The sequence below is a fragment of the Miscanthus floridulus genome, chromosome 13 (genome assembly GCF_019320115.1).
Source record: "Miscanthus floridulus cultivar M001 chromosome 13, ASM1932011v1, whole genome shotgun sequence".
Classification (NCBI taxonomy): domain Eukaryota; kingdom Viridiplantae; phylum Streptophyta; class Magnoliopsida; order Poales; family Poaceae; genus Miscanthus; species Miscanthus floridulus.
This window is the reverse complement of record NC_089592.1, coordinates 62195844-62267932: the sequence shown is the minus strand read 5'-3', so window position 1 is coordinate 62267932 and position 72089 is coordinate 62195844. Positions and strand designations below refer to the sequence as shown.

The 72089-nt window shown below is 43.3% G+C and overlaps 2 protein-coding genes and 1 pseudogene across 2 annotated transcripts; 2 read left to right on the top strand and 1 right to left on the bottom strand.

Moving 5' to 3' along the window:
* Window positions 1-36422: 36422 nt before the first annotated feature.
* On the bottom strand, window positions 36423-37527 carry LOC136499907 (uncharacterized; annotated as a pseudogene).
* Window positions 37528-38162: 635 nt separating this feature from the next.
* LOC136500924 (transcription factor AIG1-like) lies at window positions 38163-41331 on the top strand. The gene is made up of 2 exons (XM_066496404.1): window positions 38163-38937; window positions 40234-41331. The coding sequence occupies exons 1-2, from the start codon at window positions 38386-38388 to the stop codon at window positions 40825-40827; spliced, it is 1146 nt and encodes a 381-aa protein (XP_066352501.1). The 5' UTR covers window positions 38163-38385; the 3' UTR covers window positions 40828-41331.
* Window positions 41332-49592: 8261 nt separating this feature from the next.
* Window positions 49593-52694, top strand: LOC136501712 (ATP-dependent Clp protease adapter protein CLPS1, chloroplastic). The gene is made up of 3 exons (XM_066497237.1): window positions 49593-49781; window positions 50834-50978; window positions 52313-52694. The coding sequence occupies exons 1-3, from the start codon at window positions 49709-49711 to the stop codon at window positions 52572-52574; spliced, it is 480 nt and encodes a 159-aa protein (XP_066353334.1). The 5' UTR covers window positions 49593-49708; the 3' UTR covers window positions 52575-52694.
* Window positions 52695-72089: the final 19395 nt, after the last annotated feature.

Here is a 72089-nt window from a genome sequence, read left to right as displayed (position 1 = left end):
CCCACCACTCTCATATCAAGGGATCTAGGTCCCCGTCCAAACTTGGACTCCAAGCCCCCACACCTGAGTCCCAGACTCAGTGTGGTGCTTAGACCTCCACCATCTCCACTTCCAATCAGTCGATCCGAAAAGAGTTGGAACCCACGACAAGAGAGCAATGAGCTTTCCCGCTCTCATAAGCAAGTATGTGCTCAGGATAATAAATCTATGACCTGACTAGAATCTAATGCAACGGCCGGTCCTTAATCGACACAGGCAGGACAAATGCAACTCGAGCCTCGCTTGAATGCCTAACCAAGTCTAGATCCAAAGTACCATTCCACCTAGTCTTCAATTATCATTCATATATACTCCATGTGATAGTAATATAATAACAACAATAATATCTTTCCTATCTCTCGCGAGTGACAGGTAATCACTCGACTTCTACCGGAGTCCTGTAGCATAGCAATATACATGATCCTGTCATACTAGTAGGACTCATAGGATAATGATATATATATATATATGCAAGTGGTTTTCATTCAACTCCTTAAGACTTAATGCACAAGCATAAGATAAAGTGCAGAATAATAGGGGTTATGTACCGGGGCTTGCCTAGGTAAAATATAACCAAGTTAGTTGTTCGTCATGGTGGCATGATCATCATGTCACCATCTGCTTCTGCTACTATAGATGTCTTCGCGATCCATCGTTGTTCCTATTATGATATACGTGGATGCAACGCAGAAACATAAATGATCAACGACAACCGCAACTCTAAAATACGATTACGTCTCGCCAGCTAACGAGCTAGCTCTAATGACTAACATACTAAGCCATGTATCCACATGGTCAAGTGAGGCTCGTTTTTGGAAAATGTTTTCGTTCTACAAACCCCCAATTATTTTTGACATTTGATTGATTAAATATATATTTTTGTACTAGGGCTCATTTAGTTACCTTAACAAACTAATTCCTATGGAGCTACAAAAATTACAGTGAGCACTTAATATTGTTAGGAATCTACTGTAAAAAGTTTAGGGCCAACACTATTACCAATTTATCACGAAAATTCCTACAAGTTTATGCTTAAATAATATTAGAGCATGTTATAATTTTTAAGGCAACCGTGAAATATTTTAGAACCATGGGAACCAAGTACACTAGCACGTAGATCATGATTTTATGAACTTAACAAAATTGGTTTCACAATTTTTTGACACCTACATGATTTTATATGATTTACCAAAGATCAGCTCAGGAATGTAATTAGAAAACCATTTAACTAATTCGCTTAAAAAGAAAGGGCGATGAGCCCAGCGTGGCCCACCGTGCGGACGTGGCCCACACGAGCCGGCCCACAACATTGTCTCCTATATTTCCTATTTAAGCATCATTTGGTATCACACTTCAAAGGTCTATCTTTTGGTGCACTCTGATTGGTATCACGCTTCAAAGGTCCATCTTTTACACCTTAGCATCATTTGGTAGACATTGTCTCATATATTTCCTATTTAAGCATATGTGTAAGCTACAATCCAAACTTTTAGCACATATGTAGGGGGAGCAATTGCTACCATTTGGGGTTCATGAAACTTGTCCATATACTTTTACACATGGTAAATATGCTTGGGCAAGCAACATGGATTCAATTAAATTTCAATTCATATCTTTGTGTAAGGGTTGTCATCAATTACCAAAAAGGGGGAGATTGAAAGCTCTAGTTTGATTTTGGTAAATTGATGAAACCCTAAGTGCTAACCTAGTTTATCAAAGTGATTATGAGATAGGTAGCACTACTCCAAGTGGTGAAGCAAATAAAGATCATGACATGATGATGGAAATTCCATGGTGATGATCAAGTGCTTGGACTTGGAAAAGGAGAAAGAAAAACAAAAGGCTCAAGGAAAAGGTATAAATGGTAGGAGCCATTTTGTTTCGGTGATCAAGACACTTAGTGAGTGTGATCATATTTATGTTCGATAGTCGTACTATTAAGAGGGATGAAACTCATATTGAAATGCGGTTATCAAAGTGCCACTAGATGCTCTAACTCATTGCATTTGCATTTAGGATCTAGTAGAGTGCTAACATCCTTGAAAATGTTTATGAAAATATGCTAACACATGTGCATAAGGTGATACACTTGGTGGTTGGTACATTTGAGCAAGGGTGAAAAAGATAGAGATGAAAAGGAGTTAGTCGCGCTGGTCACAGAGTGACCAGATGCGTTCGGTATGACAACTGGACGTGTCTGGTATGCGACTCGGTATTGAAGCTTAGAAAGAGATCGGACGCGTCCGGTCGTCACACCGGATGCGTCCGGTATGAATCAGCGAAGTCGATGTTCAGTGTAACAGTTGATTGGACTGCTAGGAGCATCCGGTCTAGAGTGATCGGACGCATCCGATCGGGCCTGGGAGCTTACTAGACTCGATCGAACGCTGCGGTTTAGCGTCTGATCATTTTCTAACGACACATCCAGTCGGCCCTGGGTGCTCTCTAGACTCGACCGGACGATGTGGCTCAGCGTCCGGTCATTTCTAACTGAGCGTTCGGTCATAGGTGAATGTGTGGTAGCAACGTCTACTTTAGTTTGAATTGGACACATGGCAGTCAAGACGCATTTGATATACATGACCAGTGTGTCTGGTGCACACGATCTGTGGGTCCGGTTGATACGCAGTCAGCCCAATAATTGAGCCAACGGCTCCTATTGATTAGGGGTGTCTATAAATACCATTTGGCCGACTCTAGCTCACTCTCTTGGTCATTTGCATTGATATAGCAACCTTGTGAGCTTAGCCAAAGCCCTCCCACTTATCTCCATCATTGATTCATCATCTTTGTGTGATTGGGAGAGAATCCAAGTGCATTGCTTGAGTGTTTGCATCTAGAGGCACTTGGTATTCGTGTTTCGTTGCAGGATTCGCTTGTTACTCTTGGTAGTTGCCTCTACCTAGATAGCTTGGAGCAGCGAGGATCGTCGAGTGAAGATTGGTGATTGTCTCCGGTTCCGATCAGTGGTTATTGTGAGGGGTTCTTAACCTTTCCCCGGTGGAGAGCCAAAAGGTACTCTAGTAAATTGCTCGTGGCTTGTGTGATCCTCATCTTGTGTCAGTTGTGTGGCACCCTATTGAGGGTTTGGCGTGTGATGCCAATTAGCACGTAAACCTCCAAGTGAGTGAATCGCCACAACGAGGACTAGCTTACCGGCAAGCAAGTGAACCTCGGTAAAAAATCATTGTGTCATCATTTGATTTCAAGGTGATTGGTCTTCATTGGTATTCATTCTTGTGATTGATTGGTTCATTCCTCGACACGGCGGTATAACTATCTTGCTCTCTCTCTTTACATTGCCGCTAACTAGTTGTCAAGCTCTTTAGTGTAGCTAGTTGTGAGAGCTTGTTAGTTTGGTTAGTGTAGCTCTTTAGTTAGCCATTGCATACTAACTTAGTGTAGTGACATAGCCTTTGTGTGGATAGAGACTATAGAAATTAGAATTGTAGCAGGTGGCTTGCAATTTTAGTAGGCTAGCGCAACACTTGCTTCGCCTCATAATTGACTAACCGGTTTGTTAAGTGTTGTTGTAGAAATTGTTAATAGGCTATTCACCCCCTCTAGCCATTAGGACCTTTTAGTAGGCGACACCACCACCCCCACCCCCACCCCCACCCCCACCCCCACCAGTCGACGCCACTAGCTCCGCACTGTCCCCATCTCCGCCCAACCTCCCCTTCCTCTCTCTCTCTCCCTCTCTCCCGACATGGGCCCAAAGTGCAACCACCTCGGCGCGCTGCGCATGGCCAGCCCGGCGGTGCCCCAGCCATGTGATGCAGCCCCCTGGCGGGGTGGTTGCTTGCCTGCATTGCGCACCGCGTGTCTCCACCCCACTCTGTCTCGATGCTCCTTCCACCAAATCCACTACGTGGCAAGAGATCCAATGGTGGTGGGGAATGCGGCACCGGTTGCAGGGGTTGCAGGAGGCTACGTGTCGAGCCCACGATACCAGCGGCCACGAAGGGGTCCCCGTTGGCCTCGTAGTAGGCGGAGTCCATCTGGTCGATGGTGCGGCTGCCTTCGGTGAACTCCACACACCGGCGAGCCTCTATTTCGCAAGCAGCAAGGAGATGTTGTGATGTGCTGAAAATGCATGTTGCAAGCGTAGGTTTCAAGTGTTTCGGATGTTTAAGAGGTATGTTGCAATGGTTTCAGATGAATGTTGCAAAAGTATATCAGAATGTTGCATTTGTAGCAATGGTTGTACATGTATGCTGCAAAGGTCTGTTCCCAATGTTTTATCTATGTTTTTGGACATATTTTTGCAAGTGTGTTTATTTAGATGTTGCATACGTTTCTCACATATGCTGCAAGTGTTTTATCTAGATATTACGTATGTTTACAATGGTTTTTCTTATGTTTTTGCAAGTGTTTCATAAGCATGTTTCAAGTGTTTCATTTATCTTCAGACGTATGTTGCAAGTGTTACATCTAGATGTTTTAAAAGTAGATCGGGTGTTGCACATGTTGCAATGCGCGTGTGAAGCGGAGGAGACACGAGCGGTTCCCGCGCGCGGTCTGGCAGCAGCGGACGGCGTTTCGGGCGGTGCGGGCCCCGCATGGGCACGTGAAACACCTAGGCACAGGCGGGGGCATGCTGGATTTTGTTTTGGGCGAGCGCGGGCGTGGATTGCTGGTGTGAGCGCGGAAAACTACAGCGTGGGCATCTGGACACAGGGCCTCGGTCCGAACGTCCGGGCGCTAGTCTCCCGAATGCCAAAACATCTTATTAGAACAGAGAGTAGGATGTTACACAACAACAGTTAAAAAATAATCAAAGCAGGCATAGACCAACGATTTGATGCATTTTTCCTATAAGATTCTCGTGCTTTAAAGGATAAGGGTCTATTTGGATCCACTGGCGCTAATAGTTAGCTAGCGGATGACTATTGACTATTAGCTTGGAGATGTTTTGATACCTACTAATAAGTTACTAATGGATGGTTGGCACCCATTAGTAGCTCCAAACCTGTTAATTGAACTAATATTTAGCAGCCTCTTTAGCTAATAGTTAGTTGATCTATTGTCAGATCTGTTTAAATCTACTAATATTACTTTTAGCTGCTAACTATTACTACTAATGGATTTTAAATATTTCCCTAAGTGTGTAACCTTTTCAACTTTTGAAGCCATGCCTACACAGAGCACAGATTTTAGCAGGACCTACTGAATGCATGCATGCTGCTGCTTCGCAAACGAAAGGACAAAAAATGGAATGAATGCTGGTTCCCATAAGCGAGCAACATAATGAAAGGTTGCCCTGCTCTTTTTTGAGCTGTGTTCTTTCTTTTTGTAGTATAATAAGGTCAAAAAAAGGTTCCTTTCCTTGCCGTACAAGGGTATGAATTTTGCGGTGGAGATCCAATAGTCCAAGAGAATGCAAAGAAAGCGCTTTTGTCTTGTTTTCGTTGCCTTTCTAGAGACCCCGGCAGCTTTGTGTACTTTGGCGATAATTGGAAAGAAATAAAATGGACAAATGAGTTTGAGTCGAAAATGGCTGGCAGAGGTGGACACCCTACAGCTCCATGAACAGAGCTAATACTTATAGGCATGCTTGGCATCCTTCTAGCTTCATAAAAAAATATTCTTGGGCTTGGAGCTACATGCATATGAAAATATTTTATTGAGCATCAGTTTTTATCTATTTTTTATCAAACCCACATGTTTAAATCATTTTATTTTATCCTACAAATTACAAGTTGTAAATGGATATAGGAGTACATATAATGCCAAACGTTTATTGAGACTAAGGCCCTGATTAGATCCAAGAAAATAGTAGTTAGCTGCTAATAACTAGTTCCTTGGATCCAAACAGGTCTAGCTAATAGTTTAACTAATTGTTACCTGAATACTCAAATCACAACTACTTCGCTAGTTGAACCAAAGTAGCTAATAGCAGCTAATAATAGTTATCACCTAGTATTAGCTATCTAACTATTAGCAGGCTAATGGATCCAAATAATGGCCCCTAATGTATATACACAACAACATGGATAGCAATAACCAAACGTAAATGTTGCATCAATAACATTTCAAGTACGATGTCTTCTTGACCATTGTCTCTCCGGTCGCTACTATTGTGATGTTGTGATCGATGTCACCCATTTTAGACCATCGTCGATCAAACTAAACCATCACACAAACATCAGCATTGGCATGGGCCATGAAGCCACCACACGACGGTCAAATGTCATTTCATCCAATATATCCATAACATTGCTGTACGTAGGTGCAGAGGGCGCAGCTAAAATTGAACTGATGGTAGCGCCCAAACTACAAGCATATGTGTCGGAATTCAAAGCAACGTTGCCAATATTACCTGCTTCAAATGGTTAAAATGAGCTATTTAGCACTACAAATTAGTACATTTGTCTTGCTTGGTACCGACACATCACGTTCCCACAATGCATTGTCACTGTGTAGGTGATCGTGTGGGAGGCTCGCTCAACTCTAATAGTATGTTTAATTATATCCTTTCTTAATTATCGGTAAGAATAGAGATTTTAATAAAAAAATGTGTTCCAGTAGCTTGTTTAATTAAATCTCTAAATATTGCCATCTTGTATTTTAGTCTTTTCAGATTTCTCGCTAGTCAAAGATGTAGAGTGGGGTTGACTCTCTAAGTTCACACAAGATATAGAGAGAAGTTGTTGGAGGATGGAAGATATAGAGCACGATTTTTATTCGAATGATTCTCTAAGTAATGATTCAGAGAGTGAGTTTAAGAAATGCTCTTGAGATGATATAAGGATCCAAGCAGGTGGGTTAACTTTTAGCGAAGCATCCAACTAGTTGTCCCCCACTAGTAACTAGTTGGCCAAACCTAGCTAATTTAGGCTAATAGAAGGAACCAATCACAGAAAAGTCCAAAACGTCCTTCCCTATTGTTCGTGTGCTAGTGGCCAAGGGGCATAAACATTTGTGTGTGTGTGGGTGGAGGAGGGGAAGGAGGTTGATATTACTATCTATTAGTCCTTGATGTCCAAACAACACTGCTAATTTTTAGCTAGCTAAATATAAATAAGCTAATAATTAGCTCTAGCTAATAATAACCAGCTAAAATTTAGCTTAGTACATCCAATTGAACAAGACCTAAATGAAGTCAAAACATAGCTATACTGACTTGCACTTCACACCTCTCCGATTTGAAACTTAGATGGTTTTTAGCGCACTTTCTAAACTACTCTCCAAATGTAAGTCATCCTACAGCTTTTATATATATTTATCATTTTTCTTTCCTCCTAAACATGCCTCAACCATTTCAATAAATACTAAAAAACGAGTTACTATCTGTATATACTAAGAGGGGACAAAAAGTTGTCGTCTGCTCATTCTAAATTATAGATTGTTTTGGTTTTTATTTTTTCAATATATAGACACAATATATATTTTTTCATTTTCTCTAGATAAATTAATTTCTAGAGTCGTCTATAAAATTTAGTCATTTCGAAAAGAGCAAAAAGATTTATAACACTAAATTTTAGTCAGACCAAATTTATAGAAAAGAGCAAAAAGATTTATAACACTAAATTTTAGTTTCATTTAGATACTCCAATTTGGTTTCACAAATATTTGTGTTCTTTTTTATAAATTTTGTCAAACATATATAAAAAAGTTTGACTTAAAGATAAGTCTAGAAATTGATTTATCATTGACGGAATCCAAGTACGTACATGGAAAAACTAACAGGGAAGTACTGAGTAAGTACTTGGGGAAAAACTAACAGGGAAGTACTAAGTACGTGGGGGGGGGGGAACTAACAGGGGAAGTAGATGAAAAGGCATGCAAAAAGCTCACTTTCTTCCGGAGGAGTGAAGCAAAAGCAAGCCCATAGGCCCACGGAAACGAGCGATAATCGATCGAGTGCGCCGCTATGCCCGCCAACGTCATAATGGCGTGGCGATGATATCAAGAGCACGCGGGCCCCGCCGTCGTCCCTGCCAAGCACGTCTAGCATATCATGGGTGTGCCTGGTGGTGGCGTCGTCGTCATCATCACATCCGGCTTCCGGCCGGCCGATCCTTTCGCGACCGATTCATCCAGCGCGGACACAGCCATTGGCCATTTGGCGCACTCATCTCCCTACCACTAGTCCTACTCGTTTAGCTTTACTAGTCAGTAGTAAGCAGTAAAGACGTCGCCGGCCCCCTAAATTAGGACAAGTTTAGATGGATTAGAACTAATGATTTGTTAGGATTAGTGATTAGTTAACTAGTGATTAGCCTAATCCTTTGGATTATATTCACCTGGCTAACAAGTAGAACTATTCCAATACAAAGACTGTTATACCCATGACCTAATTAAGCTCGTCAGTGCCGGCCGGAGGTAAGTCGTCGTGGTCACAGGGTGCGGGCGTCGGGACGAAGATTGCCGGCGCGGGCGACGACAGGTGACGCGGCGGTGTATGGAGACAGCAAGGAAGGGCGGTGGCGCGGAGGATCTATGGGAACTCGCGATGGACGCGCCTGGAGGCCGAGTGCGGGCGGCGGTAGCCGGAGATGCAGTTCCTCGATGGCATGCTGGGCTTCAAGTTGCGTCGGAGATGCAGTTCCTCAACGGTTAGCACTACAAGAATTATGCTGGTACAACTAGTTGGGGCTTCACTGGAGATGGGCCAGAGGAAAGGCCGGCGGCAGGGCAGAGGAAAGGGCGGGCGGCGCAGAAGGATGCGGGAGGGACGGGGTATTAGTGTCTTTTTTCAATCGATTAAAATCTTTGCTCCTAATAGTTAGGTCTTATGAACTAGTGAGCTAACAATTAGTTGAAACTTTGGCTAAAGTTTAGCACACCCATCAGTCCTCCTATTTGATCCTAAAGCACTAAACTTTAGCAACTACACGTTTCGGCCTTCGGGGGTCGTGCCCACCGCGCCCATGATCGAGATCGAGAGCTAGCGCAGCCGGAGTCGGTACGGTGGGGGTCGTCACACGCCGCCCGCCAGCCGGCCCGCCGGGCGCGCCCCGGATGTGGAACGGTGCATATGATGATGGTCTGGTCCAGGCGTCCAGCCACAGCCAGCGTGCTTCGCTCCCCTCCAGAATCCAGATGGACGCGCGCGTCGACCGACGAAGACGGCAGACGGACATCGGGGACAGTGCGCGGCTGCAGAAGCCAGAAGGGCACAATCATTCGGTCGTTCTTGAACGGAACGAATCGGAGTCGGAGGAAGGAGAGAGAAAGAGATCGAGCCGGAGAAGAAGGCTCCGACAAAAGCTAGCGTCCCGCCATCCTCCTCGCGCGCGCGAAACAAGAGGACGCTGGACGCAGGCGTATGACGCGGCACGAGCCCCCACGCACCACTCCCATGAGAAAAGCCGCGTACAGTACCCAGCAGCGATACGGAGTAGCTAGGCTATGTGAGACAAAGACACGCGTGATCGTTCTTGATCAGATCATGCTGGGCTGGCTGCCCCCTCCATCTATCCGGCCCTCGGCTGGCTAGGCTCCACCGCCTGCTGCGCTAGTTGGTTCTTGATCAATAATGTCTCTCCTCTTCACTTCTCCCTCCATGCCTCCTTGGCCCCATCTCTCTCTCTCTCTCTCTCTCTCTCTCTCTCTCTCTCTCTCTCTCTCTCTCTCTCTCTCTCTCGGCAGAAATGGTCGGCTCGGTGCGCGGTCTCTTCCGATCCCCTGCCTGCTTGCTTGCCCTTGCGTCGGCCGTGACCGATCGTCGTCAACGCCGGCGAACTCCGACCCCGGCCTGTGCATTATGACCGCAGTATGGGTACACGCACTGCATGCGGATGACGCTACCTACTGAACCCTGCACTTCGAATTTAAATTCTCCAAGAGGATCAATGTGCGCGATCGATCCTTGCAGTTTATATTAAGCTCAATAAAGTGTTAGGCTAAAAAAAAAGTGCGGTTAACCCCGGTTATGAACCAACCCCTTGATGGATGCATCAGCAACTATATGACTTAAACCCTTCAAAAAAAACTATATGACTTAAACAAATACGCGGTCTGTTCAAAATTTAGTTTTGTCCTACGTCAAACTTACTAATTTTTTTACTAGATTTAAACACAAATATATTAATATTTTTAAAAACCAAATAAATAGATTCTCAATGTATATTTCAAGTTTTATTTAATAAAAGTACTTTTGTTGATCCATGCTCATATAAATTTGGTCAAAGTTAAATTAGTTGACTTAGGATATAAAACTAAAACAATGTATGCAATTTAGACTCTAAAGTCGTTTAATACGTGATGCTAGAATACCTAAATTAGAGCATATAGTTTGGTACATAACACTAGAATACCTAATTTTGTATTATGGCAAATATCTTCGATCCTCCCTCCGTCCAAAAAAAAAATACAATTCTCGTTTTTCGAGAAGTCAAACAGTTTAAACTTTGACTAAACTGAAATAAAAATATACTATCATTCATGACATAAAATAAGTACTGTTAGCTTTGTTATAAAATATATTTTTATGATAATTTTTGTTTGGAGACATAAATGCTAATACTATTTATATACCATAAACTCGGTCAAACTTGAGTTATTTTGACTCACACAGATCCCATACTTGTATTCTTTCTTGGACGTGGAGGGAGTATATTACACACGGTATTACGAAGTAACAGAACTGCTCCCTTCGTTCCAAATTATAAGTCATTCCAACTTTGTTAGAGAGTCAAAGCATCTTAAGTTTGATCAAAATTATAGAGATAATTATAAAGACTTATGACATCAAATAGGTATTACTATAAAAATATAATTAATGAAGAATCTAATAATACTTAGTTGGTATCATAAATATTATTATTTTATTATATAAATTTAGTTAAACTTAAGATACTTTGACTATCAAGAAAATTAAAATAACTTATAATTTAAGACGGACGGAGTACTTACTTATTCCCCCCAGGCCACAGGCAAGAAAAAAAGAAAACAAAATGATTCTCGGAACGACCACCTGCCCTGGTCAATGCTCACCCAAACTGAGAAGATACAGTGCTACACAAACCTCTGCCTCACCACTGTTACTCTGTCCTGTGCTTCCTGTGTGAACTCTGAATCTCTGTTCTTCTGTACACCCCCGCCCAACAGTTTATCAACTTTCGAGTCAAGTAGACCAGCTTTGGTCGGCTCTACATTCTGCTCTCCAGGTGTAGAGGTAGTGGTGGGTCCATGCACGAGAGATCACGTGGAATCCAAGCTACAGATCGGTCACATCAGACTTTACGTATTTACTGATAATCCTGCGCAACCTGGAACATTCATGCGTCGATCGCTGAACAGTATTTCCAGTCACACAAAAAGTTACGTGCAAGGCAGAAAATGACTTGTACTATTTGAAGATCATAAGCATTTGCTAGTTATTATAGTTATTATTTGAGTTTTTAGATTTTTTGGTAGGGAGAATTTCGATCTCAGGAATCAAGGCTTGTTTGAAACAAGTTTTTCTTTGGTGGTGTTGCGCTTTTTTTTTATTGTAAAAGTTTCTGCAAAATTCATGTGCTTTGTGTGCCTTAACCACGTGCGCATAAAGTATAAACATTGCATCTTAAATGATATAGTTAAACTGCCCCATTTATATAAAAGTCACTTTTCTTTGAGTGGATTTTTTTTGAATGTCAGTGGATGTTGTTTTAATGACCACATATTGGTCAAGATATATGTATGCAAAAAGGAGAATGATCGACACCATGTGTGCAGTGTATATATACCACATCTTGGAGATCACAATAATGGATGTCTCTGCCAAACATATATGAAGGTTTAGCAATATATTATGCTGAAGGCTTTTCTCTTTTTATTAAGCATTTTTTGTTCTATTTAAATTAACCATGTTTTTGCTGCATGTGAGTGCAGCAACTGTATTAATTAATCAAGGACGAATGGCCAAACCATCACTGGTAGAGAACAAGAGCTTTTACTCCCGGTGGGGAACCCCCTCTAGTCCCGGTTCCTCACCTGGGAGTAAGCATCCGGGACTAAAGGGGGTCCTTTAGTCCCGGGTCAGGAACCAGGGACTAAAGAAGGACCTTTAGTCCCGGTTCGTATTACCAACCGGGACTAAAGGTGCCTCCTGACATGCCACGATGGCCGGCACCTTTAGTCCCGGTTGGTAATACGAACCGGGACTAAATGTTTTATTCATTTTTTCTTTTCTTTTTATTTTATTGTTTTCTTTTCAAAATAGGGTTTTCGAAGTCGTATTGTACGCTGCTAATTATACATTTATACGCGCGTATAGTATGTTTTCGGTTCAAGCACAATGAACGTATTAAATCACACAATTCAAGCATAGAATATATATATATATACATATATGTATTTACATGCATACTATATTGTACGCTGCTAATATATATATATAGTGCATGCATCATATATATATTTACATGCATACATGCATATGTGTATTTTACATTATATTATTTCATGTGCATATATTACAAAAAGATTGCATTACAGTTGTTGTGATATAACAAGTTTTCCTCTCATCCTCTAGCTTGGCTTCCATGGCAGTGTTAGGGTCGAAGTAGAACTCGTCCTTGGAATCGATGACCTGCTCATTAAAAAATCCGGCTATAGACTCTTGAATTGCTTTGATTTGGTCTTGTCGTATGACCTTTTTCCTCCAACCATCGAGTCTACAGGTTTGAATTAAAGGAAAATAATTAATATATGTATATATATATATATAAAGACATAGTAACACAATCAATAATAATAATTAAATGAATATATAGTGTATTTTTAACGTACTTTGAGTCTCTCTGTAGGAGTTTTTTGGGAGACCACCTTGATAAACTTGCAAACATAGTAACCACAGTAGTTGTTCCCCTGTTCCTGCCTCAGACACCACTTTACGAGAAAAAGATTTGTCATCCAATCTGGTGATTCCGGTGAAAGCTATATGTTTAATTAATAAAGATGAATGCGATTCAGGGGACTTACTTTCAAAGGGATTACATTCAGTGGCGCTTTGCATTTTCCATGTGTTGCTTCTCAATAAAGGTTTTCCAAACACTGCCCAATAAAAAATTTGCCACAGTCATCAGATATAGTTAATCATCATGTTTGTGTGTATATATAGTTGCCTAGAGATCCCGAAATTACCTCTGGATAATATCTATCATATCTTGGTAGTCTTATTGTGGTTTTCTCATCGAGTCATAGATTATCAAGTGACTTTTCACCAGATCGATGTCCATCAATATCCAGTGATTGATGCATGTATTTATAGGATATAACGCATAACACTCATTAATTAACTAGAATCAACATATGAGCCATTAAGGATGATCGATATTATTAACACTCACTTGAAGTTGTAGAGAAAGAGTATATCCTTCTTGTGGCGTTGGTTCACTAAGAAGTTCATGAAGTTACTCTCTGACTCAGACTTCCAATTAGTCTTTGGAGTAACTGGGTCTTTGAATACTATATGGGGATCAACAAAACCAATTTCATTGCAGCCTTCCTTTCTGAGCTATGTCATTATAAATCTACATATATATAGTACTTGTTAGGATAATTTATATGCATATACACACATATGATGAGTTTAATAATAGATCGAAAGAATTATTACTTACAGGTAATAGCAGCTAATGATAACTTTGTCCAGAGAGGTCAGGTGGCATAGTTGATGAAATTCTGCAAAGTCAACATACATAACATCATCGCCACTGGAATCAATGTTCGTCTCTAATTCTGACACCAACGCAGAAGTCTCCACCGGGTAGACGTCCTGCATGTACCACTTGTTTAGCAGGTACATTTGCGTCCCTAGATCAGATAAGGCTTGAGGGTTGTATAGACTCTGGCCTAGTACAAATTTTTTCTTCCAAATATTAACCTCCGCCGCACTCTCAATGTTTCCATCACCAAACATCTGGTAAAGGTCGAGACCAGTCTCATCAATAAATTCACCAAGGTGATCCAAATCGACATCCGAAGGTATGTTTGCCTGATGTATTAATCCTAAATTCGAACCATATTCATTACCAACAACTAGCAGGGGGACTGATTGGTGCGCTTGTTGTCCGAGTTGGGCAACTCCTTTCCCTGCTCGCTTCTTTTTCTGTGCCGCCTCAATTGACTTGGTGAGAGTGCGGTCATAGTTCGATAACGTTGATTTGGACGGCTTATGAGATTCCCACTGTTGTTGCTGGTAAGAAGCCACCCTTTTTCTTAGAATATCTGGAGCTACGAAGAAGTACATTTTCTCTAGGTTTCTCCTTGCTTCTTGATTCTTTTTAAGTTTATCATAGAATCTAGACATATCTTTTTTATATGCATCAATTCCTTCTTCTTTCTCTTCAGATATTATTTTGGGAATAGCCCTTGGTTTCACGGTGGCTTTCTTTGTAGGCGGGGACTGGTTCTTTGTTTGCAGGGCTGGCCTCTTGCTAGGCTTCTTGGTAGGCGGGGGCGGGGGAGGCATTGGAGACCTCCTTGGAAGGTGTTGGCAGCGGCTGTTGGAGACCTCCTTGGAGGTGGCGGCTGCGGCATTGGAGACCTCCTTAGAGATGGTGTGGATGCAGCCTCGCCTTCCAACACAATGTCATCGTATAGAGCACTATGATGATCTGGCAATTGAACAATTGGATTTAGGTTGGGGAGGATCTGCTACAAAAAAAGGAATGACATATTATTATGAGCAGATTGTTAATTATTTAAGCCAATACAAATTAATGATGTAGTGTTTTCATCCAGCACGTACCTATGGTGAGGTAGTTCAGGAGGAGGTGGAGCCGACATCCCTAGAATGATGATGTAGCGCTTGCGCCATAGAATGAATATCTTCTCCGCTTCTTCCTAGAGTCTTCTCGCCATCACCTCCAGGAAATGTCAAGAGGCAAATCACTAAAACCTTTTTCAGCTTTATCTACCGAGATGGTAGCATATCCTTCTTGGATTATATTCCCATGAATCCTTGGTGTCTTGGTTTGGTTGATAGGATTAACAAGACCGATAGCCACCTTGATTGTGGAATTCCCCTTCGGAATGTGTAGCTCACATGTTGTACAAGGTTTAGTGACATCATCCACAGGGAAGCGCAGTCCTATGTCCCCTTGATTTGGTATCTCCGTGGAAGCGCAGCTGCTTTTCAACTGAACAGATTGGCTAATGTTGATTCCTGGCTCTGATGCCTGCTTGCTTGCAGTCACTGCTATTTGCACTTGCCTTCTGATTTCCTCCTGCATTCTCGCTTCAAGGTTTTTTTCCTGCTCCTGTGCTTCACGCACCGCTTCCTCTAACCTCTGGAGCCGCTGTGCCTCTTCTTCCTTCTTTCTCTGGTGGCTTCTGTAGGAAGGTCTGTCCTAAGGGAATCCATGCTCCCACGAGACACTTCCTTTGCCTCTAGTTCGGCCACCATGTTCAATAGTCCCGATGGTGTATGTCAGCTCATCTTTCTCTCTATTGGGCCTGAACGCATCACTAGCAGTAGCTCTCTGAGCATAAAACAATCTTTCTGCTGCTTCTTGCAGTCTTGCGCCATAAACGCACTTCCCTGTCTCCTGGTCCAGTGTTCCCCCATGAGCGAAAAACCAATTCTTTGCACGTTCTCTCCACTCGAGTGATTCTGGTCTGATACCCTTGGCAAGAAGGTCTACTTCCATTTTGTTCCACTTCTTAATGGCAGTCGGGTAGCCACCTGATCCCAAGTTATGGTGGTATGTCTTCTGTTGGGCATTACATTGGTTCTTTATCACCCTGACTCACACCCTCTTCCGAAGTCTTATACTATACAAACTCATCCCAATAGGGCCTCTGCTTTGAGATCGGGCCTGGGACTAGTAAAATCTGGTGCTATGTTCTTCTTGACATACGTCGTGTATAGGTGTTTCTTCCAAGTCTGAAACTGGGTGGCCATCTTCTTCATTGCCCAATCCCTAACTCGCTCCTTCAATTCATCACCATCTATTATATCATCATAACCATCTGTTTGGAGCGTGAAATGTACCAAGATATCTTTCCAAATTAACGTCTTATCACGATCGGAGACAAAACTGATATGAGGAGCATTGGTCTTCTTCTTCCATTCGCGGGTACTAATCGGAAGTCGGTCCCGTACAAGGTAACCACAGTGGTGCACAAATTTCATTTTATTCGCCCCCCCTTGGTTCTCCTGTATCCACATTGAACTCCGAGATGATGAAGCGGCCCTCAAATGGCTTTTTGGGACTTCGAACATTTTTACTCTTCGTTGTAGTTGTTGATGTCGATCCAGAGGGCTACAAAACATAAACATTATTTTTAATGTCATGAGCACACATAAGACATATGATAATATATATAGCTAATAATAAAAATATATATACTTGGCCAATATGTTGTTGCTCATTTTGTTCAAGAGCTAAGTACTGACTCCCGTCATCTGTCATCCTCTTGCACGTTATTTTTAGCACCATGATCGCCAGGCAACTTGAGTGCCAGTGTTGATCAAATTCATCATCAACTCCTCCTCATCCATGTTTCTCGGGTTAGCCATCTAGCTTCAAAAAACAAAACCAATATATAGTATGTCAAATCTTTGCTTACATGCGTAAAATCTACGAATAATATGCATTATTAAATCTTGCCCCTCGGTCACGGACGCAATTCGCCACACTAGGGCGAACTACGTCGGTACTAGGGTGAATTAGGGCTATACATAAACGGCCAAGGGCGAATTGCGTCGGTGACTAGGGCGAACCACGTCGGTGACATCAACAGCGCGGTTCGCCCTGGTGTGATTGTTTAGCGTTAACGATAACGATAATACAAATGTTGATTGACTAGGCCGTGAGAGAGGGTGGTGTGACAAGAGTGGCGGTGCTCCACTCCGCCATATATATGTCTGTACACATGGGTGAACGAGGGTGGCGGTGCTCCGCCATATACATAGAAACACATGGGCGAACGAGGGCGGCGGTGCTCCGCGACGTATATATACATGCATATGAATACAAATGACGTATATATACGTGTCGGCACAGGTGGCCGGTGTGCTGACGACGACGACGTGAGGCGGGCCGGCTGTGCTGACGACGACGACGTGAGGCGGGCCGGGGCGGTGTCGGTGCGTGATGTTGTGATCCTATGTACCATGTGAACCATGTAGTCATTCATCATATGAGAAAATTCTATGCTGATAATGTAAGTATAAGTCATTATGAAATGTAAGTATATGTGTCTTATTGCTAATATAACCATTACTATTTCTGAAATGATAAGAATTTATTTTCTTCTTCTACAGGCACAGTACTTCGTCTCTGATGCTATGATATAAAGTTTGAAGATAGTCTTCCCGGAAAAAATATGTAATGCTCATATTACTTTAGCAACATTAATATATTATATATGTATATTCAAAGTTCACAAATGAAGAAACGTTGAAGTTTTCCTTCATTTTTATATGATATTTGCTGTATATAAAATCTAGGACATTTGTAATTTACTTTAGAACGTCTATATTCGGTATCACAGCAAAATATAACATTTTTTGAAGTTTTCCGGCCACCGTCTGAGAATGTATAGAGAGATGAACTGATCACCTCGAGCTCGGCAGTGGAGGGCCTTGGACGCGCACGGAGGAGGGCGCGGTGGAGGGCCACGGGCGCGCGCGGAGGAGGGGTACGGGCGCGCGTGGTGGAGGCCGCATGAGGAAGAAGAGGGCGGCGGTGTCATGGAAGGCGAATAGACGGCGGCGCGAGGAAGAAGAGGGCGGCGGTGTTCGACAAGGAAGAAGACGAGTGGATCGATCTGCGCCAGGCGCTGGCGGTTATATACCAGAGAGAATTACTCCTAGTGCCAGCCACCAGCCAGGAGTAAAGGGTCTTTACTTCCGGTGCGAGTTACCAACCGGGAGTAAAGGTCCCTTTACTCCCGGTGCGTGTTACCAACCGGGAGTAAAGGTGTACCTTTACTCCCAGTTGATAACACGCACCGGGAGTAAAGGGTTTTTTTTAGTGGGCCATGAAACTGCAACCCACCTTTACTCCCGGGTGGGCTTCCCACCCGGGAAGTAAAGGTGGCCTGCAGTTTCGTTTCCCACCTGTTTTAAGCAATAGTCTTGTTAAATCCAATAGAAATGCAATAGTTTTTGTTAAATACATAGTAAATTAAATAAAAGGCATAAAACTATTTTGTTAAAAATATGGATTTTCTTTTTCTTTATTGCACATAGGAAAAATCTATAACCTAACTTTTTTATTTTTTGTTACAATTATAAAACATAATGTAACTAATATTTATTATTTTGTTAATGCAAAAATGTAGTGTTTAATTAAAATTATTAAAACTATTGGTTTTGGATAGAAAATTTGTTTTCACATCATTTTAACGTTAATATTTTAATTTTTCATCACTCAATATCCTAATTTACCTTTTTGAGAGAGAAATCCCACCAAATCAAACATTGATTTAATTTGAAACATGACATAATAAACATCTGAATTCACAATTATTACATAATATCTCAAACACACACTACATTAAATCACTATATCATCAAGTGGGCACAGCAGTGAACTTCTTCTTTACGTATGTCCCTTGGTTATGATCGCGTCGTAACCATGGAGTGTCCTCATCATTTACCAAGATGCTAGGGTCTTTGTTCACTTTGAAGGGCGAAATTCGGTTATCCTTTTCATAATCTTCTGACATGTCCGACTTGTCCTCAATTCCCATGATAACTCTTTTCCCTGAAAGAACTATGTGGCGCTTTGGCTCTTTGGTTGAGTCATTATCGTTTTTCCCTCTTTTTGGTTTGGTAGACATATCATTGACATAGAACACCTAATTCACATCCTTGGCAAGGACGAATGGTTCGTCTTTGTACCCAATATTACTAAGGTCTACTGTTGTCATTCTATACTCGTTGTCTACTGTTACCCCGCCTTCGGTCACCTTGACCCATTGGCACTTGAACAATGGGATCTTCAAAGTAGGTGCATATTCTAGTTCCCATATTTCATCTATGCGTCCATAATATGTCTGCTTATTCCTATTCGGGTCTGTGGCATCTATGTGGACATCACTGTTTTGGTTGGTACTCCTTTTATCTTGGGCTACCATGTAGAATATGTTCCCATTTATCTCGTACCCTTTGTATGTGACGATATGCCATGATGGTTGCATAGCCAATAAATACAGTTGCTCATGGATGCTCTCATCACCTTGACATTTTTTTCACAACCAACCCTGCCAAAGTTTCCATGTTCTTACTGCGTAATCCAAGCTTCAGTCTTCCCTAGAAACTCGGATCGTAAGAGATCCTTGTGTGTCTCAATATACGGATCTACCAAAGAGGAGTTCTGTAGAACTGTGTAGTGCGCTTTATTGAAATAATCATCATCCGTACCAATATATGTTTTCCTCCCTAGTGTCTCCTTTCCGCTTAGTCTCCCCTCATGTCTCGATTCAGGAACACCAATCGAGTCAAGGTCAGGAATAAAGTCAACATAGAACTCAATGACCTCTTTTGTTCCATAGCCCTTGGCGATGCTTCCTTCTGGGCGAGCACGGTTGTGAACATATTTCTTCAGGACTTCCCTATGAATCTCTCTAAGGGGAACATGTTGTGTAGGAACACAGGACCGAGAGTGAAAATCTCCTTGACTAGATGAACTAGGAGGTGTGTCATAATATCAAAGAAGGAAGGAGGGAACACCAACTCAAAGCTGACGAGACATTGAACCACATCATTCTATAGTTTAGCTAGATCAGTTGGATCAATTACCTTCTGAGAAATTGCATTGAGGAATGCACATAGCTTGCACGGTGGCTAGACGTTACATTTGGAGGTAGAATTCCTCTTAATGCAACTAGAAGTAATTGCGTCATGAGAACAGTGACAGTAATGGGACTTTTAAGTTATAGAATTTCTTCTCTGGCACATTTATAATACCCTTTATATTCGAGGAGAATCCAGACTGGTACCTTGATGTTGTTTAAGCATTCAAACATGATTTCCTTCTCCTCTTTGCTTAGAGTGTAGCTAGCAGGACGTAAGTAATGGCGTCCATCATCTGTCTTCTCTGGATGTAGGTTGTCTCTTTCTCTCAAACAACAGTAGGTCCTGTCGTGCTTCAAATGTGTCCTTAGGCTTTCCATACACACCCATAAAGCCTAGCAGGTTCACACAAAGATTCTTCATCAGGTGCATCATGTCGATCGAGCTATGCGGACCTCTAGGACTTGCCAATAGGGTAGGTCCCAAAATATGGACTTCTTCTTCCACATGGGTGCGTGACCGTTAGCGTCGTTCGGAATAGGTTGGCTTCCATGTCCCTTTTCCAAAGACGACTTTCACATCATTGACCATATCGAGTACATCCTCACCGGTTCGGTTGCGAGGCTTGGTCAGGTGGTCTGCCTTCCCTTTAAAATGCTTGCCTTTCTTTCTTACTGGGGTGATTTGCAGGAAGAAATCGACGATGGCCAAGGTACACGACCTTTCGACATTTTTTCAAGAATACACCTCTAATATCACCGAAGCAGTGTGTGCATGCATTATATCTCTTGTTTGACTGTCCTGAAAGATTACTTAGAGCAGGCCAATCATTGATTGTTACGAACAACAATGCTCGCAGATCAAAGTGTTCCTGTTTGTACTCATCCCACACACGTACACCTTCTTTATTCCACAAAATGAGAAGTTCATCAATAAGTGGTCTCAGGTACACATTGATGTCATTGCTAGGTTGCTTCGGGCCTTGGATGAGCACAGGCATCATAATGAACTTCCGCTTCATGCATAACTAAGGAGGAATGTTGTAGATACTTAGAGTAATAAGCCAAGTGCTATGACTACTATTCTGCTCTCCAAAAGGATTGATACCATCTGTACTTAAAGCAAACCTTAAGTTTCTTGCATCATTTGCAAACTCCTGGGAATTCTCTGTCGATTGCTCTCCACTAGGGACCCATCAGCAGGGTGTCTCAACATATTGTCTACCTTACGGTCTTCTTTGTGCCATCGCAACAATTTTGCATGTTCTTTGTTTCTGAACAGACGTTTCAAGTGTGGTATTATAGGAGCATACCACATCACCTTGGCAGGGATTTTCTTCCGTGGACGTTCGCCCTCAACATCACCAGGGTCATCTCGCCTGATCTTATACAGCGACGCATGGCATACCGGGCATACATCCAATTTCTCGTACTCTTTGCCACGGTACAGGATGCAGTCATTAGGACATGCATGTATCTTCTTGATTTCTAGCCCCATAGGACAGACAACTTGTTTTGCTTCATAGGTAGTGGCGGGCAATTCATTGTCCTTCAGAAGCATCTTCTTTTGGATTTTTAGTAACTCTCCAAATCCCTTGTCAGATACACCATTCTTTGCCTTCCATTGCATCAATTCTAGTGTGGTTCCCAACTTTTTCTGCCCTGCATCACAAGTTGGGTACAACAATTTCTTGTGATCTTCTAGCATCCGCTCGAACTTGATCTTCTCCTTTTCACTTTCACATTCTCTTTGTGCGTCATGAATGACCTGAGAAAGATCATCAGCCAGCTCATCTTCTGCGGCTACCTCTTCTTCAGCTTCTCCTATTGTAGTATCATTGAAGCACGCACCATCGGGAATAATATCATTGTCGTCCCATTGTTCTTCTTCACCTTCTTCCATTACAACACCGGTTTCTCTGTGCTTTGTCCAACAAATATAGTTTGGCATGAAACCCGACTTGAACAAGTGTGAATGAAGAGTCCTTAAGCAAGGATATTCCACCATATTCTTACATATGGCACATGGGCAGCACATGAAACCACCGCGTTTATTTGCCTCGGCCGCACGTAACAAAGAATGCACGCCGTCAATGAACTCTTGGGAGCGGCGATCAGCATTATACATCCAATGCCGGCTCATCTGCATTACATGACATAAATACCATATTAAAACCTAGATCATAATTAATTATTTATACAACATGCGTGCCACCACAAAAGATACAAATTTATGAAAGCATCGCTACAATGTAGACAATCTCAACTACCACTAAAAGAACTAAAGCTAAAATACATTTCAGGAGCACAAGGATTTGCCGGACCAATCTCAACTAAAACAGACAGATCCCCCGATTGTGCAACATCTTTGGGCTTCTTCGGCTGGATCACTGCCTCATTAGCCGCCGTATCTACCTGTTGTGCAAGATATTTTTGCATGAGTTCAACATACTCTTCCTCCTAGTAGAAGCCTAAACATTGTCCATTGCCATCCCACTGAAATTAAAACAAAAAATTAGAACTTTAATCACAACCATCATGAAAATAGGTATAAACTAACCATAATCATTAAATACGATAAAATAACTCACATTGCGATCTGGACACTTGTAGAAGATACGATCCTTGTTGGGACCCTCCTTCTTCACTCGGTACTCCATCACAATCTTCGTCTCATCACGACACTTGCCGCATGAAATGAGAGGGAGGCGCAGCCTAAGTCGCTTTGGAAACCCATGAGAGGCCGAGGACCCGGAAGCAGTTGCCATCTACTCTCTATACTCATTTTTTAATACACTATAAATTTCTCCTTTTATAAACAAATAAAATTAAGAAACTATAAAATTATCTAGATCTCTATACTCATTTTTTTAATACATTATAGCTCAAAAACATGTTTTAATAAATAACCATCCGTACTAGTTGACCTTGCTTACGTGATCATCTCGGCTAGCAATTCTCCACCGGACGGCACCGTACTTGGTCAAGAAAGAGCTCCGATTCTACGAGGAAGGGAACACGGTCTTCCACGACCGTTGTCGCTCTCCCTCATAGAATCAAAGCTCCTCCTTGATATCCGTTACCACTCGGCAGAGAACATGCTCGCCGAGATGAACACGGTCCGCAAGTTCAACTAGTACGGATTTTCTATAATTTTCTAACTATTTTCTAAGTTTATATTTATATATACTACGTTTAGGTATGGTGATTGACAGACTACTGCGACGATATCGGGACATGTGAATAAATAACCATCCGTACTAGTTGACCTTGCTTACGTGATCATCTCGGCGAGCATTTCTCCACCGGATGGCACCGTACTTGGTCAAGGAAGAGCTCCGATTCTACGAGGAAGGGAACACGGTCTTCCACGACCATTGTCGCTCTCCCTCATAGAATCAAAGCTCCTCCTTGACGTCCATTACCGCTCGGCAGAGAACATGCTCGCCGAGATGAACACGGTCTGCAAGTTCAACTAGTACGGATTTTCTATAATTTTCTAACTATTTTCTAAGTTTATATTTATATATATACTACATTTGGGTACGGTGATTGATAGACTACTGCGACGATATCGGGACATGTGAATAAATAATCATCCGTACTAGTTGAACTTGCTTACGTGATCATCTCGGCGAGCATTTCTCCACCGGACGGCACCGTACTTGGCCACGGAAGAGCTTTGATTCTACGAGGAAGGGAACACGGTCTTCCACGACCGTTGCCGCTCTCCCTCGTAGAATCAAAGCTCCTCCTTGACTGTCCGTTACCTGCTCGGCTAGAGAACATGCTCGCCGAGCTGAACACGGTCCAGCAAGTTCAACTAGTACGGATTTGCTATAATTTTCTAACTATTTTCTAAGTTTATATTTATATATACTTTAACCTTCTTTCATGTAAATATGAAAGCTTGAAGTGATTTTGAGCTCAAATTGCTTACAAATGAAAAAAAACCACAATAAAGAACCATATATATATAGTGAACAAAATAACATAAGACAATGGTGAAAAATGAGAGTATGAGATTGGTAACCTTTACAACTGAAGAATCGATGGAGGCAATCGAAGAAATCGACGGAGGAATCGAAGAATGGATGGAGGAACAATGGAGGGAGGGAGGAAGCAAGAACACTAGTGTAGTGAGCTTCAAAATGTGCTGAGCTCGGGCTCGGGGAGGAAGAAGGAGACGGACCGATATATAAAGGGAGAACATTTAGTCCCGATTGGTGGCTCCAACCTGGGACTAAAGGTAACTTTCCAACCCTGGGCGCAGCCACGGCCCGGGAGTAGACCTTTACTCCCGGTTGGAGCCACCAATCGGGAGTAAAAGTATACCTTTAGTCCTGGTTGGTGGCTCCAACCAGGACTAAAGGTCTCTGCCACCTCTGTCTGGCGCAGTAGCCGTTGGGCAGGGACCTTTAGTCCCGGTTGGAGCCACCAACCGGGACTAAAGGTATTTCTAGTCCCGAAGGCAAAAAATTTCTGGGACTAGAGCCCATTTTGGACCGAGGATCAAAGGTCTATTCTCTACTAGTGCATATATCTCTTTGTTTTAATGCCTACTGGATGGAGGGACACACGGAGACCCTGGTCGCAGTACCTATTCCATTCTATCATGTAAAATTTGTATCCAAGCACAATTGCCAGAACTGATAACAGAATCAGGAAAATAACTTATCAAAACATAAGTGACCTGAGAAGAGGCCTGGGTTCTAATGTTTAGTGGGTCAAACAAAATGCATGTACGCACACAGAGACATTCCACCAAGAAGTGAAATTGCAAAGCTTATGCGTTTTCTCGATTCAATTTTAAAGTTAACAAGATAATATGTGTCATCCAAATATGAGTGCGAGAGGATATAGGCTTGAAGTGGACATTACACCCATGTTTTTCCACGAAGTAAGCCCAGTTCATATATTCCAAAAAAAATATAGCCTTAAGGAAATTAATGTTTTCCCTATTTCCTTGCAACTTTTGCCTATTTTCTGATGGTTTTAGTTTCAAACTAGTCAAGGGAAATTTCCGTAACAATGTGCAATTGTAAGTTCTATGTACAAGTGAATTGAGAAGACTGATAGCATGTGTAAGGAAAATGAAGCATCGGTCCATTTATTTTGGTGTTTGATGATCAACAAGATCAAATTGGACTAATATGTTTGCAAGTGTTTATTTTATAGTTCAATAGGTTGCAAACGTGGATTGAACAAAGGCGACATTGTAAGGAAAATGGACCTAGGCCCATTTACTTTGGATTTTGGTGTTGATGACCAACACAACCAAATTGGACTAATGAATTTATAAGTGATTGTTTTGTAGTTCAATAGGGTGCAAGACGTGACTTGAACGAAGGCAACATGGTGATACCACGATCAACACCATAAGCAAAACCCTAGAAGCACAAGAGAAGACCCAAGATATCAAGCAAAGTTCAAGCATAAAGATAGAAACCAAGCCGGACGCAAGATCACGAAGAAACATGCTAACAGAGGTGACCGGACGCTAACGGATAATTGACCGGACACGTCCGATCTAGAGCTCGACAACAGCAGGCGTCTACAGTACCGACCGGACGCTGAGGACTAAAAGTGACTAGACGCGACGATGACATTGTTCAATGTCGCGACAACAGCTCAGCACTGACTGGACGCTGGAAGGTGATCGACCGGACGCAGGAACTGCAGCGTTCGATCGACTCCAGAGAGGTTCTAGAGCGGCGAAGTTGCGACCGGACGCGTCTGGTGGCATGTGACCGGACGCCATCAGCGTCCGATCAGTTGATCGCGCCAAAGATCAAATGGTCGTTGTGAGTGACCGGACGCGTCTAGTCAGTAGCAGAAAAGCGGGTTTCGTCCCCCAACAACTACTTTCTCAGTGGGGCTTATAAATAGACCCCCCAACCGGCCATTTGACAGGAGTGGAGCTAAGGAAACTACCAAGAGTGTTGATACACCATTCCCCTTGCATAGTGCCTAGTGATTCATTAGTTGATTAATGTAGGTGCTTTGCGAAGTGCTTAGGTTGATTAGACCACCGCTTATCCGCTTGCTCTAGGATTTAGGCCTAGTGTTTAGTGAGGTTTGCATACCTCTTACCACTCGGTGCTTGCATGCACCATTGTTGTACATCTGAGGGGCTTATAGTCTTGCAAGATCACACCAACCATGTTTGTGGTGTGGCCGCCACCGTGTACCAAAGGGAACAAGGCCTGCGGCGGTTTGGCTGGAAGCTTGATAGTGAAGATGGCGGGGAGCGGTTCGGGTGAGGCTTATCGGAATGTATGTCAGAGACCCACTTGCACGTGGGGAAGGCCCGAGGCTATCCACAGAGTTATCCCGATCGGGAGCTTGGCCCTTGCGAGAGATTCCTTGCGACGGGCTCCAACAAGGACTAGGGGGATGCTTACGCGCTTCTCGATACCTTGATAAAAATACCAGAGTCAGTTGACGGGAGTTTGCCTATCTCTACCTTACCCTTTAGCTTCCGTATTTATATTGTTTGCATAACTCCTTTTGTGGTAGAGATAACAACACACTAGCAAAATCGTAGTTGCACATTTGGATAGTTTATCATTTTGCATAGGTTTTGCTAAGGTTAGAAAAAGAGGCCATAGTTTAGAGTTAGAGTTTTAAGTTGCCTAATTCACCCTCCTCTTAGGCAGTCACGGTCCCCTTTCAATTGGTATCAGAGCCGGTTGGCTCAATTTGGACCTTTGGCTTCACCGCCGTTGAGCCGACGCTATTTAGATTGGTTTGGATAGATACCTCTAGGCCTCCGCACTTTGACGGCACTAACTTCCCCTACTATAAAGCTAGAATGACTTGTTGCCTTGAGGTGATAGATTTGGGTGTTTGGAGAGTCACTCATGATGGGATGAAACCCATTAAGAATCCTGATAAACCCACAAAGAGTGAAGAAAAAGAAATTCATTTTAATGCTAGAGCTAAAAATTGCTTGTTTGAATCTTTTAGCATAGATGTGTTTAACCAAGTGTTCACTTTAAATATGGCACATAAAATTTGGTTAAAACTCCAAGAGCTTTATGACGGCACAACTAATGTTCCGTGAGCAAAAACATTGTCTAGCTAAATAAAATTATGATTCCTTTAAAATAAATTATGATGAGCTTGTTCGTGATATGTATCCTCGTTTGAATCTAATTATCAATGAGCTCCATTCAATAGGATTAACAAAGCTAGATGATGCAGACATCGTGAGGAAGATCATCTCCGTGCTACCACAAAAGAAATATACAAGCATCATCATCATCATCCTTCACAACATGGAGGACTTGAGCACTATGACCCCGACCATAGCCATTGGCAAGTTAGTGGCATTTGAAATGTCATGCAAGATGGGTCAAGAAGAAGCCTCTTTTTCAATCAAAGGCAAAGCTCTCACATGTAGTGACAAAAAGAAGATGAAGGGCAAGTAAGTTGAGACAAGCTCAAGCTCAAGCTCCTCAAGTGAAGATGATGATGATGAATGATGAAGAAGAAGAAGAAGAAGAAGAAGAAGAAGATGATGATCAATCTTCCTCCTCCACCTCCGATCTTGATGAAGAATCAATCAAACTTATCAACAAGGTGGAGGAGATGATCCAAAGGCTCAATATCAAGGGTGTGCCCATCCAAATTTAAGATCTCATCTTCACCAATCAAAGAAATGAGCAAAGAAAAAAAGGATGCTATGGATGCGGCGAGTTGGGCACTTTGTGGAAGTTTGTCCAAACAAGCCCACACCCAAGAAAAAGAAGAAGGCATGCAAGGACAAAGCCCTCACATCAATAAGGTCATGGGATAATTCTTCAAGTGAAAAAGAAGACCATCACAAGAGACAAGGGCACAAGCACTCATCATCAAGCACCTCACAGTGTGTGCCTTATGGCATGAGGTAATAAAAAGTCTATCCCCAGTGATAGTGAAAATGATAGTGGTAGTGATTGATGTAGACAAGGCCCGATCTTCAAAAGGTATGATAGCATCGATTGGTGGAGACTCGACGTTCATGATCTAGGCTTCGAACCAAGACTGATTCAGACCCCCATAACCGTTACACCACTGCTCCATTGGTTATCAACCACGCGAACGCGATTGACCTCGCTGCGAAGGCTTTCCTACGAGCGAATCGAGAACACAAGCAAGAACGAGATGAACGCAATCTAAAATTACAAATAAATATGAGGCTTATGATAATGAAAAGGAGTTCAAGTTTTTATTCGAAAGGACTAATCGCCAGAGGCGAACAAGATCAAGAACTAGGGACCTAGTTCACAGCAAGCAGCCTTGGCGATATAATTGTAGCAAAATGATGTCTGTTTCACAAGGAAATTAAGAACTAAATAAAACCCAAACCCTAAGGAGAGCAACGGCTGCTATTTATAGAGTCTTGGGCGTTACCCCCCTGGACGCGCCCCCTAATGGGCCCAAACATAATACATGGTCCAACGAACCAAAAGACGATGTCGCAACACCCTGATAGATTCTGGACTGCTGACTTGTTTCGACGATTCCTGTTGATTCCAAAGGCCTTTTGACGTGAGACAACTTGGATTGGCTTCCTTATCAAATTAGCTTTGCAACCATATATGGATCGTTGAAAACAGAGTCTGGATACGTCCTTGGGTGACCAGTTTAAGGCAGACTGGTCCTAGGAGGCCGAGGCAGACTCAAACTTGAGTTGCTTTGGGCCTCCACCTCGGGGATTCAAACCGAATTAGCCTCGGACCTCCTTCTTGACTTGGACACCCTTGCTGGCCTCCTACCCCTACATACCATGCACCAAACATGGTTATATGCATGAGTGTCATGTCCTCATCAGGGATGATGAGCTACCTTCTTATGATGAAATTATGCAAGAAAATCTTAACTTTGCTAAAGTTTGCACTAGTCAACAAAAGAAGCTTCGAAAAATTAAAAGAAAAACTAGATAGCTCACAACAAGCTTATGCTACTTTGGTTAAATAATATGAAACTTTTGCCAATCTTAATATGGAGCTATCTACTAAAATTGAGCAACTTGAGGCTAGTGCAACAACAAGTGCATGCACAATCAATGATGAGCAACTTGTAAAGAAAAATAAAAAATTAAAGAAAAAGTTAGCTAGCTCACAAGATGCTTATAAAAGTTTGCTTGCTAAAATAGAAACCATGTGCAAACATTGTGATGAGCTAACTAATAAAGTTGCTAATATTGAGGCCAGTCGGTACAACCCCCACCGAGGCACCTAAAAAGAAAGGTTCAATTTTTGACATGCCTAAAAAGGATGCCTCTACTTCTTGTAATGATTTATGTTTAGACTCACTCTTGTACAACCAAATTTATGTTGAGAAAGTTGTTATAGAAACATGCACACAAGAGGTCACAATGGAGAATGAGCAACTCAAGCAAGAAGTGGCTCGCCTCACCAAGGACTTTACTCAAGTGAAAGGCAAGACAGAGCAAGCTCATCTTCATCAAGATAACACCGTCAAGGGAGTGAAGAAGCTTGATGAAGGACAAACCAGTGGTTTGCTATGTGTGCCACAAGGAAGGTTACAAGTCCTATGAGTGCAAGGTGAAGAATGAGGGAGGAACTAAGAAGAAAGAGAAAAACAAAAAGCAAACAAGCAAGCTCTCCAACACCTACACCAACAAGGTGGACAAGAAGGCCTCCACACCATACTTGTTAAAGGAGAATAAAAATGACAAGGTGGTGGCCATCAAGGTGAACAAGCAAGCCAACAATGGGGTCAAACGCTTTTGGTTGTCAAAAAAGATCATTTCAAATATGAAGAGCACCAAGAAGGTTTGGATCTCGAAAGGAAAGTGAGAAGTCCAATGGACTTTAGGGAATTTAGGAGACTTGGCAAAGTATGGGTGCATTTCATCGGGGTGCATCACATTGGATCATGGTAATTGCCAAGTGGGTTAGTGAATACTATGGACCCAAATTCCCCTTTCCATGTTAGATAACTAGATGTAATTTTTTTCAATTGGTATCTCTTACAATTGGTATCAAGATTCAAATTCTTGCAATCTCAATTGACATCTAGTTCCTTTTCATGCCTAGGTTTGCATTTGCATGTTTAATATTTTGTCTTGCATACACTAGGTATATCTTATGGTAGGCTTGCTTGGTTTCATTCTTAACCCTTGGAGCAAACCTACATGGTTTAAATTATTTAGGAGCACGGCACATAGCTTGTTTTACAATAGTTCATCTAATATGTGCCAAAGTCCAAATTATAGATAATTTCTCCCGAATATCACCTTAGAAAATGATTCTCACATTCATGTGATGTCATCTTTTAAGTGATATTTTTTATTCTAAAATCAATGTGCATGTCTCCTACAAGTATTCCATGCTTGTGTGGACAAATTTAGGGGGAGGTTACTCTACAAGTTGGATGCTTTGAGACTAACACCTCTTCAAGCTTATTATGTGTGTAGTAGTCTCATTGCAAGGAAAATTGAGTCCCCAGAGTTAAGCATCATACTTCAAATATCCACCACATATTGCAAGTGGTATAAATCAAATTGGCTTCAACATGTGGTATTTCTAAACCGATATCATCATGTAGATTTCACTTTGATATATATATGCTTTCTCCATGCATTATATAGATTAAACTCCCTTGAGCATTAATTTTCCAATTATGTATAAATTACATTCCCCATCATATGTATGCATATATTTAGGTGGAGCTTAGTCTATGTAATGTGAGTCAAATGTTGTGACCTATTCCACTCCACATACAAAGGTTCACAAAGTTTGACCCTCCCTTGTGCTAATAATGCCTTCCTTTTTTGTGTTTGATTCCAAAGAGGGAGAATTTATAGGACCAAAAGCAAGCCCGATCATAATAATTTACAAGTGGTAATGGTCCTGAGAAAGGGAGGAATAGTGGATTATGGATTAGTCTATGTAATAAGGAGAATTTGTAGGACCAAAAGCGAGGCTTAAATCCATAATGTCACATGGGGACATTTGCAAGGGCAAGATAAGTTTCCAAAAATGTTTACATGTGGTACCTTTTAGCTTTACAATTGGTATCTTTTAGCATCATATAACCTTGCCCTTTGCATTGCATCCTAGCAAGTAAATAGTTTTAAATTCCAAAAAATTATTATTTGCTTGTTTTGGTTGTGTTGTCATCAATCACCAAAAGGGGGAGATTGTCAGGAAAATGGACCCTAGGCCCATTTACTTTGGATTTTAGTGTTTGATGACCAACATAACCAAATTGGACTAATGAATTTGCAAGTGATTGTTTTGTAGTTCAATAGGGCGCAAGACGTGACTTGGACGAAGGCGACATGGTGATACCACGATCAACACCATAAGCAAGACCCTAGAAGCATAAGAGAAGACCCAAGATATCAAACAAAGTCCAAGCCCGAAGATAGGAACCAAGCCGGACGCAAGATCGTGAAGAAACGTGCTCACAGAGGTGACCAGATGCTGGTGGATAATTGACTGTACGCGTCTGATCAAGAGCTCGGCAACAGCAGGTGTCTGCAGCAGCGACCGGACGCTGAGGACTAAAAGTGACTGGACGCGATGATGACACTATTCACTATCGCGACAATAGCTCAGCGCTGATCGGACGCTGGAAGGTGATCGACCGGACGTAGGAACTGCAGCGTCCGATCGAGTCTAGAGAGGTTCTAGAGCGGCAAAGTTGCGACCGAATGCGTCCAGTGGCATGTGACCGGATGCCATCAGCATCCGATCAGTTGATCACGCCGAAGATCAAATGACCGTTGTGATTGACCGGACGTGTCCGGTCAAGACAACAGTAGCGTCCGGTCAGTAGCAGAAAAGCAGGTTTCATCCCCAACAGCTACTTTCTCAGTGGGGCTTATAAATAGACCCCCCAACCGGCCATTTGACAGGAGTGGAGCTAAGGAAACATACCAAGAGTGTTGATACACCATTTTAGTAATCTCTACTCGCATAGTGCTTAGTGATTCATTAGGTGATTAGCGTAGGAGCTTTGTGAAGTGCTTAGGTTGATTAGACCACCACTTATGCGCTTGCTCTAGGTTTAGGCCTAGTGTTTAGTGAGGTTTGCATACCTCTTACCACTCGGTGCTTGTGTGCACCATTGTTGTATATTGGAGGGGGCTTGTAGTCTTACGAGATCACACCAACCGTGTTTGTGGTGTGGCCACCACCGTGTACCGAAGGGACCAAGGCCCATGGTGGTTTGGCTAAAAGCTTGATAGTGAAGATGACGGGGAGCGGTCCGAGAGAGGCTTACTGGAAGGTATGTCAGAGACCCACTTGCGCGTGGGGATGGCCCGAGGCTATCCACGGAGTTACCCGACTGGGAGCTTGGCCCTTGTGAGGGATTCCTTGCGAGGGTCTCCAATAAGGACTAGGGGGAAGCTTGCACGCTTCTCGATACCTCGGTAAAAATACTAGAGTCGTCGACGAGAGTTTGCCTATCTCTACCTTACCCTTTTGCTTCCGCATTTACATTGTTTGTATAACTCCTTTTGCGGTAGAGATAGAAACACACTATCAAAACCATAGTTGCACATTTGGATAGTTTATCTTTTGGCATAGATTTTGCTAAGGTTAGAAAAAGAGGCTATAGTTTAGAGTTAGAGTTTTAAGTTGCCTAATTCACCCCCCTCTTAGGTGTCACGGTCCCCTTTCAGACGTAGATCAACATCTCACAAGACACATTGAAGACCTACATGATCAAGCAAAGTTCAAGCCATGGAAGCTAGGGACTGAGATGGACTGCAAGGATCATGAAGAAACAAGTCACATAGGACCTACACAACAACCATTGGACTACTGGTCACATATAACCATCAGACGCTGTCCGATGCATATATAACCAACAACATCTACTTGCTACGACTACCTGCTACGGCTACCATCAGGATGCAACCCTAGCACTGTTCACTTGCGTCCATTGCATATATGACTCGCAACTGGCTACGTTCATCGGACTGCTGGTTACATATAACCATCGGACACGTCCGATGCATATATGACCTGCAACGGCTACTTGTAACAGCTACCTACATCGAACGCTGGTTACATATAACCATCGGATGCGTCCGATGCATATATGATCTGCAACGTCTACTGCAATGGCTACCTTTGAGTTGGGGCTTATAAATACTACCCCAACCGGCCAAATGAGAAGCGAGGGAACAAGGGAAAGGTAGAGGGGTGTTGTTCCTACACCACAATTCTCTCCACATGCTAGGGCTTAAAGATCACTTTATGATTAGCGTAGGGTGCTTTGCGAAGTGCTTAGGTTAGTTAGACCATGCTCATATGCTCTTGCTCTAGGCTTAGGTCTAGGTTGCTAGTGAGGCTTGCATACCTCTTAATCAAAGGTGCTTGCACGCACCAGTGCTTGTACTCGACTGGGTCTTGCAAGTCTTGCAAGACCACACCAACCGCGTTTGTGATGTGGCCGCCATCGTCTAAGGAGGGAACAAGGTTTGTGGTGTTTTAGCTAGAAGCTTGATAGTGAAGATGGTGGAGAGCGGTTTAGGAGAGGCTTACCAGAAGGCACATTGGAGACCCACTTACACAGTGGGGTAGGCCCTGAGGCTATCCATGGAGTTACCCGATCGGGAGCTTGGCCTTTGCAAGGGCTTCCTTGTGAGGGGCTCCAACGAGGACTAGGGGGAAGCATGAGCTTCTTGATACCTTGGTATAAATACCGGAGTCATCGACGGGAGTTTACATCTCTATCTCATATTTAGTTTCCGCATTTTCATTGCAATCTTGGTTGTTTGCTTTACCTTTCCTAGCTTAGTTGGATAGGCTAGTTGATAGGATTGAAATCTATGTTGCATAACTCTTTTGCAGTAGAGATAGCAACACACAAGCAAAACCATAGTTACACATTTAGATAGTTTATCTTATTGCATAGGTTTTGCTATGGCTAGAACTAGAGGCCATAGTTAAAAGTACAATTTTAAGTTGCCTAATTCACCCCCCTCTCTTAGGTGTCATGGTCCTTTCAACATGTATTACCGTTCTAATTAGTCCCACTTTCATTGCAAGTATGCAAACAGTACAAGAAATTTGATGATCCATAACAACATATTTTTGTCATGTATCACAAAAAGTCATCACAAACTAGCATCTAAGATGATTTAATGATTCATCATTGAGAGACCTATTCATGTTTTGGTATTGAATAACAACATTTGTGTACTAATGTGTTTCATGTGAGATGAAAGGTTAGGCTTAGTCCACAAACAAGAGTTGAGCAACATGAGGCCATGGAGATGAGATGGCATGGACATGGGTGATGCAAAAGCTCAACATTTTTAAGTGGAGAGATGAGAAGCAAAGGAGTAGAAAATAAAAAGAAGGCTAAGGTATATGTATAAAGATTGTTTCACCGGCCATAAGGTGATTAGAGAAGTGCAAATGGTCGGGTTCATAGGATAGATGGTTGTACTATAAAGGGGGCAAGTCTTGTTTCTAATGCAGTTATCTAGTGCCCCTTGAGTGATCTAACATTGCATATGCATTAGGATTGAGTGGCATGCTGAGATCTCAAGTGAAAACCTTTGATAAATGCTAACTCAAGTGTCAAAGGTGTTGGTCATCCTATGGGAGACCTATTCAGAGTTAGCCATTTCAAAAGGTTTGAGAAAAGTGGAGTACTTTTACTACCACGCCAGAGCTCTTTGGTGACCACTGAAGATTAGAGCACTACCCTAGGAATAGTGGAAATCTTCAATGCATACCCTCACTTTTGGCACTGAAGAGGTGAGCATGGGAGCTTAGGAATAGTGCACAGATGCATGGGGGAGAATTCAAATATGGCATCAGAGCCCTCCGATGACCTTACTAGAGCTACAAAACAGAGAGGGAGTTCTTGTCCGTGCGGGGGGTTGGGATTCTAACATTATTGGAAGCTTAGAGCACGTTAACAAACATTATGCTCACTTGGAGTAGTAACTCTAGAGCCTTAATATCATTTAACAAAGGGAGTCATTCTACAAATGGTGGAGAATTTTGAACCAGTTTCGACAAGGCTCAAGAGAGCACTTTCGTTGGGATGATGACTTACTTTTGGTGGCATATTTGGAAGGGAAGAAACTGAAGAGTGTAATGGAGAAGCGGTGCAGAAAGTTGTCTATGGAGTGTTGCTATGCTATTCTCATCTACCTATTTTGTCAAGTTAGACATTTATCATGTGGGTTTTGCTTGGCTCTACAATAATAGGTGTATGAGTTGTGGGCCCTCACCTTGTAAGATGGACTATGGTTGTTGTTATTTTTATTTTTGTATTATTTTTCTTTTCCTTTTTCTTGGCTAATATTTTTTTTAAATCTGTTGTGGTCCTTTCCTATCTCCAATATTAAAGGGCATAATGTTTCTTCGCCCTTCATCGTTCACAACCGTACGATGGGGATCCAATGGGCTCAACATCTCCCATGCCTATACAAGTTAGAGTAGCGTATCCAAATAGTGTGGTTCCAAAATGAATTGGAATATGAAATGTTTCCATGGTCTGTCAGTCTCTCCCATACCTATACGAGTTAAGTGTTTAGACATAGTGACGAATTAGAGCATGTCACATTCAGACATAGTATAAATTATGATTCATAGATGAATTGAAACACTAACGATATCACTAAATTAATCTCTAAGATGCAAGTCGTCTAGTTAACCAGGCAACAAGTTGAATGTGCCATTGCAGCTTACGGGTATATTTGCTAGTAAAAAATAACTAGCCCCATTACCCAATGTGCAAGTTATGTTTCTTAGAACATGACTTTGCACCCACTTGTGCAAAGATTGTTCATACATGAAAGAAGTTTTGAACAAGATGCTCACTTGGAGGAGCAACTCTAGAGCCTTAATATCATTTAACAAGGGGGTCATTCTAGAGATGGTTGAGAAATGGTGAATTAGTTTCGACAAGGCTCAAGAGAAAGCTTTCGGCGAGACGATGATTTACTTTTGGTGGCATATTTGGAAGGAAAGAAACCGAAGATTGTAATGGAGAAGTGGTGGAGGAAGCTGGCTATAGAGTGCTGCTTTGCTGTTCTTATCTATCTATTTTGTCGAGTTGCTTCCTTTGTCATGCGGTGTTTTCTTGTCTCTAGAATAGGCGTGTGAATTGTGGTCCCTCACCTTTTGAGCTAGATTATGGTTGTTTTAAATTTTTTTATACTTCTTATTTTTCTTGTCGAATAGTTTTTTAAAAAGTCTCTTGCTATCCTTTCCTATCTCTAATAATATCAAAAAGCAAAATGTCACTTCATCCTTCATCGTTCACGGCCATTTGATAGGGATCCAATGGGCTCAATATCATCTCTGTGCCTGTCCAAACACGGTGTGGTGTATGATCCAAAATGAATTGAAATGCAAAGGGATCCAATGGGCTCAATATCACCATATGAGTTATATGTTCAAGGCATGGTGATGAATTAGAGCAACACGCATTAAGGTATAGTACGTGACTACATGATAGCTAAATAAATCTTCAAACTGCAAGTTGTTGAGTTAACCATGCAACAAGTTGAATGTCCCATTGCAACTTATGGATATGTTTGTTAATAAAGAAGTAAAAATAATCAGCAAGGATGTGCACCACTCCCTTGCGGGCTCTTTCAGTTGTTAATTTATAGGATTAAGTCCTACTTTTGCCCCCTCAACTATTGTGTCGGTCTAATTTTAGCCCTCAACTTACAAAACCATCTAGTACCGGTACCTCAACTGTCAAAACCGTTCACTTTTAGCACCTGGGCGGGGGCAAGGCTGTTTTGATCGACGTTGAGTGGTTTTGACACGCAACCTCCATCTCAGTGACATGTGGGGCCCACACGTCATCGACTCAATCCCTCCCTCTCCGATGACCACGACGTGGCCGTCCGGGATGGCGGAGACAGTCGCCACGGTGCGTGTGTCCTCGGGCACCTGCGCCACCGGTCGCCACGCCGACGTCGCTCCCGCGACGCCGTCGCGCGCCACGAGGCCCTATGCTTGCGTCGGGTACCCGCCGCCGACGAGGAACCTGTCGCCTCCCCCGGTGGCGACACAGAGCCCGTGCGGCTCGTCATGCTCCTCCGCCATGTCCGGGAGCTGCGCCCACGCGTAGGCGTCCGGGTCATAGGCGAGCGCCGATCGCAGGGAATTCTTCTCGTCGTCGTGGCTTGCCGGCCACATACACGGCGCCGCCGATGGCCGCGTAGGCGACCAAGGACTGGCGCGGGCCCGGCATGGGCGCGCCGCGCCGCCACGTGCCTGTCAGGAAGTCATAGATGAACACCGCGTCCGTCGGCGCCCAAGTCTCTGGGTGCCAGCCGCCAACCACCACTAGCCGCTTCCTCCCCTGCCCGTCGGCGCCGTCCACGGTGGCCACCTGGCAGAAAGAAGGGGAGGCTCTCGCTTGGCCACGGCAGGGGCGGCAGCGGCGCCCACCGTCCCTCCACCAGCTCCAGCAACACCATCCGGTAGAGTTCGTGGGGCCTCCCGAGCCCGCCGCCGTCGAGTGCTTGTCCACCGCCGGACCAGCGTCGTCGTCAGCCGCAGGCGCTGCCGGCTGCTCCTGGACCAGTGCCTGGACCACATGTGGGACCACCTTGTAGTCCCCACGTCGGGCGCTGGCCTGCGCGTCCTCCACGCTTTGCTTCGCCGCGAGCAACGCTGACTCGAACGTGTCGTACGCGTCCACGAGCATGAGGAGGCCGTTGAGGACCTGGTCGGCGTCGGAGTCGTGGAGGGCCACCGCGGCGTGGCCAGCAGGTCGCCGAGGGTGGCCAGGACGGCGTCCAGGAGCGCGAGGCCGTGGCTGGAGGAGTAGGAGGCTCCGCCGGCGCCGCATCACGCCCTGAGCGCGCGGACGGTGCCGTGGAGGCGCGCGAGCGCTGGGTGGCACTGCTGGCTCGTGGACCGCGCGTGTGCTACCGCGGTCGGTGCCGCGGCCGCCTTCCACGTCGGCGTCCAGGAGCGCGAGGGCATGGCCGTGAGGATGGAGAGGGAGGGATTGAGTCGATGACGCGTGGGCCCCACATGTTACTGAGATGGAGGTTCCGTGTCAAAACCGCTCAACGTCGGTCAAAACAGCCTTGTCCTCGCCCAGAGGCTAAAAGTGAACGGTTTTGACAGTTGGGATACCGGTAATATACGGTTTTGTAGTTGAGGGCTAAAATTAGACCGACACAATAGTTGAGGGCCAAAAAAAAATGAACTTAATTCTAATTTATATAATGTTGATAAGTCAGAATGGTTCCTACCTCGAACCAGGCTAACCGAACGGACCCTAGCTCCTCAAGTAGCCTAGTGCCGTGGACGAGTGAGCCCTAGCCGTGTCGATCGACCACTAGCCGACCAGCTCACCCCTCCCCGGTGCGAAAAGGCCACACGACACATCGCGAAAAGCTATGGCGGACTGCCTAAAGCCACACACGGATGTCGCCCGACGCAGTGGGCAGGTCGACACAGCCAAGAGTTTAAAAGCCACCACCCAGCCGTCCCACGCATTCCTTTGACCGGCAAAACAAAGAGAAGAAGCAAGCAAGAGCACCCACACGAGGAGAAGCCGCCGCGCCGTCCCCAAGAAGAATCCACCAGCCAGCAACTGCAAGCTACCGTTACTCTACGGAATTCCTTACTCTACCTCCTGCTGGCTCCTGCGAGAGGGGCGGCGCCGATCGATCCATCCATCCATCCACCGATCGGGATGTGGGAAGGCGGCGGCATCCACGGCAGCCACCACGAGGCGCTCCTGCTGCAGGCCGCCGGATCAGGAGCGGCCGACTACGGGCACGGCGGCGGCCCGGCTTCGTTCATGCCGTGGCTCGGCTCGGCCGCCGCGCCGGGGTTCTCCTACATGGCTCCACACCACGCGCATCAGCCGGGGCCCTTGGGCGCCGCCGAGGCGGCCGCCGCGAGCCCTTTTGGCTTCGGCGGCGGCGGCGGGTACAGCGATGGCGGGGTGGGGCAATTCGGGGTGTTCGGCCCAGAGACCCCGCTGCCTCTTTCGCCGCACGGTCTGCTGGCTGCCGGAGGCAGCAGTGGTGGGACGACGGCGCTGCTGCCGCACGGGCCGAGGATGGTGTCCGGCCTTCTGGGGACCCTGCAGGCGGAGCTGGGGCGGATGACGGCCAAGGAGATCATGGACGCCAAGGCGCTGGCGGCCTCCCGCAGCCACAGCGAGGCCGAGCGCCGCCGCCGCCAGCGCATCAACAGCCACCTCGCCAGGCTCCGCAGCCTGCTCCCCAACACCACCAAGGTGATCATGAGGTTACCCGTGCCATCACTACCTACCTGCATCTGCATGTACATCCCCGGGCCACATGCTAACTGCGTGCAGATCCATGATCCATGGCCAAACCCTAGAACGAACCTGCCAGCAGCTTGGTGGCCCTGCAGAGATGCGCAATCGCGAGATCAATCCGGCTTGGGTTGATCACCCCACTGTTCAATTCAGATCCAGCAGACGACAAGGAAATCGCCCTTGATTACAGAAGTAGTTAAGCACACAGCTAACAGCTTATAGGGTGACACAGGATGTAGCCGAGCTACCTACCTAGACTAGATAGCTTAGCCAGTTTCTGTCGACACCGGCTAGTGACACAGGCCGGCGTGCCGGCTCTACAATCCCTCAGCAGTCAGCACCCATAGCATAATTACATGCTTGAAATCAAGAGGCACTGCCAAGTCCACATTTCTTAATCTTTATTAGTTTCCCTGCTGACTAATGCCATATATGTTTACAATGATCATATATACTTTGAGACAGGAATTTCGTTTCACGGGATCTTCGTCGCCAGAGATAGATAGATATTTGGAATCCTATACAAGTAAAGTCCACGGAAATTTTCTACCCCTAGTATGTTCTCCAACCAAAGGTAGGGCCTCTCAAGTTAGGACAAACTACAAAGGGGACAAACAAAGACAAGATGAGATGGTCATAGGTTAGACCATCAAGTGAAAAAAAAATGGTCATAGGTAGCAGCAGCTGACATGGCACGCAGAAGGCTTTGGGCTCGTGGGAGACCCCGCGCGCGCGCCCTGCTTCCCCTGCTGCGCTCCTGTGCACTCCTGCGGGGAGATCGAGCGGCCCGTGCAAGACAAGCGCGCACGCTCGTGTCAGAGCTCATGATCAGGCGCCTCACCCCAAAAGCGGCAGGCAGGGAGGCCGGCTGGAGGCCGCGCATGCAAAGGCTGCACCCACGCGCGCCATTTTTGTAGCTTTTCTTCCATGCTCGCATGCACTCGCACCACTCAATCGCCACTGCTGCTGCACGCCCTCTCTCTCCTCTCCTACCGCCACTACACCTGCAGCCACCGCGCCTACTTGCGCGCGCGCACACACACACACCAGTCGCCACTCGCCAGCTAGTTAGAGCCACTACTGTAGCTGTACTCATCTCGCCATATGCGGTATGCGCAATCATATTTGCATGCATGCGACGCTAGTTCCATGTGTTGATTTTCAAGCACCTAATGATGGCTCTGATCTGTTCTGTTGCTGTTTCCTGATGGCGTGGGTCGTTTGGGTCTCGTCTCGCTCGCTCGCTTGCAGACGGACAAGGCGTCGCTGCTGGCCGAGGTGATCGAGCACGTCAAGGAGCTGAAGCGGCAGACGTCGGCGGTGCTCGAGGGGGAGGAGCCGGCAGCGGCGGCGCGGCAGCACCTGCAGCTCCTGCCTACGGAGGCGGACGACCTGGCGGTGGACGCCGCGGAGGACGGCGACGGAAGGCTCGTCGTGCGGGCGTCGCTGTGCTGCGAGGACCGCGTCGGCCTCATCCCCGACATCGCCCGCGCGCTCGCCGCGCTCCGCCTGCGCGCGCGCCGCGCTGAGATCGCCACGCTTGGCGGCCGCGTCCGCAACGTGCTCCTCATCACCACCGCCGACGACGACGAGGAGGAGGAAGAAGGAGGAGAGGGCCAAGGGAACGACGGCGACGACGACGTCGGCGAAGCCTGCTCCGCCGCCGCCGCCGCCGCCTCGTCGTCCAACCAGAGGCACGAGCTCGTCGCGTCGATCCAGGAGGCGTTGCGCGGCGTCATGGACCGCAAGACGGCGAGCAGCGGCGACACGTCCTCGTCTAGCGGCGGCGGCGGGAGCATCAAGAGGCAGCGCATGAACGGTGCGCATGAGCAAGGTTCGCTTTAGCGTGCTAAAACTAGCTAGTAGCTAGTACTCCGTAGCTAGCTAGCTAGCGCCATACCTCCATCGATGCTAGCATGCATGAAATATGCAAGCATGCTTGCATGGCTAGCTAGCTTCTGAAACTCTCAAGTTAATTAGTATAGTTATAAAGCTATAGTCACTTCAAACTTGGAACGAGCTGGCTCTTTTTTTTGTTGTGTGTGTGCATGAGAGAAAGAAAATGGAAACATGGACGTGCAAGTTAGCAGAGGGAGAGTTTTATGTGTATCCCTTATATATCTTTGTGGTGCTTTTTTAAGTTTTTACTTAGTTCGCGTATGTATTGGGGAGAGGGGGAAATTTGAGAGGTTATTGATAAACCGCTCGTAAAATGCATGGGGGTGTTGATAAGGGTGTACACATGTATAATCTTTGGGTTAATATAATGGGAGATGGAATTGGTGGCGTTGCTCATTTCTTCAGTGTGCCATGCATGGAGCTAGCTTCACTCTTTTTCACATTTCATCATCTTGTCGTTTGCATCCCATTGCCAATACATTTGTGCATGCTAATGTTATACATTCTGTTCATCTTTTTGCCGGCCTCACATGTTCTGATCTCATGATTAGTTTTCTCCAGAGCTCATTCGATCTGTACAAATCTTCTTAAGTATCAATTTGGTAATGTTATTATTGTTGGTGATATATAGCATCTTTTTTCTCTCCTATATATGTACTCCCTCGCATAAAAATAGTCATTCTCGCTTCCCAAAAAGTTAACTATCTTTAACTTTAACCGAGTATATATAACAAAATATTAACAATTATGGTACATAATTAGTATCATTGAATAAATGTTTGAATATATTTTTATAATAAATTTATTTGGAGATATAAATATTGCTAATATTTCTATAAATCTAGTCAAATTTAATAAAGTTTTACCATCACGAGTCCGACTCTTTTTATGGGACATAGGGAGTATTTATCTTGTATGGACAAATCAGTGACTGCTTTATTCTGCACATATATATAATCCAATACCACAGAGCTAGCAGTAGATATTAAGATATATGTGCATACTGTTGTTAAGTATATATGTACAAATATTACCATGATGGTGAACTATCCCAATTTCTGTCTTTCTGTAGTCACTCATCACTGAATTCGATCGAGCCCTATCAAATTGTCATACTTAGTGTTTTGGAGTGGGGATCACCTTGCTTCATGCAACAAATAAATTGATGACTTCCAGAGGACCTAGATAAAAGAGAGAGGGCATTATTTAAAATGGCATCAAACGACGTAGGCAATATCTTTGATCAATACCTTGCCTTAAAGCTATTTTCTCCTTTTTTTCATTCCTATCCCATGGCCATGCAATGTAATTTCTCTAAAGGCCAGATCAAGGCAGTCTTTTATTTTCCCTAGCTACGTGGGCTCCAGTTTTTTATATATCTATAATCCAAAGCTCTCATAGAACATTCAGTTGCTTGGTCCTTTTGTTATTTATTACATGCCAATATACATCGTATAATACAAATATCTCATATTTTTTTGTACACCAAAACTATTCTAGTTCTCTAATAATCTAAAGTACAATGTAGCCTACTACGTGTTCAGATGAAAGGGTGCAAAAACTGCATGGTTTCAAGTGTGGTAGTCATCATGCGGTTTGCTTGATGATAGTCAGAGTTGTTGATATATGCTACTTACCCATTTAGCAGGGCTTCTCGGCTCCGGCTTAAAAGCTCTAGTTTGGTTTTGGTTAACTGATGAAACCCTAAGTGCTAACCTAGTTTATCAAAGTATTTATGAGATAGATAGCACTACTCCAAGTAATGAAGCAATAGCGAAGATCATGACGATGGTGATGGCATGGTGATGATCAAATGCTTAAACTTGAAAAGAAGAAAGAGAAAAATAAAAGGCTCAAGGCAAAGGTATAAATAGTAGGAGTCATTTTGTTTCGGTGATCAAGACACTTAGCGAGTGTGATCACATTTAGGTCAGATAGCAGTACTATTAAGAGGGGGTGAAACTCGTATTGAAATGCGGTTATCAAAGTGCCACTAGATGCTCTAACTCATTGCATATGCATCTAGGATCTAGTGGAATGCTAACACCCTTGAAAGTATTTGTAAAAATATGCTAACACATGTGCACAAGGTGATACACTTGGTGGTTGGCACATTTGAGCAAGGGTTAGAAAACTTCACCATGCGGACAGTCCGACGGTGCCACCGGCGCCCTATATAGAAAAGACAGGTTCACAGAGTGACCGGACGCTGGGTTCAGAGTCCGGTCAGTGACAGCAGTAAGCACACGGTCTCGGTCTTGTGACCGGACGCTGGCGTGTAAACTGACCGGACGCTGGCAGGGTATGTCCGGTCAGTGCTGACGTACGCTGACGTGAGGCGCACAGAGGAAACGTTGAGTGACCGGACGCCGGGTGAGTCCGGTCAAGCATCATAAAATTTCACGTTTGGAACCTTACTGGAAACGACCGTACGCTGGAGTACTACGTCCGGTCACTTTCTAACTGACGCGTCCGGTCATCACTTGACCGTTGAGATCGGGCAATCGGCGTTTGAAGCTGATGACACTGGCAAGCATCGGGCGACCGGACGCTGGGGTCTTGCAGTCCGGTCGTACTGATCGGAGCATCCGGTCACCCCGAGTTGTGCCCAATGGAGAGGTACAACGACTCTATTTCGTGGGGGGGGCTTCTATTTAAGCCCCATTGCCGGCTCAAGCTCACTCTCTTGGCCATTTGCATTGACATAGCAACCTTGTGAGCTTAGCCAAAGCCCTCTCACTCATCTCATCATTGTTTTATCATTATTGTGAGATTGGAAGAGAATCCAAGTGCATTGCTTGAGTGATTGCATCTAGTGGTACGTGGCATTCGTGTTTCGCTGCGGGATTCACTTGTTACTCTTAGTGGTTGCCGCCACCTAGATGGCTTGGAGCAGCGAGGATCGTTGAGCGGAGGTTGGTGATTGTCTCCGGCTCCGATCGTGGTGATTGTGAGGGGTCTTGTGCCTTCCCCGACAGAGAGCCAAAATGTTACTCTAGTGGATTGCTCGTGTCATTGAGTTACCTCACTTGTGGGTAGGTTCTTGCGGTGTCCAATTGTGTGGACGAGGTTCGTGCAACACCTCTTAACCGCAGAACCACCAAGTGTTGGTCGACACAACAGGGACTAGCGTGCTGGCAAGCACGTGAACCTCAGGAGAAAAATTGGTTGTCTCTTGCTCTTTGGTATTCTCCAGGTGACTGGTTTAGTATTCATCTTGTGATTGGTTCACTCCTCTACATGGCGGTATAATCACCCTACTCACTCATTTATATTTTTGCAAACTAGTTGTGGCAAGCTCTTTAGTGTAATTAGAATTGAGAGCTTGCTTTGTTATTTTAAGTTCATCTAGTGGAGCTCTTTAGAGTAGCAAGATTGAGAGCTCTTAGTGAGTAGTAACATTGCAAGTTGTGTGCTTAGTAATCATTGCAACTAGAATTGTTGGATAGGTGGCTTGCAACCCTTATAGAGCTAGAGCAAGCTTGTATTTCGCTATTTGTCATACTAATCAAATTGCTCTAGTTGATTTTGTAGATTTTTAAATAGGCTATTCACCCCTCCTCTAACAATATTAGGACCTTTCATGGCTTCTTGCGACTTCTCAGCAAAAAGCCCTGGCAAATGGGCATCTTAAAACGTCTCCTTGCAAGGAGTTCGAAGGAGCCAGAACCTTTTTTTTTTTTTGCAGAGGAGTCAGACCCGAAAAAAAAAATAGTCACAAACACAATACAAGTTATTATAAAACTGCCACTGGAGCCGTTTTTGCCCAAACGTTTCTGCCAAAGAAGCTGCTCCACGTGAGGAGTCAGAGCCCTTTTAGACGGAGTCGAAGCTCTACCAAACGAGCCCAAGTTGAGTGGATTATATTGATGGATGGCGTTGTAAATTCAAATTAAAATTCACTTAGGTTTATATATATAATTGGTAGTTTTATTTTTTTTCTAGGAAAAATGTGGCACGTAGATTTATGCAAAGAAAAAAAAACAGTTGTCTAAAATATTGCAATACAAATACTCCATGTCCCCGCCACATGCACGCGTGAGCTACGTTTTGCAGCAATGCCTTGTCAATTTAATTTGCATGCCATCAATTAAAAAAAGGAAGTATGTATGGCGCACCAGCATGACAAAGGATCGGATATTTTTATATTTGCATGTCATCAAATTAATTTGTGAGCACAAAGACTCAAAGAGAGATAAGTGGTATTTGTATTTGACAAGCATTATTGATTATAGCACCTCTGGAGCTCAGAAATAGTACTTCGAGTAGAAAATAATTCATTCTTTTTACGATTGATGACTAATATGTATATTATTTATAAAAACATAAAATGCTTTGACGATATATATATATGGCAACGGTATTGTTACAACTTTTAGGGCTTGTTCGGTTGTCTAGGATTGATGTCCTGGAACTATTTCCAACTGGAATGATTGAGTAATTAATTTGTATAACAATTCATCAGTTGGATCGATTCCTGTCTCCGTTCCTGAATAACCGAACGCCCTTATTCTGCGTTCAATCGTTGTGTGATAGGTCCTTATCATACTTTTTACTAACTTATTGTATCAAGCGTGGCTCCAGTAAATATCCACACACATAATTTACTGCTACATGATGCATGATCAAGAAGTGTAATATATACTCCCTATATATTGAATTTGGATATTTTGTATATATATGCACGTAAAAAGGAGTTTAGTGTCGAGTATATAGAGATCCTTGGGATTCCGAACAGGACTCCCTACTCCATTTGGCTATTCTTGATGAACGGACATAAAGGACCACGCTAGATTTCCTGGATGCCTTCAAACCTACTTCAACATCAATTTGTGTGTTCTCGTTTCTTTTTGGACTTTCTTCCGATCAGGCTCTCTCAGCTCTCTCGCGAGAGAGATATCAGAGCTAGCAGGGTAGTAGTGCATTTCTATATATACAACGAGAAACATGCATGGGACAAAACTAGAAGCCGGCAGGGCTCTAAAAGCAAAAAGCTGCACTGCATGTGCTGCGTTGTGCTACGCTGAAGCGCGGGGGCCGGCCGTGCGCGCGCATGAAGCGAGGTGTGCACCATGCCTCTACTTTTGTATATCTGCACGCAGGCACGCAAAGACCCCCATCCCAATATGATTACCGTCCTCTTCATGATTATCACAGTGGGGGCTTTGTCTGAACCCACCTGTGTGGGAACATGGTTAATTGAGACATGTGAAGGATTGACAAGCAATCATTACTGATGTGAAGCAGTAAGGATCGAGCCTTTTAGGATGATGAGAAGAGTTGGCTAAGCTAGTGAATCATAAAGCAAAGAGTTAAGTAATGTTCTCCCTTTGTTTAAAAAGTTGAGAAACTCTCACTAAAAGGTTCAAAAGTCTCAGAAAGTATGCATGCTAAAGTATGCATGCTGTTCATATCATCCTATGTACTACATCTATATATACAGAACTACCTCTGTCCCAAAATAAATCAACTCCTAAAATCACTATAAGTCAAACTATTTTGAGTTTAGCCAACTTGATAGTAAAGAATAATAATATCTATATACGACACTAAATAAGTTGAGTATGAAATACATTTCATGGTGTATCTAGTGGCACATATGGCATAAATATTGGTGTCATTTTCTATAAATTTGGTCAAACTTAAAATAACTTGACTTAGAAACTCTAGAAGTTGATTTATTTTGGGACAAAGGGAGTATATTATTTAGTAAAAGAATCTTTATTGGTCATTCGGATTGTATGACATAGCTCCAACCTCTGAAATCCATGCATGATATGGATTGAGTTAATTAATTTGTATGATAAAATAAGGTATCTAACAAATTTATTTATTTAAACTCAATAGCACAATTGCTCAGACAAATACACTTAATATACCCACAATCTTCAAGGATTTCTTGAGGTCGAGTCTTAGGGATGAGAACTCCAATAATGCTTAGAGCTAGAGAAGTGCCAAACGACCCCAATATTTCATTCCACATGTCTAGTCCACTCAAAACTATACTGTTTTATTTTTATCATGCAAACAAAAATACCTTTTCCCACTCTAAATTGCTAGTTAGTATATATATTGTTTCCATGTTAAAGCTCACTACCCTTGCCTCTAGCGATGGCAATGGGGAATTTCCATCAGGGATGACTCCCCATCCCTGTCCCTACCGCTACGTCCATCAGGGAGTATTTTTCCCCACCCCTGCTCTCACGTAAGAAATCTATCATTGTGGGGATCCTCATCCTTGCTTCAACGACAAAGAGTAAATATGACAAACTCAAATAAAGGAGGAGGACTAGGGAAGTGGAGATTGAGTGGTTTGCACCTTTTTTCCCAACTTCTCAACCACGAAAGGAGCATCAGTCCTTCCCTTAGCTAGCGATGGAGGTGCCCTCCTCTTTCTCATCCATGGTGGTCGAATCGTCCTCCTCTTCTTCATCCATGGTGGTCGAATCCTCCTCCTCAGAGACATTATCGTCCCTTTTAATTTCCTTCGTGGCACCATCATCTCTTTCTCTCCTACAGTGGCGACGACGCAACCATCCTCTTTCTCCTTAAACATGACATAGACATATTCTTCCTCTTATTGCTCCTCGATGGCGGCGGCGATGGCTTGGCTGCTCGAAACAGAGTAGGCATGACCACACGAGTGTAGGAGAGAGGGGCGATTGTGGTTGTGTTGGGACATTGGGTCCTTGACCCTCGAGGATTAGGGCTAGGAGTGTGTTTTGGGTTGGTGGGCTATAATGGGCCAATGGCAAGTGGGCTACAAAGTGGGGACGTAGGGAGAGGGACAGAGAACCATCCTCGCCCCCGCCAGACTCAAGGGATGAATTTTCCCTGTTTCTTGGTATGTTGAGACAAAAATCTTACCATCCACTACCTCCTATTAAGGGAATTCCTTACGGGAAATCGTGGATTAGGTCCCAATTGCCATTCCTACTTGCCTCTACTTCGTCTTCTCCTCTTTCACCCGTGCCTCATGTTGTTATTACGAACCTTAGAGAAGAAGAGGTAACGTATAGAGGATTTTAATTAGATTATGTTTATAAAAATGATATTATCAATACTTTTATGTGTGTAACACACTAATATAGAAAAATAAAGAAAGTTATAGGCTTGATATCATGTTGTCAAACAAAAGAAATTTCACCAATAGTGCATATTAGAAAATATGTCATACAACATTAACTAAAATTGAAACAAAACAAATCATACGATGCATATTGTTTTGGAATTTAAGGACATGTTCCCATCCTCATTTAATTAAAAATTACTCATCTACCTGTGTTTAAAATTTATTCATAAATGTTACCATTCCCGAGTTTTTTTTGGATGGGAACAACAAGAAACAACTAACTTAAGAGAATATCTCTAGCCAAAATCGCAAAAGTCCCTTAAATTTTGACTTGTCCTTGATACAGACCGAGGTAAGCTAGTCTCTATTTTGTGACTTCCAATGGGAAAGGGAGCAGCGACCGTTATCAAATATGGCACTATTGCAGTGCTTCCAAATGGTGCAACAAGAAGTAATAACTAGTTCCTTGAAAATGCACAAACTAAAGTTTCTTACTTCAATAATCATATCCAATTGTTGGAGTGATAGATTCTAGACAATGAGTAGAGAGGTCTAACGGGACTGACTGAAAGGGCACACAAAAGATGCATATGTGTTTTCTCAACTCATGAATTGCATAGAACATAATTGTTGCTCTCGAGGTGCTTGTTCTTTCTCTTGAGAAAGTTTGTAGTATCCAGTTTGTCCCTTAATTAGAAGAAGCCAAAAAAAATTATGTTTGCCAAGGAGATCTGAGCTCGAAATCCATTTGAAGAGTGGTGAAACTAGCATGGCTGGGAACCGAAGGAGTGGGGTCCTAAATGTATTCCCACCTATCGGCCCTGTTCGCTTGTCTTATAATTCGTACTTTTCGACTTGTCTTTTCAGCCGGAACAGTATTTTTCTCTCATAATAAATCAGTCGGAACAGTATTTCAGTTTATTTTTTTAGCGAAGCGAACGGGGCCATCATATAAAGAATAGAAGAAGGATCTAGACTCTAGCTTGGCAGCGGCAAGAGGAAGTTCCTGTTCGATCGAAGGATTGTCTAGAAAAAAACCTCACTGAGTAGTTTGGGTTCTTTATTCTACCTTGGTCAAAACAAACTTTATTAAGTTATGTCCCTACCTTAGTCTCCTGCTGGACAATACATAGATGGCCTAGCTAGGTCCTTTAATGATTAGTATATTTGAGAGTGACCAATACAATCAAATTAATTGAGTGCAAGAAGCTCAAATAAAACATTGCCTCACATAGAAATGGCTTAAAAAGGAAGGCTAATTATTAATCCGAAATAAAAAACCATGAAAATTTTCATAAAAATATGACCCCAACGAGTTGCTTCCCATAAAAATTTTCACGATTAACCTTATGAGTTTAAAAATGATTTGAATTTAATAAAATTCTTCTACTTGGAGCAGCAACCAAAGGGTGACGAAATGAAATACCCCATTGGGCCATTGGGACCGCCTTTTCCAGACTCCACCAAACCCGAAGGGCACAATGGTAATTCAACCAAGGCCTCATCAAGTTTCAGGCGTCGGAACGGAGAAAAAAAAAAATCTGCAGAGACCAGTGGCCCAGAGGCCCGGACCGCTCGGACTGGCGCTGGCCTAACAGGTGGCGCTCCCGCGACGCCTACCAAATTACTGGGCCACAAATAATCCGGTGCCTCCAAACCGCACGTCGACCGGCCCACGGAGCATCACCACCGCGGCAGCTGAGCTCGGCCCCAGGATTACAGAATCTCCGAGGTGCGGCGACGGCGGTCGGCGACATGGAGGCCGCGGTGCCCAGCCGTGTTGCGCTCTCCGCGGCGAGCCGCCTCCCGAATCGCCACGCCGTGGCAGGTGCTCCGTCTCCCTCGCTCCCGATTCTGGCTCCGTTTTGTCAGTTTGTTAGAATTTGGATGCGATTTTGGGAGTAAGTAGTTAGTAGCACTTCTTAGTACCTTTCAGTGGATAAGGTCAATAGGGCAAGTAGGATTCGTGCTGTTCACGCGGTTCCTGTGGAGCTAGAACTGTCGGGGGATTCCACGGAGTATGAGAGCGGACAAGTGCTGTTCCGCTTTGGCAAGGATTTTGCCGTTACTGCCAATACTGTGAAGAGAGAATCCTTCCGTTTCCTGCCATGGAATGGCCGCCTGACGTGGAACCGATGTGTGGTGAAATTGTCGCGTCTGTTCTAGTTAGTGGCAAGGTGAAGGTTAAGTGGTTGACTTCATTGGCATTTTCAATCAGCTAGCTGTTAGTTCCCTGTTTGATTGCTTCAGTATGCTTTATTCATTGACTGTGTTTTGCACTACAGCTCTTCCCATTTTTCTAGTCCAGATTACATACATATTAACAACCGGTTCCAACTGCCAAGTCACCTATGCAAACAGATTTCGGTGGTAGTAGACTAGCAGCTGTTATATTGCACAGTAGGTCCATTTACAGGAAAATAAATACAGTCTACAATGGAAGCTGAAATTTAAACTACTATTGAAGTAAACAATCAGTTGCAGCTGCCTGCCATTCTCCACAGGTGCATTATTCCTTGCTGGCCGTTACTAGTTGCTGATTATTCTTGATGGTGTTCTTGAAAACCCCAAATGACTAAGATGGTGATTGAATCCACCATACCATACCCTCACTTGAAATGCGTAGGAAATCTTGCTCTATCACCAACTAATCCTCAACCTTATAGTCCTGTTTATTGTTGTATGATCATAAGGCTATTACTCCATTTTCGTTCATTTTGTTTTCAGTCTGGAGGCACAAATGTGCAATCAAGAACTGTGCTAGCTATATGATGACTTCCAATTTACATGGAAATATTGTTTATCATGTCATAGGTCCATGATTACTCTTGCAGACTTTCTGATATAATCTTTCGTGTTGATTTTCTTCATGTTGTGCAGGAGATAGATCTTTCATTTACAAGGGAAGATGCCAAAGTCTTGCAATTCCTATGGCTCTGTCAGCATCTGCACCAGGCAAAGGTGGTGTGCTTGATCGGCCAGTAGAGAAAACTACCCCTGGTCGTCAGTCTGAATTTGATGTGAAGTAAGTGTCATCCACTATCACCTCTGTTTTTCAATTCTTAGTAAGTTTAACTTCCAGAACTGTGGGGATATGAGTTTTGCGTTGTCTGAGTTACGCTCTTAGTTTGAAAAAGCTGATCAATCACAAATACATCATTAAGTGGTTTCAAACAGGCAAAGAAGTTGCCAACTACTCCGTATCCGTTTCACTGTGGTTACTGGAAGAACACTTAACAATTTATTCGTGCACAAAAAGAATAACTGAAGTATTCCATAGACACTTAAGGGTAAGGAGTACTTCCAACTGAACTTGATGGCTGCACATCTATTTTCGTATTGCCATGTGCAAGTTCCTTCGCTTTTCCAGAAACTTGTTTTTGATGTTACCATCATCAACTGGGCCTCATCATGGAATCAAATGCAATGCTATCTTTTAGTCTGCTTTGGTATGGAGGGAGAAATTTCTTGGACAGCTAGTACCTATTGCCACAGTTGGTAGGTTATATGGTTGCTTCTAGTTTGGGGTGTTCTTACGCTAAGATGTGTAGTTTTAATGTTGTGTAAAAGAGGTTCATGCTTCACCTCCAGAGTTACATTACATATACTTATTGCATTCCTTCATGTATAAGCATTAGTGAATAAATTGGCTAGTGCTGGAGTATACCTAGTTCATTTCAGTGCCAGGATTAATGAATGGTGCAGCATTGCAGCCTGTTCCCAATGATTGAAGGAGGTTTGCTGCTGTTGTAGATTTCTTTTTCTCCTATAAACTCTGTAGTTTATGGTGGTTTGCCAGGAATATCAGCTCATAGAACTATAGAAGTATTTCTTTTGGTAGGGCTTTAATTACTTTGAAACCACAATAACATGTCTTGAACATGGCAAATTGCGTCATATAATTGTTGGAGTTGGACCCTTTAGTCCTCTCCTCTCTCAAGAGCCTGTACCTGTGGGATATAGCTCGTTCGATCATTGGCCCTGTTCGCTTTGCTGAAAAGCCATGGCTGAAAGTACTGTTCGCTGATTTGTTGTGAAAGAAAAATATTGTTCGTTCGTTGAAATAGTACGGCTCATAAGACAAGCGAACAGAGCCATTATGTTTGTGACCTTATTTCAATGACACTTGACAACATTGCAGTTACTATTATTGTGTATGCTCTATTGGCACATTGATGCTTAGTAAGAAAAGTGATCCTACACACCAGGCTACCTTATTGACAGCTTATCTCATTTTCAGTTTTCAGGCTGTCTAAATAGATGTCATTGAGCTGTTACCATTCTAAAATGGTTGTGATAGTATTTGGCCTGATTGTACACATGGAAACCATGTTATGACCAAGCCCTTCTGCTCTGCAGGAAATCCCGCAAAATGTCACCTCCATACCACGTCATTCTGCACAATGACAACTACAACAGGCGCGAGTATGTTGTCCAGGTCCTGATGAAAGTGATCCCTGGGATGACCGTCGACAACGCTGTGAACATCATGCAGGAGGCCCATGTGAATGGGCTGTCAGTGGTGATTGTCTGTTCCCAGTCCGAGGCTGAGGAGCACTGCACGTCGCTCAGGGGCAACGGCCTCCGAAGCTCGATGGAGCCTGCGAGTGGTGGCTGCTGAGGTTCGAGAAATGGGTGTACCTTGTTTTGCCACGTATAGTTTGTAAATACCCAGCATATCAAGCTAAGCTGAAAACGGGTTGGTTACATGCAGTTATCGATACAACGAAGCTGAGTATCTCTTGGTAGGTGTAAATCGTGCAAGGGTACCACCCTGTAGAAGAAGAAGCATAGTATTTTCAGTTACAATTACGATTTACTCCCTCCGTTCCAAAAAAAAAAAGTATCACTATGAGAGTCAGGTTAGTCAAACTTAATAAGTTTGTAGAAAAATATTAGCAACATTTATATCTTCAATAAGTTTGTTATGAAAACATATTTAGCGATTCATCTAATGATATTAATTATATACTATAAATATTAATATTCTTATATATTAGTATTCTTATATATATTTGGTTAAAGTTAAAACTGTTTGACTTCTCGAGAAGTGAGAATATCACTCTTTGTGGGACGGGAACGGAGGGAGTATTAAACATTTAGTTGCACTTGGCCTACACACTTTTCTTTTCTTTTCTTTTCTTTTTTGGCATTGCTCCATGGTGTTATTTATGTTAGGCTGCTTCTGCTGTTAAAAAGCAAAAGACCAACCAAACAGGTAGAATATAATTATCTAAAACGGCCTTTCCAGAAATAGTTGCTTTAAATTTCAAGTAGTACAATTTTCATAGCACCTTGGATCTTACTTTTGGCTTTCAGTTTTTGGCATTTCCAAATAAGTGGAAATAGAGAGACATTTTACAGATGTTTCAAGGGAGATAAAGAGAGATAAAGAGATTGATTTTATAGTTGTTTCAGCCAAATAGCTTACAACATTTTTTTGTAGTATTTTTATAGCTCACAACACTTTTTCATAGCTCACAATTGAAACAAACATACCCTAGTTCGCAAGCTTTTGTGCTACATCAGTGAGGTCTGATGCACCGACACACACCTGCTGCTGCTATATCGGTTTTTGATATAGTACCATGTTAGGGATCGTCCAGAGGTGGGCCAACATATACAACCCATACATACCTAAGGTGACAACAGACAAGCACTACAAAGGGAGAAAGACAGCAGGAGGACTACAAAGGAAGGAAGGTAGCGGCCGTTCAAGGGCAACGATGAAGAGAATAACAAAACAACCTTCTCCTACCTCTATCCGTGTTCTTCCTCCTTTGAACTCTCCTCTCTATTGCTCCAGTGCATTTCTCTAGATACTACTGATTACCACATGTATCTCTAGTCCTCGATCCTTGCTTGCTTCCCCATTCCGAATTCTAATTCCTTCCATATTGTATCGGATTGTTCGGTTGCTAGTAGAGTTGAGAGGAGGGTTTATTAGAATTAACTTAGGGTTAAACACTTGTACATGATCTCTAGTTCCAATTAGGACACCTACTTAATCTTAAACTTAGAATTAGATCCCGGGTATCACCTTCGTTGGCGGATGAGGAAGCCATTAGCGATGACCCAGTGCCTGCGTGATGCAGGCGTTGGTGAAGTTAGGTCGGTGAAGATGATGCCATAGTCGTACTCCACTCCTTCCACTGAGCTACGGCCGGCGGCCTTCCCTTTACTCCAAGGCTCAAGTTAGATCGGGTGCTTAGGATTGTATGGCTAACCTCACTCCTTTCGTTGGGTTACGAGAGGGAAGGGGAGCCTCTATTTATGAGCGTCGTGTAGCGGGGGGCCGCAACCATAGGTTTCATTTGGAGACTCCGATCAAGTCGGCGCATGGGGGGTTTCCCCTGCGGACTCGGTCTTATGACCAGTTCAGGTCATTTGACTGTTCCTGAGATCAACCCAACATTCCCCCCCTTGATCGAAAGGAATCCACTCTTCAATAAAAAACAATACACCAAGGCAAAGCGTTGTGATTGCCAGTTAAGTGCAACCAAACTCAATGACTATAGCATACCATTTAAATTTCTGAATGAACATTTTTTAGTCTTTTGAGGAGACGGTTGCTTTAATGGTCCGTTAGTACCAGAATCATAATCGGTGGCCTCCCAGATAATACTTAAGCCGATAAATAATAAAACTAGGTAATAGGCCTTATAGCGGTACTGCAAACATTCAACAATATGCTCAGTCTTAGCTTATAAGATTCTGGATTGTAGCTTTCACAACTAGCACCTCAATGTCAATGTGGTTGACAGTCTTGACATGTTACTCGACTAGATGACTGCTATGAACTATGGCAGTATTATTAGGTGGTTGTGCAAATTTATCATTCTTAATCCGGGTACTAATATTAATAGCATTAAGCCTGCCCAATTTAACTCATGCTTCAAACTTTAGTTTGCATCGTCGACTATGCAATAATAACTTTGCGTCTCAATAACTCATGACCATAAGTTATTTTTGACAACTTACTAATGAGCATGAATTCCTTATTCTTATGCAAATCAAAATTTGCAAATACTTAGTTAAGCTTATATCTGCCAATTATCCTGGTCATAAATATTGAATGAAGGCATGCACATTTTTTAGCATTACTAGATTAAATGAACCTCTTTTGTCTTATTCAACTTCATACTAATTCATATTGGTTCATTGCCTTGACTTATGAGAGCAGGCACAACAGAACACTTAAATAATACTTTATCTATATTTATCTTTGTTGCTCCGCCTTATATTCTAATCCCAATAATATCTTAATTTAAAATATATACTAAGCAAATATGATACAGGGAGCGAACTTTGTGTGCTAATTAATTACTCCCCCGGATCCCTGAGATCTTAATTGTCTATTAGGACTAAGATTAGTAACTAACGAATACTTATAATAAAACTTAAATGATGAACTTTGGGTATTAAACAATTAAACTTCGAATAATTATTGGGTATCTATGTCTACTATGGTTCTCCCTACCATAGTCTAATAACTAAAAGCTATTCTTTAGTCATTTTTATACTTGTTCCTCCCCCTCGAAACATGGCCTAAAACTTATTGCCATGATTTCGATAAAATCTAAGATATTACTTTAAACATGAAACAACTATAAAAGAGAAGAACAATATGCTTAATATGAAATAAAATTTGTCTTGTTCGATAACAAGACTGGAGTTATTATTACAACACATAAAACTTATCCATGAAACAACCAAAATGACTAATGTTCTTAACAACAAATCACTTAAAGCAAAGTATGAAGCTGCTAAATTATTCTAATGGAGTCTGAAAAATAGCTTCAGCATCTAATTTTCCTTCCTATGCCTCTTCTTTGGATCTTCTTCATATTTGTATCCTGTAATCATTTGCAGTTAATTGCACTAAGGTTAGTCCATCAAAACTTGATGGCTTAAGATTTAGATACAAGTTTCAATAATAATAATAAATTATACCTTTCTTATTGAGCCACTTAAGAAAACCAATGCAATCTTTCTGCATATGTTGATTGCTTCTACAGAATTTGCATAATGACGGATCAACTTGAGAATTAGATCCACCGAGCTGATTCTTGCTTCTTAGGAGAGTCTTGATAGGAAAACTTAGATTGCTTGCCTTTTGCCTTATTATGATCCCATGACCCCTTTCTCTTATGATGAATATAGCTATTGACGTAGTCAGGGCCTTCAGACTTGAGCCTTTCATCTTCTTGAACACATCTTGTCATTAATTCATTAATGCTCCATTTCTTTTCTTGATTATTATAATTTATGGCAAAATGAGAAAACTGAGGTGGCAATGATGCCATTATGAAGTGGACAAGAAAACCATCAGAGATCTTCATTTCCATCTTCTCCAACTTAGTTGCTATGTTGCTCATCTTCATGATGTGCTCTCATGCCACTCCCATCATACTTATCATTTGAGAGCTTTCTTAGGAGAGGTGGCATGAGCTTTTGTGGAACCTTGAAATTGTTCCTCAACCTTACTTAAATATTGTTTAGCAGTCTCAGTTGTTGGGATTGCTCACCTTATGCTCTCATGAACAAAGGCTTTTAATACCATTAGGCACTTTCTATTGGATTCTTTCCACTTAGGATACTGCTCATCATAAGCCTTCTTAAGATTAGCATAGTCCTGTGCATCTACTTCAAGCTCCTTAGACTCATCATGTTGGAGGCAATAGTCAATATTTGACAAGGCCAACAATATCTCAATCTTCTCTTTCCAAGAGGCATAGTTGCTCCCATCAAGGGGCTCAACACCATTCAACATCCCAGCTAGGGTGGATGCATTGACAGCTTCATTATTTAAATATCAACAACATAATAATAATAATAATAATAATAATAATAATAATAATAATAATAATAATAATAATAATAATAATAATAATAATAATAATGCACATGAAATCAACCCTATGTTGGTCTGATTAATAACATGCTCATTATCCTTAAATTAAATGTTCAATCCAAATCACCATTGGGCAGAAATAGAATAGAACAATAAAATTCTGTGACGGGTGTTTACTAAACAACGTTGGTTAAATAATAAACACAAGCCATGCTTATTAACTTAAACTTAAATTCTCAAATCAAATCTTCTTGTTGGTTCCAATTTAATCAGAGAATTTTTGCAGCGAAAACATCTTATTATTGCTAAGAAAATTATATAAACTTATAATAATGGTGCAAAACTGACGTAGTAGAACAACTAATAAATGCACCGCAATTTAAAATGCCCGGAACGGTAACTTAAGATTTAGCAAAGACTTAAAAAATAATTTTGGGCAGTTAAACTTATTTGAATATAGTAAAAGCTTATATGGACAAAAGTTAAACTTATTGATAACACGCTTAAAAGGGAGAAAAAACTGATAGTGCTTATATGAAATAAAACTTAAGAAAAACTTAGTCAAACAATAAATTATAATTACTGAAAATAAACTGATACTGCATTTATAGCTTATATTTTGGCCCAAAAGAATAAAATTTCATGGCCCTATTGGCCTTTAGGCCTGCTGAACGCCGCATGGGCCTTAGGCTTCCAAACATGGGCTTGGGCTGTGCTTTCACCTTTGGGCCCCTAGACCCACAGGCCTGCTTAGCTACCGGATCAATTTGAGCCGTTTCTTTTGATTCGACGGTCCAGGATGGGTGCGCATGGAACAAAACTTGTAGCTCCCGAAAACCCTAGTTCATTTCTCCTTTTCCCCTTCCAACTTTCACGTGCATCTGTTCCAGGAGCGTGCACGCAAGTGGAAGGCGTCACCGGCGAGAGCGCACGTCGGTGAGCTAGAGCCTGGGCCACCACCAGAGCTAAAGTCGTGCTGCCGGGCTGCTCCTCGCCGAAGGGCATGTGCAGTCGAGGCTGCGTGGCGCTTCATCTAGTCGCTGCATGGTGGCACGCAGAGGAGGGCGATGTCACAGCTGACGGCCGCCTTTGTCTTCATCACCGGCACAAGAGGTCGCTGCGCGCGGCGCTAATGGAGTCGCGCACGGGGGAAGGCCACCGCGACTAAGTGGCTCACGGGGTCGACGCCCATGTGAAAGCTCTAGTTTGGTTTTGATAAATTTATGAAACCCTAAGTGCTAACCTAGTTTATCAAGTGATCATGAGATAGGTAGCACATCCAAGTTGTGAAGCAAATGAAGATCATGACATGATGATGGTGATGCTATGGTAATGATCAAGTGCTTGGACTTAAAAAGAAGAAAGAGAAAAATAAAAGGCTCAAGGCAAAGGTATAAATGGTAGGAGCCATTTTGTTTTGGTGATCTAGACACTTAGCGAGTGTGATCACATTTAGGTTTGATAGCCATACTATTAAGAGGGGTGAAACTCGTATCGAAATGCAGTTATCAAAGTGCCACTAGATGCTCTAACTCATTACATATGCATTTAGGATCTAGTGGAGTGCTAACACCCTTCAAAAATGTTTGTGAAGATATGCTAACACATGTGCACAAGGTGATACACTTGGTGATTGGCACATTGGAGCAAGGGTTAGGAACTTCACCGGTCAGTGGCAGCAGAGGGCGCGCAGCGTCGGTCTCTAATCGGACGCTGGGTCACTCAGTGACCGGACGCTGACAGGGTGCATCCGGTCCTACTGATGTGGCAGTGGACAGAGGAGTCGCCGAGTGACCGGACGTTGGGTGTGTCCGATCGAGCATGACCAGACACGCTCGGTCATGAAAAGTCATCTCTGGATGCTTACTAGAAACGACCGAATGCTGGGATTCAGCATCCGGTCACTTTGAGCTGCTGCGTTCGGTCGTCACTTAACCGTTGAGATTGGGTGATCAACATTTGAAGAGAGGGGACACGTGGCACGCATCGTGTGACCGGATGCTGAGGTCTAGCGTCCAGTTGATATGACCAAAGCGTTCGGTCACCCCGTGTTGTGCCCAGTGAAGGGGTACAATGGCTCTATTCGTGGGGGCTCTCTATTTAAGCTCCATGGCTGGCTCAAGCTCACTCTCTTGGCCATTTGCATTGACATAGCAACCTTGTGAGCTTAGCCAAAGCCCTTCCACTCATCTCCATCGTTAATTCATCATCTTTGTGAGATTGAGAGAGAATCCAAGTGCATTACTTGAGTGATTACATCTAGAGGCACTTGGTGTTCTTATTTTGCTGCGGGATTCACTTGTTACTCTTGGTGGTTGCTGCCACCTAGATGGCTTAGAGCAGCGAGGATCGTCTAGCGGAGGTTGGTGATTGTCTCTAGCTCTGATCGTGGTGATTATGAGGGGTTCTTGACCTTTCCTCGGTGGAGAGCCAAAAGGTATTCTAGTGGATTGCTCGTGGCTTGTGTGATCCTCATCTTGTATTGGTTGTGCGGCACCATATTGAGGGTTTGGCATGTGATACCAACTAGCGCGTGAACCTCCTAGTGAGTGAATCGCCACAATGAGGAGTAGCTTGCCGGCAAGCTAGTGAACCTCGGTAAAAAATCATTGTGTTCATCATTTGATTCCGAGGTGATTGGTCTTCATTGGTATTCATTCTTATGATTGATTGGCTCCTTCTTCAACATGGCGGTATAAACAAATTGCTCACTCTCTTTACATTACCGCAAACTAGTTTGTCAAGCTCTTTAGTGTAGCTAGTTGTGAGAGCTTGTTAGTTTGGTTACTGTGGCTCTTTAGTTAGCTTTTGAGAACACACTAACTTAGTGTAGTGCCTTAGCTATTGTGTGGATAAAAACTATATAAACTAGAATTGTGGTAGGTGGTTTGCATTTTTAGTAGGCTAGCGCAACACTTGCTTCGCCTCATAATTGTTTAACCGGTTTGTTAAGTGTTGTAGAAATTTTTAATAGGCTATTCACCCCCCTCTAGCCATTAGGACATTTCACCACGGCACTGCACGATGGGTGATGGCACCGGCCATGGCCGATCCCTTCTGCTTAGGTGGTCGTGGAGACATTGCAGAGGATGGACACCGCCGCCTTAGATTGAGGTGAAACACCCGCAACCTTTTCTTAGTCTAAACTTTGGGAATTTCTGATATAGCGTTTGGAAAAATGGGGAAGAAACTTTGTGAATTTCGATCTAGGGTTTTGGATTTAGGGAATTTTGGACTTAACAGTTGCGATTTGCACTTTACCTCCTTCTAATTACTTAAGCTGAAAACCCTAGACCCTAATTTCTTACTAATTTTTGTCTTAGACCGCCATGATTAACCCTAATCAGCACTGACTAATAAGATTGATTAGCTTAGATAATAATTAGATGGTTAGGGCTAACCAGCGGCGCGAACAGAAACCTAGTCAACTAATTAGGGCTTAATCTAATTAACCCAAGATTTAATACTTAACTAGGATCCTAACTAGAAACTAGACCAGCTCTGATACCAATTATTAGAATTAACATAGGGTTAAACAATTATACAGGATCTCTAGTTCCGATTAGGACACCTACTTAATCTTAAACTTAGAATTAGATCCCGGGTATTACCTTCATTAGCGGATGAGGAAGCCATTAGCGATGATCTGTGCCTGCATGATGCAGGCATCGGTTGAAAGGTCCTAATGGTTAGAGGGGGAGGGTGAATAGCCTATAAAAATTTCTACATCAACACTTAAGCCAAGTGGTTAGACAATTATGAAGCGAAGCAAGTGTTGCGCTAGCCTACTTAAAATGCAAACCTCCTATCCACAATTCTAGTTATCTATGATATCTAAAACACACAATAGGCTAAGTCGCTACCACTAAGTTAGTGAGCTCTCAAAGACTAACTAAAGAGCCTCACTAACCACTAGACAAGACACAAGCTAGCTCTCAAAACTAATTACAATAAAGAGCTTAGCTATACTAAGAAAGTAAATGCACAAGAGAGGTAGTGAGTTATACCGCCTGCGGCAAGTGATGATCAATCAATTACAATGAATACCAATGAAATCATTGGAGACAAGATAACACAAAGATTTTTTACCGAGGTTCACTTGCTTGCCAGCAAGCTAGTCCCCTGTTATGGTGATTCACCCACTTGGAGATTCACGCGCTAATAGGCATAACATGTCTAACCCGCAATCGGTGGTGCCGCACCAACCAACACAAGATGCAGGAGTCCACAAGCCACGAGCAATACTTTACTAGAGTTACCTTTTGGCTCATCCACCCGAGAAAAGGTCAAAGCACCGCTCACCATCACCATGATCAGAGCCAGAGACAAGCCACCCCCCTCGCTCGACGATCCTCTTGCACCAACCCTCTAGCAGTGTTTCCTACCTAACGAATATCGGTCCCTACCGTTTGCATTACCAAAACACATCCCTTAAACGGGCTAAACGCAATTAAAGCGGGTAATGGTGATTAACGAAAATGGGCACCACTATTGCGTTTACATGGTGTGAACGGCTAAAATCGTTTAGGTGAATGCGCATACCCCCAAAAAACAAGCGATCCCACATAAACACATCACAAGTGCCTCTAGATGCAAACACTCAAGTAATGCACTTGGATTCACTCCTAATCTCACAAATATGATGAATCAGTGATGGAGATGAGTGGGAGTGCTTTGGCTTAGCTCACTAGGTTGCTATGTCAATGAAAATGGCCAAGAGAGTGAGCAAGAGCCGGTCATGAGGCTTTGAAAGCATCTAGGCCCCTAGTTGGGTTTCGGTGATTGGTGGCAATACGTGATTACTATGACTAACATGTGTTTTGCAGAGGCAATTAAGTTAGGTCATGGTAATGGAGATCGATTGGGCTATCATGGTGGTCATGTCCCTATGATGGAAATCGTTTCGGTTTTCAAAGGATGAACGATAAGGTTAAGGATGGACTAGTTCTAAGTGTCGATTGGAGTTGAAGAGACACTTAGAATAGTTTAGGACTTTGTTTTTTTCTTTGGTCGTACTATTAAGGGGGGTATAGATGGGTAGCTTGACCTAGGTGAGTCTAGTGGGTTAGGTGTGGTGCACACTTGCTAAACCTAGCACTAGGTAGCGCCTAAAAAGCCCATAGATCCATTGGAGCAAACTTCATTCACGTACATTCGAAAGTTGGAAGTGAATGGAGGGTCAAATACTGACCGGACGCTAGCTTCGGTGTGACCGGATGCTGGCGTAGAGTCCGGTCAGTTCATTTGATCAAAGTGAAGTCGTCTAGAAGTGACCGGACGCTGAGGGCCAATGTCCGATCGACTCCAGTAAGGTTCTAGAGAGGGAAAATCACAACCAGACGCGTCCGGTCACACTTTAAACACTGGAGTTTGGGGTGAACTGACCAGCACATCCGGTCAACATGATCGGAGTGTCCGGTCACCCCGCAGAGGCACATAACGGTTCGTTTTTCAGCCCATGTTATAAATACTTCCTCCATTCATGTGTGGGGGTACTTTTGCTCATTTCAACAGCTGAGAAACATCCTTAAGAGTGCCAAGAAGAGCAAGGTCTTAGTGAGGTGATTGAGATTTGAGAATCCCAAAGAGAGCCCTCATTAGTGAGATCAAGAGTAGCAAAGTGTGCATCCACCCTTCTCATTAGGCTTGTCATGGTCAAGTGAGAGTTTGCGCTTATTACTCTTGGTGATCGCCATCACCTAGACGGCTTGGTGGTGATTGGGAGCTTGGTGATCATCCGGCGATGCTTGTGGATGACCTAACTCAAGTTGTGAGCGGTTGTGAGTGATTCACCGTGATGGAGTGTCAAAGAATCAACCCATAGAGAGCACTTGATCCTTGTGCGGATTAAGGAGGAGCTACACCCTTGTGCGGGTGCTCCAACGAGGACTAGTGGGGAGTGGCGACTCTCCGATACCTCAGCAAAACATCGCCGTGTTCCTCCTTCTCTCTTTAATTTGAGCATTTACTTTGAGCATTCATTTTGAGCAATTCAATACTTATCTTTACATTCATAGAATTGCCATGCTAGAGTAGGATTGGAACTTAGGTTGCAAGTCTTTTTGTGCGGTAGAATATTAGAAATACTTTCTAGGCACAAGGGGTTAATTGGGCTAACCGTAGGGTTTAATTATTGCAAAGAAATTTAGAATTAGCCCAATTCATCCCCCCTCGTGGGCATCTTAATTCTTTCAATTAGTATCAGAGCCTCGTGCTCACGTATTTAGGCTTAACCGCCTAGTGAAAGATGTCTCACGGGGATGGACCTCCTCCTATCTTTGAGGGGGATGATTTTCCATATTGGAAAATTCACGTGGAGGCGTATCTAGAAGCACTAGGTGTTGGAATACTTAGAGCCGCCTCACAAGGTTTCCCAAAACCTCAGGATGCCACACACCCACAAGGTGATGAGTTGAATTATGAAAAATGGAATGCAAAGGCTAGAAACACCATATTTAGAGGCCTTTGTAAAGATGTGTTCAACTAGGTGAGGAACCACAAAGACGCCCATGCACTATGGTCAGACGTTTGTGCACTCCATGAGGGAACAAAGAGTGAGCATGAGGAACGCTATCATCTTGTCATGAAAAAGCTTAACTCTTTTGAAATGCTTCCTAAAGAATGTGCTAATGAAATGTATTCACGTTTGAATGTTCTTGTAGAGGAAGTCAATGGGCTTGGACTAACTCAAATGCAACCATCCGATGTTGTAAGAAAGATCTTGATTGTCCTCCCCATTGACAAATATGGGCACATTGTGACCATGCTTCATCAAGGTGATCTTTTCACCGCTACACCGACACAAATCTTGGGAAAGATCAATGCTCATGAGATGTACGTGCACATCACACCTCAAGATGGCTCATCCTCTAACAAGAAGAAAGAAAAGGACTTAGCATTCAAAGCTAGTCAAGCGAAGGGCAAAGCAAGGCTTGAGTATGAGAGCTCAAGTGATGATGAAGTTGATGATCAAGCCTTACTCTCATGGTGAGAAAAACCGCCAAGATGCTAAAGAAGCTCAATAAGAGTGGCATCAAGTTTGATGGCAAGAAGAAGAAGTTCTTCACTAGCTCTAGAAGGAAGCCAATCTCTGAGATGGACTGCTATAATTGTGGAGAACTTGGTCATCTAGCTCACCAATGCACAAAGCCCAAGAAAGACAAGTTCAAGAACAAGAACAAGGGCAAGAAAGATGACTCAAGTGATGAAGATGAGAAGAAGAAAGACAAGCCATACAAGAAGAGATGGCAAGAAGGACTTCCATAAGAAGAAGAAGAGTGGAAAGGCATACATCATCGGTGATTGGCTCACGGATATTATTTCATCTAGTGGCTCATCCGATGATGATAGTGACAACGAGAAGGTGGCCGCCATTGTTATTAACTGTTCATCATCTTCACCGCCACCATCGCCATCATCCTCTACACACCTATGCCTTATGGCCAAGGGTGAACGCAAGGTATCAAATGATGATGAGAGTAGTGGTGATGAACATGCTAGTAATGATGATAGCGATAGTGATGATGATGAATATGAATCACCTTCTTATGATGATCTTGTTAAATTGCTAAATAAATACTCCAAGATCATTATAAAGACTAGAGCTAAGATTGACAAGCTAGAAGCTAAAAATGATTCTCTTTTATCTAAATGTGATATAGCCAAAAAGGCTAGTGTTGAGCTTAGAGAAGCAAATGAAGCTATGTCATTCAAACTCAAGGAGCTCAAATCTTCTAAGAAAGAGATTAAAGATAAACATGATAAACTTGAGAGGATGCATAAAGAGCTCATCACTAGCCATAATATGCTAAAAGATTAATATACTACTCTTAAGATTAATCATTATAATATTGTTATTGCTCAAGAATATTTGTCCAATGAGCCATATGATGCTACTAACAATGTTGTTAAGATTGATATAGCTACATCATGTGATGATTTGATCATTGAGAGCATTGAGCAAAGTTCTAGTAGCAAGGACAAGCAAGTGGTTGAGGCCAATGATTATGATGAGTTTGTCAAGCTCAATAATGATAATGAAAAGCTCAAGAAAGATCTTGAAGAGATCAAAAGTCACAACACTATTGTGCTAGAAACTCTTGATCATGATGGTGAGTTGATGCTTGAGAATGAGAAGCTCAAAGAAGAAAATAAGAAGCTCAAGGAAGAGAAAAACAATGATGCTCTTAAGGAAGAGAACAAGAAGCTTAAGTTGGAGAAAGAGCATCTCAAGATTGGATTGAGCAAGTTCACTAGAGGCAAGTATCTTTAAAGTGAGCTACTAATGAACACCGTCATGAAGATGAATAGAAGTGGCATTGGGTATATGGCAAACAAAGAGAAGAAGGCTCAAGCTCAACAACAACAAAAGCCAAAGCCAAAGAAGTGTTTTGAGTGTGGACAAGAAGGCCACTTTGCTCATGAGTGCCAAACTCCACCACCACAACCCTTGCCTAAGCATGCTAGACCTTTTGCCTTCAATGCTCACTACATGCTTAGAAAGGATTCTAGTGGAAAGATGAAAGTCATGTTCTTAGGACCTCCCAACAAGAACAGGCCTAAGAAAATTTGGGTTGCTAAGTCACTTGTTGAGAAGGTGAAGGGCCCTCAACAAGTTTGAGTTCCTAAAACTTGATCTCTTGTGTGTAGGTGAACTACAAGATCGGTGGAAGTCATTAGGTTATTGATAGTGGTTGCATACAACATATGACTGGTGATTCTCGTATGTTCACCTCACTAGATGAAGAAGTAGATGGACAAGAAAGAATCACATTTGGAGATAATTCAAAGGGCAAGGTTAAAGGATTGGGCAAAATGGCAATATCAAATGATCATTCTATCTCAAATGTGCTATATGTTGCTTCATTGAGCTTCAACTTGCTATCCATTAGACAATTGTGTGATCTTGGCTTCCAATGCTTGTTCACCGAGAAAGAAGTTGTTGTATCTAAGAAGGATCATGATCAAATGATATTCAAAGGATTTAGATACAACAACCTATATCTAGTGGATTTCACCTCCGAAGATGTAAATTTGAAGACTTACCTATTCACCAAAACAACACTTGGGTGGCTATGGCATAGAAGACTTGCTCATGTTGGGATGACCTCACTCAAGAAGCTAATGAAGAATGATTTGGTGAGAGGGTTGAATGATGTGAAGTTTGAGAAGGACAAGCTTTGTAGTGCATGTTAAGCCGGCAAGCAAGTTGCAAATACTCATTCCAACCAAAGCTTTCATGTCAACCACAAGAGTGCTAGAACTCCTTCACATGGATTTATTTGGACCAATAACATACAAGAGTTTGGGAGGAAATCTTTATTGTCTTGTGATTGTTGATGACTATTCAAGATACACATGGGTATTCTTCCTTTATGACAAATCTGAAGTTGCATCTTGCTTCAAGAAGTTTGTCAAGAGGGCACAAAATGAGTTTGAAGTGAAGCTCAAGAAGATTAGAAGTGATAATGGGAAGGAATTTGACAACACAAACATAGAAGCATATTGTGATGAAGTTGGGATCAAGCATGAGGTCTCCACAACATATAATCCTCAACAAAATGGTGTAGTTGAGAGAAAGAACCGAACATTGATCACTCTTGCAAGAATGATGCTAGATGAGTACAACACCCCTGAAGCTCTATGGGCGGAAGCTATCAACACCGTATGCTATGCATCCAACCGCCTATTCCTTCAAAAGTTCCTTGGCAAGACACCTAATGAGTTGCTCAATGGAAAGAAGCCGGACGTCTCCTTCTTTAGGGTGTTTGATTACAAATGCTACATCTACAAGAAGCGGCAACACCTAGGGAAGTTTCAAAGACGTTGTGATATTGGTTTTCTTGTTGGTTACTCATCAAAGTCTAAAGCATATAGAGTATTTAATCATGCCACTGGCTTGGTTGAAGAAACATATGATGTAAAATTTGATGAATCTAACGGCTCCCAAGGAGCACATAAGAATCTTGATGATGTAGGTGATGAACCATTGAGGGAGGCTATGAAGAACATTCTAGTTGGAGACATCAAGCCTAAAGATGATGTACAAGCGATTGATCCACCTTCTTCATCAAGTGTGCCACAAGATGGTGATAAAGATGGGAGAGTAGAAAATGAAGACACCCATAGTCTCTCATGATCAAATGGTGGTACAAGCACAAGATGTTGATGCTCCACAACCTCTCCTCAAGTAGGTCAATAGAAGAAATATACCTCTACTACAAGATCATCCACAAGATCTCATCATAGGGAGTCCATCAAAGGGTGTAATGACTCGCTCATAAAAACTTGCTTCATTTATTGCTCATCACTCTTTTGTCTATTGCTATGAGACTACCAAGGTAGAAGAAGCTCTTCAAGATCCAGATTGGATAAATGCCATGCATGAAGAGTTGAACAACTTCACCCGTAATGAAGTTTGGACTCTTGAAGAGCGGCCAAAAGGTGCAATAGTCATTGGAACAAAGTGGGTGTTCCACAACAAGAAAGATGATCAAGGCATAGTTGTGAGGAACAAGGAAAGACTAGTTGCAAAGGGGTTCTCTCAAGTTGAAGGATTGGATTTTGGAGAGACCTTTGCACCGGTTGCAAGACTAGAAGCCATTCGTATCCTCCTTGCATATGCAGCACATCATGAAATGAAACTATATCAAATAGATATGAAAAGTGTATTTTTAAATGGCTTTATTAATGAACTAGTCTATGTTGATCAACCTCCTGGGTTTGAAGACCCTAGATATCCTAATCATGTTTATAGGTTGTCCAAGGCATTATATGGGCTTAAGCAAGCCCCAAGAGCTTGGTATGAGCGCCTTCGGGACTTCCTCATTGAGAAGGGCTTCACCATCGAGAAGGTCAACACCACACTATTCACCAAGAAGCTTGATGGGCACATCTTCATTTGTCACGTATATGTTGATGATATCATCTTTAGATCATCAAATGAAGATTCTTGCAAAAAGTTTGGTGAATTGATGTCAAAGGAGTTCGAGATGTCAATGATTGGAGAGCTTACATTCTTTTTTGGTTTTCAAATTAAACAAATGAGAGAAGGGATTTTCATCTCTCAAGAGAAATATACAAATGATCTTCTCAAGAGATTCAAGATGGATGAATGTAAGCCAATCAAGACACCAATGCCAACTAATGGACATCTCGATCTAGATGAGGGAGGTAACACGGTTGATCACACTATCTACCGCTCTATGATTGGTAGCTTGTTATATTTAACTGCATCTAGGCCCGGCATCATGTTTAGTGTGTGTATGTGTGCAAGATTTCAAGCTAATCCTAAGGAAACTCATTTAATTGCCGTAAAAAGAATCCTTAGGTATCTTAAGCACACACCAAGCATTGGCCTTTGGTATTCCAAAGGAGCTATATTTGAGTTAGTTGGCTATTCTGATTCGGATTATGCCGGTTGCAAAGTTGATAGAAAAAGCACATCCAGAGGGTGCCATTTGCTTGGTAGATCACTTGTGTCTTGGTCCTCCAAGAAGCAAAATAGTGTGGCTTTGTCCACCGCCGAAGCGGAATAAATTACCGTGGGTGCTTGTTGTGCACAAATACTTTACATGAAACAAACTTTGCTAGACTATGGTGTAGTTCTAGATAAAGTACCTCTTTTGTGCGACAATGAAAGTGTGGTAAAACTTGCAAATAATCCGGTTTAACACTCTCGCACCAAGCACATAGATATCCGCCATCACTTTCTTAAAGATCATGTTGCTAAAAATGATATATCGTTAGAAGATGTAAGGACCTAGGATCAATTGGCGGATATCTTTACTAAACCGCTAGATGAGGCAATTTTTTGTCGATTGCGGAATGAGCTCAATGTTCTTGATTTTAGTAACTTCACTAAAAATGAGCTTGTGTTGTCCCTTGCATTGCATTGTAATATACAACATGTTTAATTTTTGGTAATGCATATAGGGCTTGTCTAACATGGTTAAGATAACCGCCGTAAAGCATGTGAAGAAGCTTAACCTTGGATCAAACTTGACAAACAACTAGATTTATCTTCAAGTATTGCATTGTATATGCATGAATGTTGTTTTATCGTTTATCTTCAATTGCCCTCTTATTGCCTATTTTCATAAAAAGAATAATAGCCTAAGGCAAAATATTTTTGAAAAACATGAGGGTTTAAAGAGAGGTCACTCACATCAGTCCCAATTAGTGTTTATTTGGATCTTATTGGAGTTGAAACTTGATTGGGAACAGGCAGCACGAAGGACTTTGAAGATTTGCTGGAAAAGGAGTGACCGGACGCTGCACTAGACTCTGATGTCCAGCATCCGGTCAGTTCATAGGAGGTGAACCTGCTATGAAGGAGTGACCGAACGCTAAAACAATGTTCTCCTAGCGTCTGGCCAGATGGTGGCTCAGCGTCCGGTCGATCAAAGACGAAGGAGACAGCTTGCATCGGACTCTGGCTGCATCCGATCGGTGTCCATCGGACATGTCTGGTCATGATTCCAGGGGATTTGGACCTCTCTGGAATCGATCGGACGCTGGGTGACAGTGTTCGGTCGCTGCCACCGAAGCATCTGGTCAGTTCAAAATGTGTGGGATTCAATCTCTTTTCTCTGTTTCCTTTCCCATCATGTTGGGGGCCACTATTTAATCGTAGCGCCGTTTGACCTAAGGCCGCCACCATGCCGACATCACCGCCTTGCTCCTGTGCCCTAGCAACCGCAGCGCCACTGCAACCTTCAGTGCCCAAGCGCCAATGCACATCGCCGCCCGTGCCACTCGCGCCTCCACGCCTGTGTTGCCACCGCCGCCGTGCCGTGCCTCTGTGCGCCACCGCCCACGCTGCGTCGTGCCTGAGCCGCCATCGCCGTCACCATGCACCGCCGCTGCCGCGCCAGCCTCCCCGTGTCTCCTCCGCCTAAGCCTCCACCGAGCTCCACAGCCATAGCAACGCTCCCATGCTACACCGCTCATGTGCTGCACCGCCCGTGGCTCTACCCTAGCTGCCGAGCTCATGCCCTAAGTTAGTTCCTCCACATCATCTCGGTCACCAATTTTTGTTGAGCCAGAACCCTAACCCTAGCCTATTTGGTGGTTCCCCGCGTGTCGCTTCTCATCTCTTCGGATCGCCGGTTCATCAGGTAGCAAGCCCTCGATTCAATTTTGTACCTAATTGCTTGCTTTCTTAGGGTTTTGTATCTCTAGATGAATAATTAAGATTATCTGTATATCCTATCTATTCTATCGTGCAGCGAGTCAGTGTCATTATGGTCCTATTTGCAGTTCTCAGTCAACTTGGGGCCAAGCTCGCGAGTACGGATCAAAGCCAAGCCTCAGAAGTGACAATTGACAGTTGTTTCTTGTCACTGGCAGTTGTTCTTTTCAGATCCAACTGATGGTTCGCATCAAGAATGTTGAAGGTGGTCCCAGTGATGAGGATCTGAGACACCCGCCTCGCCTGCCTACAGATCCAAAAGGTAAGGTGACGAAGAAGCTTGCAACAAAGAAGTAGAACTATCCAGATGCAAATATAGCTAGAGTAGCCACAGTTGCAGCAGCAGCAGAGCGTGTAGAGGCAGGAGGTGCTAGGAGTGGAGTCCAGATTGCATATCAGCTCTCTCCATCTACGAGGGCCACACTAGAGCAGGTTGAGCACTGTCATGGTGGTCCAGCTGGGACTATCATGGTTGCGGGATGGCGAGTTGTCTTGGATGAGAGTCAGCCTTAGGGGGGGGTCATAGCAGGAGCCATAGCTAGCAGCGCAGACTCAGGAGGGAGTGCAAGCCATGGAGACAGAGTAGGCTCCTCAGCCATAGCTTCATCGCTCTGGTTGAACATGTGTGCCAGTCACTCCGAGGTCAGAGACACAGCGGAGGGGTTCACGTCCACCGCCTAGACCACAGGGTCCTCCTCCAGTAACCCACCTAGATTTGAGGGCCGCCACGGCCAAACAGGTTCAACAGCTCAGATTTTTGGATTTTGAGCAGTGGTTTCCACCGAGGCGGGATGAGCGTGCTTCAGAGGGCTTCTACACACCACTGTAGGAAGATTTCTATAATGCATATCTTAACAGTGGGGCTATATTCAGATCTCAGAGGGTGTGTAACATTAAGACCATTGTAGCAGCAGCTAGAGAGCACATTCGCCCCTACCTTTCTTACCTGCCAGGACTAACAAATTTACTTGGATGGACAGGCTTATATGTTCCATCTTGGGTTCGTCAGTTCTATGCTTCTCTCTAGATTGACCCACAACACAGATTCATACACTTTACATTCAGTGGCAGAGATTATAGGCTAACGAGCACTAGGGTCAGAGAGATACTTAGGCTTCAGGAGTAGCTAGTCTAGCTACATGAGGTTTGCTATGGACAGACAGCGCCCCCTAGATGTCCTCATGGTGAGATGGTGCCCCCTACAGATCTAGTCCACCACTGCTTCACAGAGCCATTCAGCGAGGGGTCTAGCAGGACACCTAGTGATCTCACTCCCACTGCTAGAGTGCTTGATGCTATTATGAGGAGGACACTACTTCTGAGGATGGGATATCACGAGGGCTTGACTCGCATATAGTTGTGGCTACTGAACTATCTAATGCAACAGATAGTATTTGATATTTGGGATCTCCTTCTATCAGAGATGGAGGATACTATTGCAGAGGGGTTCAGGGGTCATAGGCAGCTGTCGTATGCTCACTGGATTACATTCTTGATCCATAGGGCAACAATAGTGAGGCCGCCTAAGATGCTAGCTAAGTACAGTGGTGCTACTATAGAGTTTCCTGCATATAACCTGACTCAGATGATCCGCCATAGTACACCGAGTGCACCTAGCCAGCCACATCGTCGTCCAGAGGTGCTAGAGACTACAGCCCAGTAGGATGATACTATTAGGGGCATAGCAGCTATAGAGGAGGAGCAGCTTGATGCTCAGCAGGAGGGGATGGTCGAGAGCGACCCCAGCAACAGCTCAAATGAGGACTACCGTGATATCCCTTAGATGCCTCCTTGATGACATGATCATGTGAAAGGTCCTAATATGGCTAGAGGGGGGGGGTGAATAGCCTATTTAAAAATCTATAAATCAACTAGAGCAATTTGATTAGTATGACAAATAGTGAAATGAAAACTTGCTCTAGCTCTACAAGGGTTGCAAGCCACCTATCCAACAATTCTAGTTGTAATGATTACTAGGCACACAACTTGCAAAGTTACTACTCACTAAGAGCTCTCAATCTGCCTACTCTAAAAAGCTCCACTAGATGAACTTAATGAAACAAAACAAGCTCTCAATTCTAATTACACTA

What these genes read in the sequence shown, in the direction of transcription:
- LOC136501712 (XM_066497237.1), top strand. Translation starts at nt 49,709, where the DNA reads ATGGAGGCCGCGGTGCCCAGCCGTGTTGCGCTCTCCGCGGCGAGCCGC. An exon ending in GAATCGCCACGCCGTGGCAG is followed by an intron (nt 49,782 to 50,833) that starts GTGCTCCGTCTC and finishes CATGTTGTGCAG; the next exon opens with GAGATAGATCTTTCATTTAC. An exon ending in CAGTCTGAATTTGATGTGAA is followed by an intron (nt 50,979 to 52,312) that starts GTAAGTGTCATC and finishes TCTGCTCTGCAG; the next exon opens with GAAATCCCGCAAAATGTCAC.
- LOC136500924 (XM_066496404.1), top strand. Translation starts at nt 38,386, where the DNA reads ATGTGGGAAGGCGGCGGCATCCACGGCAGCCACCACGAGGCGCTCCTG. An exon ending in TGCTCCCCAACACCACCAAG is followed by an intron (nt 38,938 to 40,233) that starts GTGATCATGAGG and finishes GCTCGCTTGCAG; the next exon opens with ACGGACAAGGCGTCGCTGCT.